We start from the raw sequence: 68,281 nt of genomic DNA on the forward strand, positions 1-68,281 counted from the left end.
AGCTTTTAATTCGCCTGGCTTGATGTTAGGTGTGAAGGGACTAAGTAAATGGAGCAAGGCCCCCAGTTGTCTTGTGATTTTTAGCAACTTAAAACCCCAGAGAGCTTGGGGCTGGAGCAATAGCACAGCGGGAGGGCATTTGCCTTGCACGTGGACGACCCAGGTTCGATTCCCAGCATCCCATATGGTCCCCTGAGCACTGCCAGGAGTGATTCCTGAGTGCATGAACCAGGAGTAACTCCTTTGCATCGCCGGGTGTGACCCAAAAAAGAAAAAAAAATCTCCAGAGAACTTGAATAGTTCATGTGATTCAGGCTCTCCGAATGGCTTTCACAGTTTGGACAGAAAAATCTGTAGCTAGAACAATGGCTTAGAGGAATGAATGCATTAGTCTGAATGACTTAGCTGTTGTCTACCCACTGCCTTATTGATCTTCCTAATTCTGAATTCCAGCAGCAATTGAAGTCTGTGCCGTGCAATTTAGAACTCGATTATGCATCACCTGAGGTCGTTTGTGTTGTTTCATAAGGGTTTGCCTTGCTTCCCTGGAAAGAATTGCAGGTTTCTTCAGGACTGGGACCACATAAGTCTGTGTGATCCTTCTTTAACTTCTCTATCAATAAATACATCTATATTAGACCTGACAGTCTCTGCATTGCTAGAGTGGGCAGGGGACCTTGTCTCTTAACTCATGGCTTGCTATTAACAAAGGACGGGACAAACCCTTCAGAATTTCTGCAGGGGATTCTTAAATCTAAACTTCTCTGCTGATTCTAACAAATTCCCACTTCTCTTCCATTGTCACGGAATCTAAACTTGTCTGCTGATTCTAACAAATTCCTACTTCTCTTCCATTGTCACTAGCAAGTGGATTGTGTTAGGGGCTGAGTTATGTCCCAGCACCCCACAACCCCAGTTCATAGGTTGAAGTTCTAACCCTAGTACCTCCCAATGTGACCATATTTGAAGATAGGGCCTTTAACATCATGATTGAGTTCCAATGAGGCTATAAAGTTAGCCCAAACCAAATGTGACTGGTGTTCTTATAAAAAGATGAGTTTGGGCCCAGGGGCACAGGGTTGGGGCAGAGTGAAGACACTACTGTATGGGCACAGTGAGAAGGTGGTCTTCACTAAGTCAGGGGAGAGATTAAAAAAAAACAAATTTGTTTCTCTTGGACCTTTCCTCCCCCTGATCCCTGAGAAAAAGGATGTCTGTTGCTCAGGGTACCCCGTCCATTGTGGCAGCCCGAGCAAAGAAATACAACTAGACAAGTGGGAGAGTTCTCAACCCAGAAGGGAAGTATCTTCCTCACAGATTAAGTGCCCGAGATTGCTGGCAATCCCCATTGTCATGTGTCACACGTGGGGGCTTTCCCACGGCGCCTTGTGCGGTGATGCCTTGAGTTTCCTCTTTCTGATGCTTCCTGCTACCAAAAAAATAAGGTCTCTCCATTTCCATGCTTCACCCGATGTGGCCTCCTCAAACCCTTTCCCAAGCTGCCCCCATGTTGGTGCCAGATCAAATGTGTGCACAGCCTTTCCTTGCAAGTTTCTCACAGCTGTGTCCTGGAGTGATGTCAGAGATGCCTTTGTCCAGGGCACTTTGGCGCTGTGTGTGGCTATAACTGTCCCTCTAGTCAGGTAGGTCAGGATGGCTCGGGACAGCTGGCTGCTAGGGAGGAGGTGTCTATGGAGGGGGCTGTGTGATGTGAGTCTAAACAATTCCTGGGGAAGACAAGAGAAAGAAGCAGAAGACCAGCAGGCAACTAATACACAGAGGCCATTTGGACAAGTCACCTGTTTAAAGGATCCAAAAGAAAAGTAAAGAAAAGATCTTAAAAGAGGAGCCTGCAACAGTTATGTGTACCTAGGTCAAGAAGTCAACATGACGAATGACCTGGGACCTGAGTTGCGCAGGAGGAAGAGAGCAGCTTGGAACGCCTTCAAGAGCATCGAAGAAATAGCTAAGAAGACGAAGAACCTCCGGCTCCGGGCACATCTCTTCGATTCCACTGTTCTTCCTGCACTAACATACGCCTCAGAGACCTGGGCCCTACGCAAACAGGATGAGAATGCTATTCGGGTCTCCCAAAGAGGAATCGAAAGAGCTAAGCTTGGAGTAAGCTAAGCTTCACTCAAATAAGAGAAAGAATCCAGAGTTCTGACCTCTGTCAATGGTCAAAAATCAGGGATGCTGTCTCATTTGCCAAGGTGTTGAAAATCAGATGGGCTGGACACGTAATGAGATTTGGAGACGACCACTGGACTAGAGCCGTTACCGATTGGATTCCACGGGACGTCAAAAGATTGCGTGACCACCCACCCACGAGATGGCCAGACTTCTTCGTCAAGACCCTGAATGATCGGTTTGAGGCTCTTCATGTTCCTAGAACGAGCAGATGCCATTGGGCTACACTAGCGACAGGGACGAATGGAGATGTTACTGGTGCCCGCTCGAGCAAATCAATGAGTTACGGGATGTCAAGTGATCGAGTCAAAGAGGATCCTGAAGGGATAGACAGGGTTTAAGCATGTACACACAGGTTTGAGTCTCTGGTACATCCTATGGTCCCCCGAGGCACCACCAGGGTCGCTCTTGAGCAGGAGCTAGGAATAGCCCCTGAACACCACTGAATGTGGCCCAAAGACAAAAACAAAAAGTGAAACCCCCCCAGAGACATGGGCCAGCAGTGAAGTTAGTGCACAGTCCCCAGAACTTCAGCCTGCAGATTTCTCTCTTATGTGTCTGTCATACTCTGTTCTTCCCCTTTCTCTTAAAAGCACCAGAAAACCTGTTCTCTCAGCTGGGTTTCCGTTTCCCAAGGCCAGCCGTGTATTATGCATTGCCAACTCAGGCCCAGCTACCTAGGATCTGAACTAAACTTGCTTTTGAAAAACATCTGCCATGCCCAAGGATGAAACTCAGTAGAAGGGAGCAAAATGTGCAGATATGTACGGGACACACACCCATCATCACAGCAACACGTAACAGCACACACACAGGAAAGAAAAGGAGAAAATTAAATAAATAAATAAATGAAGAAAAATTGGGGCTGGAGTGATAGTATGGCAGGTAGAGCAGTTGCCTTGCAGGCCAATGTGGGTTCGATCCCTGGCACCCTACGTGATCTCCTGAGCACCACTAGGAATAATTCCTGAGTGCAGAGCCAGGAATAACTGAGCATCACCGGGTGTGACCCAAAAAGGGGAAAAAAAGTCATTCCTTTACCAGAGAGCACTTAATAGATGCCAGCCCCTGGGAATATCAAAATAAGGCTCAACATAGTCAGCTAGTGAGGAAAGCCACAGTTAAGCACATTCTTGAAAATATGAGTTTCTATTTGAGTCTGAGAAGCTGGAGGGGAGGAAGTTCTGTAAGGCGGAGCTTGCCTGCCATGCCTTAGAGTCCCGCCTTTGGTTTCTGAGCTCGGATGTTCCTGTCTATTTTTGTCTCAGATGACCCGTTGATGTTCTGGTGGAAGGAACTATCTTCCTGTCACCCTCAGTTACTGATCCAAGGGCCTCACCCTTTATTTTTCTACACATTGACTTGCCTGTAGAACTTTTGATCAGCTCTCCCAGGTTCTTGGACTTTTTTTTTCTCTGCCCCAGTGAGTTTTGTCATGTACAGACGGACTCACCCCAAGAGCCTCCTTTCCTCCCTCCAGTCTGTGTCAACTTAGAGCCCCACCAATAACTGCATTTGGAAATTCTTTATTTCTGTTTATATATCCAAAGAAGTCCTTTGGATCCTCCAGCAATCTATTTTTTTTTGTATTATGACTTTAAATATTTAAGACTCTGGCATTTACATTTTAACTCAGGTTTATCAGCTCATTGCTTGTAGGGAGAGTTATCCCAACTTCCAATTCTTGCTATTTGTTTGCGGAGTAAAGAAATGTCACTGAGGAGGCAACTCTGACATACCTAACAGTTCCTGATGCACATTGACGTTCCCTATTAGTGGTAGGTGGAAAGGGGCAGTGACCCAGACACACACAGCCCAAACTCTGATGTGGAATCCAAAGGCAGAGACCCTCCCAGCCTGGATGTGGAAATGATTACGGAGGGCAGTGTGTGTGTGTGTGTGTGTGTGTGTGTGTGTGTGTGTGTGTGTGACTTTGTGTGTACAGGTAATAGTTATTGTTGTTGCTGGGAGTTTTTGGAGGCCACACTTTAGTCCTCAGTTCACACTCTGGCTCTGCTCAGGGGTCCCCCTGGCAGGGCTTGGGGGATGATATGGGGTGCTGGAAATTGAGCTGGGGTTCAGCCACTTGCAAGGCAAGGGTTTTTTACTCTTGCGCTAGTTCCCCATCCCGTGGAGGTACAGGGAATCCTATTAAGGGATTGTTTTGCTTTTTTGGGGGGGTCATGCCTAGCGATGCTCAGGGGTTACTCCTGGCTCTAACTCAGGAATCACTCCTGCTGGTGCTCAAGGGACCATATGGGATGCTGGGAATCGAACCCAGGTCGACTGCATGCAAGGCAAATGCCCTACCTGCTGTGCTATCGCTCCAGCCCCCTAGGGGATCGTTTTGAAGATAGTGATAGGCTAATCTCCATCTCAACCTGTCACCACCATTTGTTTTGTTTTGCTTTGCTTTGGGGGCCACTTCGGCAGTACTCAGGACTTACTCCTGGCTCTGCACTCAGAGATCATTCCTGGCAGGGCTTGAGGGAACATATGGGGTACTAGATGTTGAATTTCAGTTGACTGTGTGCAAGGCAAGAGCCCTACCTACTCTGCTATCTCTCTGGCCCCTCTATTTCTATTTATTTATTTGGCTTTGGGGTCACACCCGGCAATACTCAGGGGTTACTTGTAGCTCTGCACTCAGGAGTCACTCCTGGTGATGCTGGGGATCAAACTTGGGTTGGCCATGTGCAAGACAGACACCTTACCTGGTGTACTAATGCCCTACCCGATATACTATTGCTCCGCCCCCTTTATTTTTAATTTTTTGATAAGTCTCTGTATTCCAGAGAATGACACCAGGTGACAGTCTCACCAACAGTGAATGAGGGTTCCATTTCTGTCATATGCCTACAGCACTGGTTGTTTCCAGCCTTTGGACATCACCATTCTCACTGGTGGCAATGAGCTCTGTGTTGGTTTGGTTCCCTGGTAATCAGTAATGAAGAATTCTCTCTCATATGCTGTTGGCCATCTGTTTGTCTTCTTTGGAGAAGTGTCTGTTCAACTCCTCCTACCATTCTTTGATAGATTTATCTGGACTTTTGTTGAGCTTGTGAGTACTTATTAGGTATTTTAGATGAGTGGTGGACTAACATTTTCTCTCAGCACAGTGCCTTTTCATTTTAGCTGCATCAGGTGCATTTTAAATATGCTTCAAAATAAACCCTTACCCTTAGAAAGGTGTGGCTTGCCTTTGCTGATCTGTCCAGTAAATTGTCAGCAGAGAAAAGAGTCTGGCCAGGCCTAGAGACAGGCGGCCTGCTGAATCCTTCGTCCTTCCTCTGGAGACCGCTGCATCCTGTGAAATCTCTTCACTATCAACAGTCAACAACCCCCTTCCTGGCATCCAGAGATTCAGGGGTAATGATATATATTGCTCTGAACTTTTCCATGGAAACCTGTCTACTGAAATGAGGTGGTTTTCAGTCTTTCAGTCCTGACTGAACATCTTGTCATCTGAGAGTAGAGAACAGAAAAAAAGAGGATTTTGGAGCCTGGAGTATTAGGACAGTGGAGAGTGTTTGTCTTGTACGTGGCCTACCTGCGGTTCGATCCCTAGCACCCCACATGGTCTCCTGAGCCCACCAGGAGTGATCCCTAAGCACAGAGCCAAGAAAAAGGCCTCAGCACCGCTGGGTGTGGGGCCCCCAAAAAAGAAAGGAAAAGAGAAGGACTTTATTGGCACTGAGACAGTTGAAGACTGGAGAACAGCTGCAAAGTGAGGGAGGAGGGTCTGATTTTAGGCCCAGCAGAGAGTGTGACATAACAGCTTATGTGTTCACATTCCAGCAGTTTTTTTTCCAGGAAACGCATAGATACACCGGAAAAAGAACAGTGTGCGTGCACAAGTGAGGGACATACAGTGAACACGTGTCACATGTACAGAAAATAGTGAAACATAATTGGAGTACGGTGTTTAGTGATGAAGAGGGAGATGGCGGTTGAGAAGGGCTCCTCTGTGCGGGCTCCAGTGCCAGCCTGGCTCCCATCAGGGCAGAAGTGTTCTGAAGGCTTCACCTGGGCCAGTCAGAGAACGCAGTGGTGCAGCTTCTCCTGGAGTTTGTCGCACCTTCTGAACTATGAACCTCAGGCCAATCTATTTTAACTTTCTTTATCCCCGGAGAGTCTATGTATGTATTCAGCGGGTAGGTGGAGGGTGAGAAAGTTGTGAAATGTCTTGAATCTCTCTCTCTCGCTCGCTCGCTCTGTGTGTCTCAAGACAGAGAGAGAGAGAGAGAGAGAGAGAGAGAGTTGAACCATACCCAGCCGTGCTCAGTTCTCATCGCTCTGTGCTCAGAATTTACTCCCAATTTACTCCAGAATTTACTCACCTCAAGGTACTTGGGGAACTAGGAGGTGCCAAGGATTGACTGCATGCAAAATAAGCACTTTAACCCCTGGACTATCCGGTCAACAATCCAAATCTCTTAGGAAAGGAGGGATCTTCCAGGTGGCACTCTAGAGCCTGTGTCTCCTCAGGCTTCTCAGCCAACTTGACTGGAGGCTCAACGCTATAGTCTGCTCAGTCTCTGCAGTTCTGGGAGTACACAGGCCGCTCCAGCAGTGCTCAGGGTCTTCCAGGCTTGCACTAGGTGATACTCAGGAGACCAGGGGATCTAACCCAAGTGCCCAGGATCTAATCCAGGTGTTCGGAATCTAGCGCAGGTGCCCAGGATCAAATGCAGGTGCCTGGAATCTAACTGGGGTCAGTTGCATGAGCCTTAGCCTGTACTATCTCTCGAGGCCCTGCTCAGTTTTTGGTTTGGGGGCAACATCTGGAGATGCTTGGAAGTTGCCTCTGGTGCAGGGGGACGCATGCGTGCCAAGGATTAAAACGACCCTTCTGCATACAAAGTCTGCCCCCAGCCCTGGAGTTAGCTCTGACTCTTAAGAAAGGTTCTCTTGGGGGCTGGAGCAATAAATAGCACAGCGGGTAGGGTGTTTGCCTTGCATGCAGCCAACCAGGGTTCGATTCCCAGCATCCCATATGGTCCCCTGAGCACCTCCAGGGGAAATTCCTGAGCGCAGAGCCAGGAGTAGCCCCTGTGCATTGCCGGGTGTGACCCATAAAGCAAAAAAAAAAAAAAAAAAAAAAAAAAGGTTCTCTTGGTTTAGGTTGGGTTTGATTGGGGTTTCTTTGTTTTGTTTTTGGACAAAACTGTATTCAAGGCTTATTCCTGGCTCAAGCTCAGGGGCCTCTCTTGGAAGGGCTCAGGAGACCTTATGTGTATTGGGGATTAGCCTGGTGAGTTGCATGTAAGGCCAGCAATCACCCACCCATCCACCCACCAAGTCTCAGGCCCAGGGGCTCCGAACTAGGTCTGGGGTGGAGCTTAGACTTGGTGGATAGTAAACTTTATGGGTGATGCTTGAGCAACATTAAGGACCTGAGGGTGCATGTAGTGCCAACCCGATTTTTACAGATATGTAAGTTCAAGTGCAGGTTGAGGAACTAGAAAAATAGTTCAGCAGATGAGTCACGTGCCTTGCCCATAGCCAACCCGGGTTCAATCCCTGGCACCCCATGAGCCAGAGCCAGGCTTACTCCTTGAGTACAGCCAGGCATGACCCAAACACCTTCCTCCCCACAGAAGACATGCAAGTAGAAGTGAGAAGGGGCCTGAGTGATAGTCAGCCGGTAGGGCCTTTGCCTTGCTGGGGAGGGCATGGGGAGTACTCACCGAAGACATTGAACCCAGGTTGGCTGTGTGCAAGTCAGGCGCCCTACCTGCTCTGCTACTGCTGGAACCCAGATCTTGTCTGAGCTTCAGGTTCTCCATCTGTCACATGGAACAAACTGCCCTTCCACCTCCCGGGCTGCCTGTGAGGGTTACAACTCCTCCCTGGGTTGTCACCTGCTCCCACATCTTTCGGCTGCTCAGTGGCAGAGTCTGTCACAGAACCCTGCTACTGAACCCCATTCTCACATCAGGACAATGAAGGCCTTTCAGAGGGCTGGAAGGCCTTAGCAGGTAAAGCCAGAGCCCAGAAAGCTTCCCTGATCCCACCCCTGACACCATGTGGTCCCCTGAACACAGCTGGGTGTGGCCTCAAATCAAAAAGCACAAAAACCAAACCATGTCACTCAAGGCAACTCTTGGTGAGAAGAGGGACCCCGAGAGGACACCGTAGCCTCTGGAGAGGGCCCTGAGGATACCCCAGGCCCCTGTGGGGGGAGAGCTAGACTTGGCTTAGGAGTTTCCGGCTCTGCCCTGCCAGGTCTTGCCTTGCCTCTGCGCTAAGCCCAAGGCCGGCTTTTCCCTTTCTGACTGTGGATGTGAGCCGATTGCTAATTTCTTCAGAAATTGGTCTGGGAAAGGCTTGGAAAACTCCATGTTTAACATAAAAAATTGCAATATTATCTTTATTCCCTCTCCCCCATTCCCCGCTGCCCTCAGATTTTTGGCCCACACCAGGCAATGCTCAGGGGTTACTCCTGGATTTGCACTCAAGAATCACTCCTGGCAGTCTTGGGGGAACATATGGGGTGCCGGGGTTAGAACCTCAGTAGGCTGCATGCAAGGCAAATGCCTACCCACTATACTATAACGCCAGGCTCCAAATAGCTTTATTTTTGTGTGGCATCACCAACCTTGATTATGCCAGTAACTCACCCTGCCCTGAAAACAACCTGTCCTGTTCTGCTCTAGAAGAATGCCTGTGACTAGAATCCCGTTCTTCTCGTTTTATTTCTCTTCTCAAGCGGTGCTTAGGGGCCAGGGCCCACTCCCAGCAATACTCAGGGCTCAGCCCTGTCACTTCTTGGGCCACCAGTGCGAATGGAGACAAGCTGTGTTGGGGGTGGAATTGGGATTCTTGAATGTGCAAGATATGCCCTCCTCTTGGAGCTATCTCCATGACCCGTGCTTTTGTCTGTAAATGATCTAGCTTGGGGCTGGAGTGATAGCACAGTGGGTAGGGTGTTTGCCTTGCATGGCCAACCCTGCCAACTCGGGTTTGATTCCTAGCATCCCAGGTGGTCCTACAAGCACTGCCAGGAGTAATTCCTGAGTGCATGAGCCAGGAGTAACCCCTGTGCATCGCCAGGTGTGACTCAAAAAAAAGCAAAAAAAAAAAAAAAATGGTTCATGGTCTAGCTTATTTGGCTCTTCTAGGTTTTTTTTGTTGTTGTTGTCGTTGTTGTTTTTTTTTTACAGAAGTCATTCCTCTATTCCTTCCGTATCTTGTTCTCCCAACTTCCAGAGGTAATCCAAGAATGTTTCTGGCCTTTCCTCGTTGTCAGTGTAAGAGTCAGCTCTTTTTTTTTTTTTTGAGACTTGTATATTATTAGCACCTGTTCAACTACCTTCCAGCATACAAAAATAATTAACTATTTTCCTCCATTCCTGTTTTCTTTATTTTTGTAAACATATACCTAAAACAGACAAACAAAAAGCCAGATAAAGATAAAAAAAAATAAAAACAAGATCTGGATGACAGTACAGTGGATAGGGCATTTATTTGCCTTGCACATGCCAACTCAGGTTCAATCCCTCCAGAAGTGATCCCTAAGCACAAAGCCAGGAGTGAGTCCTGAGCAACGCCAAATGTGGTTCCCAAACAAGAATAAAACAAAAATGAGGGGCTGGAGCAATAGCATAGTGGGTAGGGCGTTTGCCTTGCACGCGGCCGATCCGGGTTCAATTCCCAGCATCCCATATGGTCCCCTGAGCATCACCAGGGGTGGTTCCTGAGTGCAGAACCAGGAGGAACCCCTATGCATCGCCGGGTGTGACCCAAAAAGCAAAGAAAATAAATAAAAGGAAGTTTGTTTTAAAAAAAATGAATGCATACTTTGCATACTAAACATATGAGGGAGCATGCAAAGAAATTAGGCTCTGTGAACTAAAGCCATAGATTTGATCCTAGCGTGCAGCTGGGAGATGCCCCAAACACTGCTACATATGACCTAAAACCCTCCACATAGAAAAGTAATTTGGAGGGGAGGCCCCACAACCAGCAGTGCTAGGGGCCTACTTTTGGCCCAATTCTTGGAAGCTATTCCCACTGGTGCTTAAGGAACGGACCTTGAACCTAGGGTTTTTTTTTTTTTTTTTTGCTTTTTGGGTCACACCCAGCGATTCACAGGGCTTACTCCTGACTCTGCACTCAGGAATTACCCCTGGCGGTGGTGCTCGGGGGACCATATGGGATGCTGGGAATCAAACCCGGGTCAGCAGTGAACCTAGGGTTCTTGCAAGAGAGTACTGTTAGTCACCTTCTGTTTTCACTTTTGGTTTTCTTCTTTTTTTGTTTAACTTTGCGCTTCTAAGTTGTACCTTGGGTCCAGGCTATTCTGGTCATTTAGGCTGGATGGTTAAATTGTGCTGGGGCCTAGTTATGAGGTACTGCTCAGACCTCTGTACTAGGCGCCACCAGATTCAGTCTAGTAGTACTCTGGAACCTAGAGGTACCAGAGTCTGCGTACCAGGCATGCTTGCAAGTCCCTTGGTCTTTTTCCCCTATCCTCATTTTTTTTTCTTGTTAACTCAGTGGATGACTGTTTTGCTTTTTTTGGAGAAGATGACAAGGGGCCCAGAGGTCCCAGATGCAGAAAAGGAAGCACCTGGTGTTTGTGGGTATATCAGGGGCCAGAAGTTTTGAGACTTGAGTAGCAGGGTACAGGGCAAGCAGGTAGGTCATAGCTGGGCCGTGTAAGTGGTACAGCCTCACAGGACCGAATTTGGATGGTTTGCACCGTGTGTCATCATAGCTACACTCTATCCCAGCTGCAGTTCACTGAGACCTTACTATGTGCCGGACTTCTGCGTGCATTCACAATACACGATAGGTAGCAGGTAATTTTATTATTTCCATTTTCAGACCAAGAAGCTGAAACAGAGTTAACAACTTGGCCAAGGCCACACAGTTGTGAGCAGCAGGTGACTGCAAGGTTTGGCCTGACTCCAGCACCCTGCTCCAGAGCTTGGTCTACTCTACTCTCCGTCCTGGCTGTTGCCCTCTGTCCTGTTTCCTGCCTCCCACCTCCCCACCATTCTGCTGTCCTCCCCAATATCCCTGCTGGAACTCTAAGGTGTTCACATTTTATTCTGTCTACCTCTATCTAGTGGGTTCCGTCAAATCTCATTTCGAAATAGGGCATACCTCTGAAGCCATTCATGAGCAGATTTTAGAGTGCTTCCTTGTTGCATCTGTTGTCTGTTTTGGACCCTGAAAAGATACAGAGAGCACTCAAGCATACACAAATCCTCTCCACAGAATAGCCTACACACACACTCTCACATACACAGACATACACACAGAGGCACAGGCACACACACACAAACACCCTAGCCCATGTGCACATAAATAATCATGTAACTCCCAAGTAAGCATGCAAGCACATATGACTCTTTCCCAACACATAAATGCAAACACAGGCACAGAACACATGCTTATTCACACGCACATAAACACACATATGTGGGTAACACGCGCACGCAATCTCACTTTCTTGCATCAAAGCTTGGCACAGTTGCTCTCGGATGCGCCCGTGCAGTAGGAGCCCGGAAGGAAGTGAAACCTGTGGTGATAGGAAGTAAAACCGGATGGTTGTCTCTACTGTAGCTCTGGACACAGCTGTTGGGAGGGCTAAGCAAACAGCCTACAGTTTCTGGAACTGCTCTGAGGTAAAAGGGATCCCTTGGGGTTGGACTGGGGGGTCTAACTGGAGGGCTGGGATGTGAGGTGAACTGGAAAAAGTGGTCTTCTCCTGGAGGCCCCACTCCCCGCCTTAGACAGGTTGTGACTTTTCACAGGGTGGAAGAGCTTCTCCCTCACTGACAGCCTGTGGCAGGGCCCCCAGATGAGTCTCTGAGTCAGATGCACGGTGTCCGTCTTTGTTCTTGGTCTAGAAAGAAACTGTTTACTATAGAGAGTTTTCAGGCTCCCTTTTATTCCCCCTTTCCTTTTTTTAAAACTTAATTTTATTTATTTATGTTTGTCTGTGGGTCACACCCAGCAGGGCTCAGGGCTTCCTCCTGACCTTTACCCCTCAGCTTTCTCTCTGGTCCTTTCCCCCTTCTCTTTTAAAAACAAATGAAACATTTCACCAGGCAGAGAAGAGGAAATAAGTCTTTGGTACTAAGTGTTGAAAGGTTGTTTTTCCGAATGCCTGACCAGGCTGCTGGCAACTGTAGTAGATGAGATTTGTGTCTGTCTGGTGGGCCAGAGAAGCTCCTAGACTCTGGACTGTTGGGTCCTCCGTCAGGGGTCGGGGGTTGTTGGGAGGATGGAGTTGAAGGTCTGGAAGCTTGGGGAACTGCAGTGTGCCACTGAGTACAGGAGATGGATGGGGTACTTGCAAGCAGACACGAGAGGCTGGGAGAAGTTCCAGAACTGAGAGAAGCTGAAAAACCTCTTCAGAAGTTCTGCTGTCTGATTTAGGGGCGGCAGTCCTTGTCATGCCTAAACATTCACCTAGTACCTTCTAAAAATTCCCTGTTGGAGCCTGATCTCTCTCTCTCTCTCTCTCTCTCTCTCTCTCTCTCTCTGCTTTTTGGGTCACACCTGGCGATGCACAGGGGTTACTCCTGGCTCTTCACTCAGGTGTACCTGGAGGTGCTCAGGGGACCATATGGGATGCTAGGAATCGAATCCGGGTCGGTCGCGTGCAAGGCAAACGCCCACCTGCTGTACTATCGCTCTAGCCCCTGGAGCCTGATCTAAGAATCTTTGGATATAATCTAGCTCAGTGATTGCCAAACTTTCCATTTACCACTTCTACTTGACTTGGGGGGGAGGGGGTTGTTTGTTTTGTTTTGTGGCCACACTTGAAGTGCTCAGGGAACAATAGGGGAGCCAGGATTTGAAACAGGGTCAGTCATACTTCTTTTTTTTTTTTTTTTTGCTTTTTGGGTCACATCTGGCGGTGCCCAGGGGTTACTCCTGGCTCTGCACTCAGGAATTATCCCTGGCAGTGCTCAGAGGACCATATGGGATGCTGGGAATCGAACCAGGGTCGGCCGCGTGCAAGGCAAACACCCTACCCGGTCTGCTATTGCTCCAGCCCCCACTTCTACTTAATTTTTAAAAATTAAGCTGCTTAATTTGAAAAGAATTCTATCTGAAAAGTGCTAATCTTCAGGAACCACTGATCTCACCCGTCTGCCCTCTCTGGTCTTCCCTGCCCTTAGTGATTATTGTGCATCAGCCCTGGCCAATGAGCACTGGAGTCCGCACTCACTGTGGTGCCAGGGATGGAATTCACAGCCCCATGCCAGTAAGGAGGGCGGTCTACCCCTGAACCACATCTCCAGGCCCCAAATATACCCTCCTTCCAGGTGAAGAAACTAAAGCCCATAAATGAATATTATGTGACCGAACCAAGTTAAGAAAAATGCCAAGAGGAATCAATTCCTGTGCTCTCTTAGACCTTGATTCTGTTCCCTAGGTCTCCTAGGTCTGTCACCCCCTGCACTCTAGGGGATCAAGTAAGTGTTTGGCACGAGCGTGATTTCATTGAGGAATCCTGATGGTAGAATGGAAGTGACATTTAAAAAAAATTTTTTTAAATTTATTTAGGGGAGAGAGGGTTGGGCCATACCTGATGTAGCCTCTGGCTTACCCCGGACTCTGAACTCAGGAATCACTCCTGACAGAGCTCGGGGAACCATATGGGGTCCTAGGATCAAACCATGGGTGGCTGTATTATTTTTGCTGTATTATCTCCCCAGTCCTACATTTAACCTTTAAGTGGGGTATTTGGGTTCGAAAGAGATAGTATGGAGACTGAATGTTGAATGTAGGTAAAGGGATATACCTTATAACCTTTCAGTATCTGTATTGCAAACCATAATGCCCAAAAGGAGAGAGAGGGAGAGAGAGAGAGAGAGAGAGAGTTGCCTGCCATGGAGGGGAGGAGGCGGGGTGGAAACTGGAGACACTGGTGGTGGGAAATGTATACTGGTGAAGGGACAGGTGTTGAAACACTGAAACCAAATCATGAATAACTGTGTAACTGTGTCTCTCACTGTGATTCAATTAATAAATAAATTTTTAAAATAAAATTTTAAAACGAGATAATATGGGATTGAAGGCATTTGCCTTGAATATGGCCCACCCTGGTTTGATAAGTTATGGCCCAAAAACAAAACAACAAATAAATAGATATTTATACATAAAAACTCCTGAAAGACCTCCCCATGAGCTCTAATCAATGAAAATTCAAATTGTGTGACTGTAAAGCTTTTTTTTGATAACCTTTCTAACTGACCTTTCCTTGGTCCTTCCCAAAGTCTCAGGACAAATTTCTTCCTTCTCAGTCTTTTTTTGGAAGGGGACGCGGGGAATACCTGGCTGTGCTCGGGGTTTGCTCTATGCTCTAAGGTCACTTCTTGCAGTGCTGGGGATGGAGACGGAACTGTACCCGACATGCAAGGGGAGTGCCCAACCTCTAGACTATCTCTTAGTAGCACTGTAGCACTGTCCTCCAGTTGTTCATCAATTTGCTTGAGTGGGCACCAGTAACGTCTCCATTGTGAGACTTGTTACTGTTTTGGGCATATCGAATACGCCACGGGGAGCTTGCCAGGCTCTGCTGTATGGGTGGGATACTCTTGGTAGCTTGCCGGTCTCTCGGTCTCTCCGAGAGGGACGGAGGAATCAAATCTGGGTTGGCCGCATGCAAGGCAAACGCCCTACCTGCTGTGTTATGGCTCCTGACTATCTCTTAGTACCCTGAAATAATAGTTTTAGAGGTTTTTAGAATTTTTTTTATTTTGTTTTGTTTTGTTTTTGTTTTAAGACCTCACCTGATAGTGCTCAGGGTTTATTCCAGGCTCTGAACTCAGGGATCGCTCCTTTGTGGGGATTGGAAGACCATATGCGGTGCTGGGGATCAGCCCTGGGTTGGCTGTGCTCAAGGCAAGCACCTTACCTGCTGTATTTCACTTGCCCCTGGGATTTTTTCATGCTCAGTAGACTGAGAACATGCTTTGTAAGCAGGAGGTCCAGGTTTGATCTTAATCCCCAGTACCACATGGTCCCCCAACCAAAGCTGGTAGTAACCCCAGAGCACAGCCAAGTAGCCCGTGATACCAGTGAGTGTGGCCCTAAAAAAATGAACAAACAGCTCATATCCTGAGATTGGAGCCCATACTTTGCATTCGTAGCCCTGGATCAATCCCTGGCACCACCTGGCCCTACCCTGGCCCCAAGCTCAATTAGGAGTGACCGCTGGGTGTGACTTCAAAACAAAAGAAAATGCTATTGTTCTGAACTATCAAGATGCTATACCTGGACTTGCTCATTATCCTACATTATTTATTTCCTTTTTTTCTCTCATTTTTCATTTATCTTTTTTCTCCTATTTTTCATTTATCTCTCTGAGATGCCCTTTATTTGAATGTTGGGTTTCCTGAATCAACAATCATCTCACTTTCTTTCTTTCTTTCTTTCTTTTTTCTTTCTATTTTTAGTTAAAAAGTTAAATAACTCTGGGGGTTGGAGTGATAGCACAGCAGGGAGGGCGCTTGCCCTGCACGCGGCCGACCCAGGTTCGAGTTCCAGCATCCCATATGGTCCCCTGAGCACCGCCAGGAGTAACTCCTGAGTGCACGAGCCAGGAGTAACCCCTGTGCATCACCGGGTGTGACCCAAAAAGCAAAAAAAAAGAAAAAAAAAAGTTAAATAACTCTGGTGAAGGGATTGGTGTCAGTGGAACTTTGTACACCTGAATCACAATCATTAATAACTTTGTAATTCACAGTGATTCAATTAAAAAAAAACTTTTTTAAACCTGGTTCTCTCCAGCAAAGCTACACTTAGTGGAACCCTGAGGATGCTGAGAGGTACTGGGACCCTGTGTACCCCAGTACACGCGCTCCAGCCCAGTGACTATCTCCTTGACCCTCTTCTCATTATCTTTTCTCTTATTTTGCTCTACTTTCTTTTCTGCTCTGATTTTTTTTTTATTTTGGGACCCACACCTGGCAGTGCTCAGGATTTCCTCCCAGAGGAACATTGTTCTTGGGTCCTCCAGGTTGTGCAGGGACTGTGTGGTTGTGAGAATCGAAACCTGGATACCTTTGAGATATCATACAAGCCTTTTGCTGACCACTGGGGGAGGGGTGCTTTTTTCTTTTGTTTCGAGGTATGTTTTTCTTTCTTCTTTTTTCCCCCCATACCCAGCAGGGTTTACTCTGAACTGTGTGTTCAGGGATCACTCCTGAAGGTGCTCAGTGAAATATATGGGGTGCTAGGGATCAAAGCTGGGTCAATCGTAGCAAGACAAGTACCATACTCGCTATATTACCTCTCTGGTTATATTAGTATTACTTTCTAAAATATTTTCTTAAATGTTGTCAATAATGTTAGCTTATCAAGAAATTTCAGCTTTAAAAAAATTTTTTTCATCTTTTGAACTTTTCATTTCTAAGAACTCTTTTTTTCACTTTGTTAATTTTTATTTTTATTTTTTTTATTTTATTTTATTATTATTATTATTATTATTTGCTTTTTGCGTCACACCCGGTGATGCTCAGGAGTTACTCCTGGCTCATGCACTCAGGAATTGTTCCTGGTGCTGCTCAGGGGACCATAAGGGGTGCTGGGAATCGAACCTGTGTCGGTCATGTTGGCTGCGTGCAAGGCAAACGCCCTACCCGCTGTGCTATCGCTCCAGCCCCACTTTGTCAATTTTTAAAACCCCCTGATGCCGTTTTATGAACACGTTAGCTTCAGCAGTTCCTATTTCTCTAAGGATATTATTATAGCTCTTGTGCAATTTTCTTTCATTTCCTTTTTTTTTTTTTTTGCTTTTTGGGTCACACCCGGCCATGCACAGGGGTTACTCCTCCTGGCTCTACACTTGGAAATTACTCCTGGTGGTGCTCGGGGGACCATATGGGATGCTGAGAATCGAACCCAGGTGAGCTTGCCTTGCAAGGCAAATGCCCTACCCACTGTGCTATCACTCTAGCCCCTCTTTCATTTCCTGCATTGTCTGAACTTCCCTTCCATTTTTCTCTCTGTGTGTCATGTCCCTCCTTCTTTCTTACTTTCCCTTCCCTTCCTGTTTGTATAATGACGAGGATAAGTGTTGCTCCTTTGGCTGCAGTCCTTGTTCGGGATCACACAATTGAGTTGTGATGTTTGCACACACATTTGGTTGTGGTGTGCTGCAGATGGCACACTTTCGTGTGTCTCCAGGGGTCCCAATGGCAGTGCCACTGGGATCACACTCAGCATGAAGCGGTGCTGGGGATCTAACTCATAGCCTCACACTTGCAAAGCAGGTGTGTGACCACTGACCCTCTCTGTTTTACTTGGTTTGGGATTTTGGGCTACTCTCCCAATGGTACTCAGGTCTTACTCCCAGCTCTGCAATCAGGTATCACCGGACCTATATGGAGTGCTGGGGATCTTTCCTGGGTGGGCACGTGTAAGGCGAACAGTCTACCTGCTGGGCTTTCTCTCCAGCCCTCTCATCATATTTGAAAGTAAAGCGCACTTTCTTTTTTAAGTGAAACACTTTTTTTTTTCTTTTTTGGGTCACATCCGGCGATGGATGCACAGGAGTTACTCCTGACTCTGCACTCAGGAATTACCCCTGGCGGTGCTCAGGGGACCATATGGGATGCTAGGAATCGAACCCAGGTCGGCCACGTGCAAAACAAATGCCCTACCTGCTGTGCTATTGCTCCAGCCCCCTAAGTGAAACACTTTTTTTTTTTTTGCTTTTTGGGTCACACCTGGCGGTGCACAGGGGTTACTCCTACCTCTGCACTCAGGAGTTATTCCTGGCGATGCTCAGGGGACCATATGGGATGCTGGGAATCGAACCCGGGTCGGCCGCGTGCAAGGCAAACGCCCTACCCACTGTGCTATCTCTCCAGCCCCCCTAAGTGAAACACTTTTAAGGGGCCAGAGTGCAGCAGGAAGGCAAAGGCACTTGCCTTGCATGGAGCAGACAGGTTCAATCCCCAGCCTCCCATATGGTCCCCCGAGCATCAGGAGTGATCCCTGAGCACAGAGCTAGGAGTAACCCCTAATAACTGCTGGGTATGGCCTAAAAGCAAAACAAACCCCCCAAAAGCAAAACATTTTTTAAATTTTTTTAATTTAATTTTTTTATTGAATCACCATGAGATACAGTTACAAGCTTTCATGCTTGAGTTACAATCATACAATGATCAAAACTCATCCATCCACCAGTGTCATTCACCACCAATGTCCCCAGTATGCCCCCCATCCAACCCTCCTCCTGCCTCCATAGCAGACAATTTCCCCCATATTCTCTACTTTCGCGCAATATGGTCTGCAATACAAATACTGAGAGGTTATCATATTTGATAACCTACTTTCAGCACGCATCTCCCACCCTGAATGATTCCTCCAACCATCATTGACTTAGTGATCCCTTCTTTATCCCAGCTGCCTTCTCCCCCAGCTCATGAGGCAGGCTTCCAACTATGGGGCAATCTTCATGGCCCTTGTGGTCTACTGTCCTTGGGTGTCAAGCTCATGTTATTTTATATTCCACAAATGAGTGCAGTCCTTCTATGTCTGTCCCTCTCTTTCTGACTCATTTCACTTAGTATGATACTCTCCATGTCCATTCACTTAGAAGCAAATTTCATGACTTCATCTCTCCTAACAGCTGCATAGTATTTCATTGTGTAGATGTACCAAAGTTTCTTTAACCAGTCGTCTGTTCTCAGGCACTCGGGTCATTTCCAGATTCTGGCTGTTGTTAACAGTGCTGCAGTGAACATATAGGTGCAGAATGTCATGTCTACTGTGCTTTTTTGCACCTCGGTATAGATTCCCAGAAGTGGTATTGCTGGGTCATATGGAAGCTCAAGTTCTAGTTTTTGAAGGAATATCCATATTGTTTTCCAGAAAGGCTGAACCAGTCAGCATCCCCACCAACAGTGAGAGAGTGTCCCTTTTTTCCCACATCCACGCCAGCACTGGTAAGCAAAAATGTTTTAAACTTTGATTTTAATGTCTTCCTCAACATGTGCACCCTGGGGGCTTCGTCTCAGGGACTTTTTGCTTAGAAAAGCCCTCCTTGCCTTTACTCAAAGGCTTTTTTTTTTTTTTTTTGCTTTTTGGGTCACACCTGGCTATGCACAGGGGTTACTCCTGGCTCTGCACTCAGGAGTTACTCCTGGCGGTGCTCGGGGAACCATATGGGATGCTGGGAATCGAACCCAGGTCGGCCGCGTGCTATCGCTCCAGCCCCTACCCAAAGGCTTTCTGGGGTGGGGTAGAGAAACTGATAGACTGCTTCCTATAATCTGAGAAAGGGCTGGGAGAAACAAACTCAGAATTCCCACTCAACCCGCTGAGGCTCCATCTGAGTAATTTCCTCTTCAGGCATCATGATGTTGGCGGGACACCCCCCTGTGCACGCAGCCCTGCCCGCCCTGCTTCTGGGGGCGGCTATTTCTTTCTGCTCAGCCATCCCCATAGATGTTGCACGGAAACAGCTGCTAACCCGAGAGAAGATGATGAGGCTGGGGGGGAAGCTGGTACTGAACAGAGAGGAGAAGCTGGCCAATGTGAAGCTCATGGCGCTCAAAAAGGCTGAGATGCTGGAGGCCCTGAGGACACAGAAGTTCCCGCCCAGTATGCACTTCTTCCAGGCCAAGAGTCTCATCGAGAAGAGTGAGGTCTTTAAAGTCCTGCAGAGAATGCCCAAAGGTAAAGATTTGTAGACCTTGTTCTTGGAGCCTGGGAAGGTGGGGGGTAGGGGGAGACTACATTGGCAACTGGTTTAGTCTTTGGAGTCATTACTGTTCTAAATGGAATCGAGAGATTTCTCCTTTAACAAATGTTCCTTCATTCTTTTTTTTTTTAGGGTAAACATTTCTTTTTTTAAAATTTTTTTAAAATTATTTATTTATTTATTTTGAATTACCCATCCCTCCACCAGTGACCATTTCCTACCACCGGGTATCCCAGTATCCCTCCAACCCCCCCCCCCAACCCTTCCTGTCTCTGACAGGCATTCCCTTTTGTTCTCTCTCTCCTATTGGGTGTTGTGTTTTGTATAAGAGTTAAGCCTGATTTTCAGGGAGAGAAGTTGGATGATTTACTTTCCATTGATCACTTTGTATATATGGAGATGTCACGCGGCCGCATAAGCGGCCGCGTGGTTTGGAGGAAAAGTCCTAGTTCCCGCATACTCGAGCTATGCTTGTAGAGGCTTCTGGTCACTGGGGTTCCATCTGGAGGAGGCAGGATGCGGCACCTACCCCATCTGGGACTTCCCAGTGATCTCGGCTCTTTTGGGAACCGGGTGCCTTCTCCTGGAGCTGTGGAGCCCCCCATGCGGCCTTTCTTCTCTGCGGCTGTGTGCTGTAAAGATGGCGCTGGGGGGCGGGTTGTGTGTTCCCTCATTCTTGCTGGGAAAGGAAGAAGTTCACCCTGTGAACAAAGATACTGCTTCCAGGGAGAGGCGGGAGCAGGCCCCGGAAACTGCTGGTCATGCAGTAAAGCTAGAAAGTCATCTACCCCTCAGTAGTGTCCAGGACACAGAATCTAGTCACACTCTCCCCCTGTCTCCTTAAACTCCTATTCCCCCTTATCTTGTTTTTTTGGAGCTACACCCAGCAGTGCTCAGGCCTACTCTTTTTTTTTTTTTTTTATGTAGGAGTACTGCTATTTATTCAGCCACTGATTTTAGCTGATTGAATTGGGCATGAACTCCACCTTACTTTTTTTTTTTCATAATTTTATTTATTTATTTATTTTTCTTCTTATATTTATTTATTGAATCACTGTGGGAAAATTTACTAAGCTTTCAGGTTTAAGTCTCAGTCATACAATGATCAAACACCTCTCCCTTCACCAGTACTCATTTTTCACCACCAAGAACCCCAATATACCCCCCTCCCGCCCCTCCCAATGTCTGTGAGGCAGATGATTTCCACTTAACTCTTCTCTACATTGATTACATTCATTATTTCGACAAAAGATGCACCATTATTGTTTAGAATTTCCCCCCAACAATCAGAATTGCTGAAAGGGCATTGTGAAATACTTTGTTTTCTATAGCTGGTTATGAGAATCAGATAATATCGCATGGCTGCGATAGTGGTTGCGTGATTTTGGATTTCTGCAAAGAGCCAGATAATTACGAGATTGGTTTCTGTGTGTCTGGTGTTATGGCTGTGCTGGAGTGACACTCGTGGGGGGCAACTTGTGACCTCAGTAGGGCGTGAAGGACGAGTTGGTACCGTCCCCTTCCCGTGAGACTGCAGTTACCCCGTCACCGCCAGCTCATACCTGGCTTTCCTATAAGCGCTGAGGTGGCGGCCACCTTGCTGCTGGGGCCTCAGGCCTGACTCTTGGCGCTACATTTAGGATCATTGTAGGATAACACTCTTTTGTCCTTCCTCAGGTAGCTTAGGTTTGTCAGGTCACACCCATCTAAGAACACTGAACTTGTATTGTAAGCAATGTCCTTTCTGTGTGGACACAGGAAGACAGTTAATATTATGCTTTGTAACTTGGGAGTTGGTTGACTCCGAATAATATTTACTCCTGGGCATCTGATTTCTTGACTCAGTTGCCCTTAGTTCCTAGCACCCCAAAAGCAGGGTCCCGACGAGGGACTGAATGGACCCAGGGCAAGCAGTGAGCTACCCTGGCATCGAAATGGGCCAGGCCAAAAAGCCACGATACTCAACTATAAGTTGAGGGCATGATCATGGACAAATGCTGTCATGATCCAAAAGTAAGTAACGACGAGACTAGGACCCTGCTGGAGCTAGGAAGATTAACCTGGCCTGAGGACTGCGGAATGTAGAGTGAGATGTTCTCAGGAAGAACCAAACTAAGTTTATATCTCTTACTGTGCTCATACAGAATGACATTGCTAGAAATATTAGAAGTAGATTTATTACAACTATTTAAGTAGATTACTAATTGAAGGAAGAACACACCCTTGTTGGGATCCCACCCTTGGGAGGATCTCCTAGTAATCTGAAGTAATCTCTGTAGATGAGATTTTATCCTTGAGTTAATCTCCTGGAGGAGTGGTCTTACCTCTCTTTGTTGTTTTGTCAGTATTCAACCCACCTTTATGTCACTGCCTTATGTGACTGCTATATAAACTAAGACGTAAGCTCAGAAGGGGGTCAGAAGTGAGAGAGCTCGGGCTCCAGAGATCCAGAGTCAGAGCCAGAAGGAGAGAGCTTCCAAGACTGGGGCCCAGGAGAGAAGGAGGCAGAGAAAGACAGGAGTGAAGAGGATTGGAATAAACTACTATTGATATAGACCGGCCTGGCCCCCGTTTTTTCTTCCGTCTGCCCTTGGCCAACAGCCGTTCCGATCCAGGCCACACACAGTGGCTCAAGAGCACCGAACGCAGGCGGTGAAACAGTGCCGTCCAGTGAGCCCGTGAACATACAACCTTCGGCGTGATAAGATTTTACAGATCATTCCTCATGGGGCTTGGGGACCACAAGTGGTGCTCGAGATTGAACTTGAGTGGGCTGTGTGCAAGGCAAGTATGCCACACTCTGTACTAACTCTCTGGCCCTCAAACTCCGACCTTTTTCCAGGGGACAAGTTAACAAATAGGTTGCAAAATAAGATAGCATCTTGGATGAACACACTGTTAATAGTATTTTCTATAATACAAGCACATTCACTGCCTAATAAAGTAATTATAATCATAAACAGATATATAGCCATTTGCAACTTAAAAAAGTACTTAGCACTGCACTGCACTGTCCTCCTGTTGTTCATCAATTTGCTTGAGCGGGCCCAGTAATGTCTCCATCGTGAGACTTGTTACTGTGTTTGGCATATTGAATATGTCATGGGGAGCTTGATACTCTCAGTAGCTTGCCGAGCTCTCCAGGAGGGGCAGAGGAATCAAACCCTGCTCAGCTGGGCCAGCTGCACGCAAGGCAAACGCCCTACCGCTGTGCTATCACTCCAGTCCACAAAAGTGCTTCTACCTTTGCTTTTTAGCATTATATAGAGAGATGTTTAAAAAAAAATAGTTTGGTAAAGTAGCCTTATCAATTAGTGGAGAAGCCTTGTTACCTCAGCCGTAATTTTTACAATATATACTTTTAAAAACAAATGAAAAAATATGTATAGATAGAAAACAGATAGACAGACAGATAAGGCTGGAGAGAGCTCAAGCAGCTCTGCGTGTGGCTGGCATTCAGAAGCCAGGGTACCTTTGTCCTCGACCACAGAGTCAGAAATAACTCCAGAGCACAACCAGGTATGGCTCCAAAGTCAAAACGTAAAACACAACCAAACCAGCTCGAGCTCCCAACAGAGAGCTAAAGTAGAAAGACCCCCGCCTCACCCAGGCTGCAGCTTCCAGACCTCTGAGGCTGCTGTCCTAAAGATGCCCCTCCCCAGTGGAGGAGGCGGCCGAGAAACCCCATTTGACAAGCAGAGCGAAGTAGCCAGGCGACAGGGGCGAGGCGGGTGAGGCGGGCCAGGGCTCCCTGAGCAGGAGACGATGTTTGGTTTCCAGAACTGGGCCAGCTGGAAATCCTGCGCTTCCTGCTTTCCTCACCCAGCGACAGTCCTCGCCAAGTCCTGGAAGCCTACCCCGCTCCCCAACCTTCTTTTTCCGTGTTCTACCCAGGGGCTGCCTTACACCTCCACGACTTTGGCATCCTGAGTATGGACTGGCTCGTGAAAAATGTCACCTACAGGCCCCACTGCCATTTCTGTCGCACCCCAAAGGGGGCCCTGAAGTTCAAATTTGCCCACCCGACCCCCCCGGCACCTGCACCAGCAGAATGTTCGAAGTGGATTTTGCTGGAGGATTATCGTAAGCAGCTGCAGAACGTCTCTGAGTTTGACAACAAGTGAGTGAACTTCAGAAAGAACCAGTCCTACACCCACCCCAGGGGCCCAGCAGTGTGTGGTGTGTCTCTGATTACAGGTGAAGCACCTTTAACATAAAATCTAACCTTGGAAGTGGGAGTGGGGGGTGAGAGAGATAGTACAGAGGTTTATGTACTTGCCTTGCCTGCAGTAAGTTCCTATTAGATCCCTGGGACATATGTGGTCCCCTAAGTACCACCAAGAATGATACCTGGGGCTGGAGCAATAGCATAGTGGGCAGGGTGTTTGTCTTGCACACGGCCAACCCAGGTTCGATTCCAAGCATCCCATATGGTCGCCCGAGCCATGCCAGGAGTAATTCCTGAGTGCAGAAAAAAAAAAAAAAGGAATGATCCCTGAGAGGCTGGAGCGATAGTACAATGGTAGGCACTTGTCTTGCATGCAGCAGACCAGGGCTGCATTCCATCTGGTCCCAGAACCCTGCCAGGAGCAACTCCCGAACTCAGTGCCAGGAGTAATCCCTAAGCATCTCTGGGTTAGGGAAAAAAAAAAAATTCAGAGGTCAGGCCAGGGATGTAGCATATCACGGTGGTAGAGCATGTTTGACATCTAGGGTTCAATTTCCAATACCAAGTGGTTCCCTAAACACGGCTGGAGAACTGCACCTGAGCACTTAACCAGAAATCACCCCCAAAGCACAGCCAGGTGTGGCCCCCAAACAAGAAAAATCAGGGGTGGAATTCAGTATGTAGTGGAATAGGACACACACTTCACACACAGGAGCCCCGGGTCCCTTTCCTGCCACTGCATTCGCCATCCCATGAATACCGCCAGAAGGACCACTGAGCACAGAGCTGAGAGGAGCCCCAGAAAGAAAAATTCAGGGGCTGAGAATGCAGTTCGGTGGCTGGAAGTCTGCATTTAAGCACTAAGTTCAATTCCTAGTACAAAAATGTACCGTATCCCACCCTCTCCCCAAATTAGAAGGCTTTTTAATTTTATATTTTCTTTGTGGGGCGGGAGCTTGCCATACTTGGCAGTGCTCAGGGGCTATTCCTGGCTCAGTGCTCAGGGGTTGCTCCTGGTGATATTTGGGATTCCACACCATAGTGGGGTTGGAACCCAGGCCTCCAGCATGCCAAGCAGTCCCCTGAAAATCTCCCTGTCCCAGGAATCCTTTTCTTTGAACTTTATAGGATACTTGACTAGACACAAGTTTTCAACACGTTTTCCTTCTTAAGTTCCTGGTGCATTTAAAATTCTATGTAATTTACAAAAGATAGTAACAGGAGCACTGTTGCTGAATGAATTGAGATTTGTTTTTATGTGCAAATAGACTAGAGAAAAGAAACATTGGTAGCACCTGGAGCAGTGACAGTTCAGCTGGTGGGTGAAACAGCTTGAAAACTCTAGGGAGTAACTTCCTAAGGAACACACTCAGTAATATTAGATGTGACAACTATAGGTTAGTCATAAAACCATCAAGAGTGCTTTCAGGGGGGCTGGAGCAATAGCACTGTGGGTAGGGTGTTTGCCTTGCACGCGGCTGACCCAGGTTCGATTCCTAGCATCCCGTATGGTCCCCTGAGCACCGCCAGGAGTAATTCCTGAGTGCATGAGCCAGGAGTAACTCCTGAGCATCGCTGGGTGGGACCCAAAAAGCAAAAAAAAAAAAAAAAAAAAAAGAGTGCTTTTAGGAACTTGTTTCCATTTATGCTTAATAAAGGCGAGGCTTAGCCTGGTTAAGTGTGTTGCCCATGGCCACATAGCAGAAAGACTAGTTGTGCCCCCCTTCCTCACCAACCTCCCCTCTGGCCAGGACGACTCCTTCCTGGGAGGGTGGGGGACTCCCCTCCACCTCACAGCTCACCGGGCAGCAGCCTGGTTCGCTTCACGTCAGCCTGCAGGCCTCCTCCGTGTGTCCCTTTGTGTCCTGGACAGCCTGCTGAAGGCCTTCACTCTGATGACCACGAACCCCGACGTGACTTACGCAACCCAAGATCTCATCTGGTCCAAGTTCGAGGGCATCTTCTTCAGCATCGCTGGCCTTGTGCACTTCGCTCCCGTGTTCAGGGACTACATCTCCCAGAGCCTGGCGGAGTTCCACGAGGACAACGTGCTGTACCTGGAGCTCCGGGCCATGCTCTTCCCGGTAAGCCCATCTCCCTCCTCTGTCTGGCTCTGACTTGAGACCTTGTCCTTTCCGTTTCCCAGGCCCCTCGCGATCACGATCATCCTGTTGTTCGTTGATTGCCCTGAGCAGGCCCTAGTAACGTCTCCTTCGTCCTAGCCCAGAGATTTTTAAAAGTGCCACATTCAAGGCTCTTTCAGGGTTAGGAGAATGAGACCCATCATTGTTACTGGTATTTGGCATATTGGGTACGCCACGGGGAGTTTGCCAGACTCTGCCATGTGGGCAGGCTACATTCAGTAGCCTGCCAGGTTGTCCAAAGTAACCTGCCCTATTATAGATGATACAGAATGCATGTTGACTGTACCCCAGGAACCACCATTAGCCGGGAGATCTGAAATGGACTGAGCTGACCCCCACAAAACAGTGACTCTCACCTTCCTCTTTCATGACCCCCACACCTCCCTTCCTTCCCCCAGGGCCTGCTGGTGCTCAAGTTTCCCTACGGACTCTAAGCAGCCCTGGGTACTTGAACCTTTTTAACCGTCTCCTTTCATAGCAAAAATTAATTCCTTAGGATGATGCTCTTGGTACCGGGTTGGCTAAGGAATTAAGGAAATGCATTGAGTTGTATTCATTGGGTACCAGAGCGGGTAGGGCGTTCGCCTTACAAGCGGCCAACATGGCCGACCCGAGTTCGATTCCTCCGCCCCTCTCGGAGAGCCCGGCAAGCTACCGAGAGTACTCGATATGCCAGACACAGTAACAACAAAGTCTCCAATGGAGACGTTACTGGGCCCGCTCGAGCAAATCGACGATCAACGGGAGGGCCTTTACCTTTACCTTTTACATTGGGTACCGAACCCCTTCTTTGGAAAAAGTATACTCCTCATCACCATGTAGTGTCTGATAGCAATTCTAGAAGTCCACGAGTGGCGGTTTCTCCAAAATACTGTTTCTGATCATGATGAGTGATTTGATGACCCCTTGTCCCTTGGGCATGGGGCCCAATCCTGTCTGGAAACATCCCGTGTTGTTGTTCAGTTAGTCCCAAAGCAATCTCCCCATCTCCCCAAGAGTGTTCTGGTCCTCAAGGCTGTCCTTTCCCCCTCTGGCCTGTTCCCCCTGCCCCGTCCCTCTTGGGCTCCCCTAGAAATGGATGAAGAGCAGGCTGGGGAGCAGGGCAGAGTCCGCTAGGATTTCTGCTCAGGAGTGGCCAGCTCCTGCGGCAGGTTTTCCAGGAAAGTGATGCAGAGAAAAGGTGGGACATTGTGGGGGAACCTTGCGCCCCTACAGGTTTCCCATAGGTCCATTATAATGTGTCCCACAGAGCTCAGAACTAGGCTTTTGGGGCTGACTGTGTTAGCCGAGTGACTGTACGGAAGATGTGGGAACCCCGTGTACCTGCCCCCTAGCCTGGGCTCCTCTGACTCTGCCTTCATCTGCTCTTGGTCTGAGCCGGATGTGCCCCCACAACACCTCCCTGGCCACACTTCCTTCTCAGCCACCAAGTTCAGAGAATTCTAGAAGATAAGGATGGTTCACTGAGTTAAAGGGCAAGTGTAGAAGGTATTTCCAACACTGGGAGCAGCTTATGCAGAGGTCTCGGGGACTTCTTGTGGCTCTGTGCTCAGGAATCACTCCTGGTGGGCTTGGGGTGGGTGCAAGGAATTAAACTCAGGTCAGTCATATGCAAGACAAGTGCCCTACCTGCTGTACTATCTTTCAGGCCTAAAGGACAGATTTAATCAAAGACGTATAAACACATTTGCAATTCAGCAAGCTCAGTCTGGTGGCATTGAACAGGGTTTCTCAACTTTTTTTTTTTCTTTTTGGGTCACACTCGGCAATGCACACTCCTGGCTCATATACTCAGAAATTACTCCTGGCGATGCTCGGGGGACCATATGGGTTGCTGAGAATTGAACCTGGGTCGGCCACGTGCAAGGCAAACGCCCTGCCCACTGTGCCAGCACTCCAGTCCCTCAACCTTTTTCTTGCTGTGGTTCCTTCCAACTTTGTTCCTTCCAACTTTCCCCACTCCATCCTACTGGCTGACCCCCTAGTTTCATGCTGTGACTCTCTGTTTACACAATTTTCACTTGTAGCCCTATGGAATATTCCGTGGGCTCTCAAGGGGTCATATGGCCTCTGGTTGAGAAATGCTAGATTAGAATTTAAGGGTCCCTTCCAGTGGAAGAGGAAGAGAATGGAGACTCCTAAAGAGACCAGACACCTGTAGGTGAAAGATGATGAGGAGTGCAATGAAGGCAGAAGTAGTGAGGAGGAGATAGGTTCAGCGAGTACAGACTGCACAGCTCTAGGGGCTGCCTGTAGTGGGGTGAGGATACTGGCATTGACTTGAGTTTATCATAAATAGTGAAGCTACCGAGAGTATTCGATACGCCAGACACAGTAACAACAAAGTCTCCAATGGAGACGTTACTGGGCCCGCTCGAGCAAATCGACGATCAACGGGAGGGCCTTTACCTTTACCTTTACCTTTACCTTTATAGTTATGGAGGGCTGAGGGCTGGAGCGATAGCACAGCGGGTAGGGCGTTTGCCTTGCACACGGTCGACCCGGCTGACCCAGGTTCGATTCCTCTGCCCCTCTCGGAGAGCCCGGCAAGCTACCAAGAGTATCTTGCCCACACGGCAAAGCCTGGCAAGCTAACCGTGACGTATTCGATATGCCAAACACAGTAACAAGTCTCACAATGAAGATGTTACTGGGCCCGCTCGAGCAAATCAATAAACAACAGGAGGACAGTGACAGCGACAGTGATAGTTATGGAGAATGGAACTGTCAGGAGGATCAAGGTAGAAATGGAAAAATGGTTGACAGGGACTGGAGTGATAGCACAGTAAGTAAAGCACTTGTCCTGCATGCAGTCAAGATTCCCAGCACCACAAATGGTCCTTCAGCCCCATCCGGAATCTCAGTGCAAACCCAGGAGTAAGCCCTGAGCACCGCCAAGGGTGGCCCCCAAACCAAACAAAAACAAACAAAAATCTATAGATAGAGATACTCATGAGTTTAGAGAGGAGAGTGATAATTGACATTTATCTGTTAAAAGTAATCACTACCAGGGACCAGAGAAATAGCACAACAGGTAAAGGCACGCCTTGCATGTGGCCGATCCAGGTTTAATCTCTGGCGTTACATATGGTCCCCTGAGCACCACCAAGAATGATTTCTGGGCGTTCGCAGAGCCAGAAGTAACCCTAAGCATCGCCAGGTATGCCCCCCTCCCCAAAAAGTAATCACTACCTAGAAGAGGGGTTTCACATGGTAAGGGGGAGTCAAGAAAACTATTGATTGGAGTTTTGTTGTTGTTTTTGTGTCTGGGTAGGCCACACCTATCAGTGCTCAGAGTTTATTCTGGCTCGGTGCTCAGGGATCACTCCTGGCAGGACTTGGGAACCCTATGTGGCCCCTGAGTCAACTGCATGCAGAACAAGTACCCTAATCCCTGTACTAGTTCTCCAACCTGAAAAATGTGGATTGGAAAACACCCTAGAAGGTCACCTTTTTTTTTTTTTTTGCTTTTTGGGGTCACACCTGGCAATGGACAGGGCTTACTCCTGGCTCTGCACTCAGGAATTACCCCTAGCGGTGCTCAGGGGACCATATGGGATGCTGGGAATCGAACTCAGGTCGGATCTATGTGCAAGGCAAATGCCCTGCCAGATGTGCTATCACTCCAGCCCCCCAGAAGGTCACCTTTGAGTAGTTAGAAGGTCATGCTGAGAAGCCCCATTCCAGGAACAGGAAATCTGCAGTGGGCCGTGGGGAGGGCAAAGCGATGTCAACCTGGGACCCTCCTAGCATGCACAGAATACCATTGACTGTCTGGGATTTGCAAATTCCTCCTAATCATTAATTCAAACTCCCCCCCCCTTACCGCCCCACCCCCATTGCCCCTTCAGCACACATCAGTCTCAGAGGATGTCCTAGACTTGCCTTTTAAAGAACTGCTGTGGGGCTGAAGCGATAGCACAGCGGGTAGGGCGTTTGCCTTGCACGCGGCCGACCCAGGTTCAATTCCCAGCATCCCATATGGTCCCCCCAGCACCTCCAGGAGTAATTACTGAGTGCATGAGCCAGGAGTAACCACTGTGCCTCACCGGGTGTGACCCAAAAAATAAAAAAAAAAAAAAAGAACTATTGGGAGGTGGGGCTCTCCACTCTCACCTCCAGAGATTCTCTCCACTCCACACCAGCCTGCCCTCTAGTCTGAGAGCAAGCACTTTGTCCAGGAACATTCTCCCCACCCCACCCCCACCCTGCTGTGTTAGAGTCACCTTTGCTTTTGTCTTAAGGAATATCACACCATCTCTTCTTTCTTCCTTCTTTTTTTGGGGGAGGCACCCCATCAGACTACCGGAGTCACCCCTGGCATGAAAGACTATGTGCGTACTTAGAATTTAAGTAGGATTGGCCACATAAAGATAAGCACCTTACCTTCTGTACTGTTTCTCTTGCTCTTCCCTCTATTTTAACTTTCCCAGACTCCTTTTTTGTCTTCTTTGTTAACCGCAGTACTCCGGGGTTACTCCTGGCTTTGCAGTCAAGAATTACTCCTAGCGGGGGCTGGAGCAATAGCACAGCGGGTAGGGTGTTTGCCTTGCACGCGGCTGACTGAGGTTCGATTCCCAGCATTCCATATGGTCCCCTGAGCACCGCCATGGATAATTCCTGAGTGCAGAGCCAGGAGTAACCCCTGTGCATTGCCGGGTGTGACCCCCCAAAAAAAGCAAAAAAAAAAAAAGAATTACTCCTAGCAGTATTCAGGGGATCATATGGGTTGTCGGGGATCCAACCCAGGTTGGCCGTGTGCAAGGTAAGTGCCCCACCCGCTGTGCTATTACTCTTCCCTCCTAGACTCCTACACACATAAGTGCAGAGTAAGTCTACTCTAAAATTAGCCTTCCTTGAGAGAGTGGAGAGAGAGCACACGGGTGCACATGCACGGCGGGAGGGGGGTGGAGAGAGAAAGAGAGAGAGAGAGAGGAATTTTGTCATAGAGGCAGGCTGAGGGGCAAGATGGGATGGCGGGAGGGAAACGGGACATTGGTGGTGGGAAATGTACACTGGTGAAGGGAAGGGTGTCAGAACGTTCTATGACTGAAACCCAATCGTGAGCAACTTTTTAACTGTGTATCTCATGCTGATTCAATGAATAAATAAATAAATAAATAAATAAATAACCCTCCTTGGGTCAGAGCAATAGTATAGCCTTGCATGCAGCCAACCTGTGTTCCTGGGTTCGATCCCTGGCATTCCAAGTGTTTCTCCTGGCACTACCAGGAGTGACCCCTGAGTGCAGAGCCAGGGAGTAAAACTGGCTTGGGGCTGGAGTGGTAGCACAGCGGGTAGGGCATTTGCCTTGCACACAGCCAACCCGGGTTCGATTCCCAGCATCCCATATGGTCCCCTGAGCACCGCCAGGGATAACTCCTAAGTGCAGAGCCAGGAGTGACCCCTGTGCATCGCCAGGTGTGACCCAAAAAGAAAATAAATAAATAAATAAACTGGTACGGCTCAAAAGCAAACAAAAAATTAATTAATTTAAAAGTAAATAAGAAAAACTTTCCTGGGGTTTCGAGTGGAGGTGGGGCTGAGAGATAGTGCAGTGAGCTGGTAGAGTGCCCTGCACCTTCCCCCAGGAGGAAACCCCAAGTATGCTTTTGGGTGTGGCCCAAAATCAACAAAATAAGAACCCTCCTGGACCCTGTGCTCACTCCCTAGATTTCTTTCTCTCAACACACGGTGTGGTGTCTTTAATCTGCCTAATTGGCTCCAGTTTGCCACTCTTTTGTTGTTATGGTTTTTTAAAAATAGGGGCCATCCTCAGTGGTGCTGTCCCAGATGCAGTGCTCTGGATTTCCCCTGGGGCGACCAGGGCCAGACTTGATGGTGCCTTTGGGGCCATGGGGTGCCAGAGTTTGAACCCAGGGCTTGCCACGTGCTAACAAGCATTCTGCATCCCTGGCCCCATATATTGAAGATGGTGTTTTCACATGTAACCCTTTCACATACAAATAGATCTACAGTCTAATTCTGGTAGCAAGGCAGTGTACAGTGTGGATATAATTCTGCATACATCAGCCAACTACAGGACAGGCCTGGCATCTCGCCCGGCCCCTCTGCTGTAGAGTGAAGGGGTTGCCCCCGGAGGTTGTTTGGGGGATTGCAAGTCTGAGGCTCTAGGAAGTGCACACAGCTCTCACCAGGAGTGGGTTGGATGGCAGAGCCCCTTGCCAGCTGAGGCTTCTTCCATAGCTGGCACTGACTAGAGGTTTGCATCTGGAGGAGTTCTTGAGAAGGCAGGAGTAGGGCTTGGCTTAGTGAGTTTAGCAGAGCTTTGACAGTCTTGTGAGCAGAGCAGATAAGACAGGGCACAACTGATCCATTCAAAAGAAAGGAAAAGGTGGTTTCACCTTCTTTGAAGTGAAGACCTTCTGAAATAGTAGAGTTGGCAGGGCACTACGCTGGTTCTATGTAGTTTGGAAGAAACTGCATCTGCTAGAACAATTTATTCCAATATTTTTTTTTCTTTTTGGGTCACACCTGGCGATGCACAGGCGTTACTCCTGACTCTGCACTCAGGAGTTACTCCTGGCGGTGCTCAGGGGACCATATGGGATGCTGGGAATCGAACCCGGGTCGGCCACGTGCAAGGCAAACGCCCTAACTGCTGTGCTATCTTTCCAGCCCCTATTTTTCTTTTTTGAGCCACACCTGGCAATGCTCAGGGGTCACTTATAGGGCTTGGGGACCATATAGGGTGTCAGAGATTGAACATCGATGGGTGAAGGAAAGCGCTTCACCCATTGGACTATCTTTCTGGCCCAGTCAGGCCTGTTAGGTGTGTTTAAACTCCACGTGTAAGCTTCTTATATGAAGTATTGTTGAAGAACTGCTCTGGCCAGAGAGACCCAGATTTGACCTTTGGCTTCAACTTTGGCCTTGCAAGCACTGCCCCGAGTGATCCCTGAGTGCAGACGCAGGAATAAGCCCTGGTCACTGTTAGGTGGGACCCAAAACCAAATAAAATAACAGGCCTGATTTTTTAAATCTGTTTTGCTTAATTTAGTTTCTCAACTAGATTGTGTGTCATAGCGGTGCCCAGAATCCTCCCTGGACCCATAGTGATAATCTTGTTGATTGGTGGTCCTCAAACCACCATGGACTATGCATGAGTATATTTGGGGGTGCTGTTTAAAAGTAGTGTTTGGGGGGCAGACAGTACAGCGGAATAGACACTTGCCTTGCAGGAGGCCAAGCTGAGTTCGATTCCCTGGTGCTCCGTATGGTACCGAAACTCCGCTGGGTGGGATCCCAGAGCACAGAGCCAGGAGTGAGCCCTGAGTACTGCCAGGTGTGGCCCCAAAGCAAAACAAACAAACAAAACTCAAATTAGTGTTTGGAGCTGGTCCTCCATGGATTCGAATTCTCCTCTAAAGTCAGGAAGTTGCGGTTAACTGGCGTCCTCCAGCTTCTGCGGGTGTAGAGGGTCTGACCAAGACCGTAACTTGCCCAAAGGGCATTTTCACCTTGATCCTTTACTCTGAATTCAGCTTGGATTGCTTTGGGGAACCTCCCACTTCATTTCACTGATTGGAAATAGACTCAGAAAGTGGAAGAGCTAAAACAAGGTCATTTTGGCCATAGAGGGCGCGGGGACCCAGGCAGGGCTCCGTGGCAAGGAGACTTTGGTTCCGTCCCTCCCCTTTTGGCGCGGGTGCAAAACGTGAACTCCTAGACCCAAACTTGGGAATCCTGCCGAGCCCCTCTCCTCATTCCACTATCCGTATCCTCTTCCCCCCAACCTCCCCCCCACCCCAGCCTTCCGGGAAGGTGGAGGGGTGCTGGGATTTTGAAATTCTGCAGAGGCTGGGGGAGGGGGAGGGGGAAGGAATGGGATTTGACCATTTGTTCTGTCCTGACTCAGGAACAAAGGTCTCACACCATCCAAGAGTTTGTGCCTTAAAGCCCCCCATTAGCTAGAATAGGGGAGCCATCAACACATTAACAACTAAAAACCCTCCGCACTGAAATTCTTTTGCTGAGCGATCTTCTCGCTGGTGGGGCAGATTCCGGCCGGGCTGATGTTGATGGACTAGCCGGCCGCTCGGCCTCCCATTGTGATCCTGAAGCTGCCTAACAAAGGCCGCAGACCCGGCTCCAGTCCCTTCCCCCACAGCCAGATCTGGGGCCCCGACCCCGCCCAGTCATGGGGGCAAACCTTAGCGGACTTCACCTGTTGGAGAGGGCCCTGCTGGCACTTGTTCAGGGGAGGTTTTTGCCACTCCAGTGGCGGTGGTAAGAAGTCATGGTGGTCATTCCCAGACCTCTTGAATGTGATCACTCAAGCACCACTCTATTCTCCCTACCCCACCACCTCACAAGTTTGCTGGGTTGTTGCTCTTGATTTTTTTTTGGGGGGGAGGGCGCTTTGGGGTCACATTGGGTAGTGCTCAGGGCTTACTCGTGGCTCTGCTCTCAGGGATGACTGCTGGCGGGGTTCAGGAGATCTTTGTTAGGGCACGGATCGAAATCTCCCTTTAACGACAAAGAGACTCAAGAGACTGCAAACAGCAAGCAGGGTTTATTGTAAGACTGGCTAGCCAGGGTCCCACCGCCTACACAGACACACAGGTCTGGCAGGTTGGGTAAAGACCCCGAACTTCTTCAAAGGAGATCTTATATAGGCCTTCACCAACCGTTACAGCAGAGCCCACGCATTTCATAGCCAATAGATTTGTAATAACAGATACTTCCCTAACCAATCCAATTAAGGGTACATCACTTCTTAGCCTATAGTTTAAAGATCAGCATTTGTGTCAGCGCTTAGGAACATCCTGGTTTTTAGGGCAGTCCTGGGTCTTGCAACATGGGTCTTGTGAGAGACATCCGGTTATCTGGTCTGGCCCCCACCCTTCGAGTACCTGCATCTGAATTCCTTGCTCAGGGGCAGAAAAACCAGTTATTTTGCAATGCAGGTTCCTATTAAGCTAAGCTAAATTAATTCTGGTGGTGGTCCATTTTGGGCCTGTCCCTCACAATCTTATGTGGTGCCTGAGATGGAAAGTGGGTGGCCACATGCAAGGCAAGTGCCCTGCCTTCTGGATTCTTAGCAGAGTCTTGGTTCAAAGCTCTCTGGGCCCAGAGGGGGGTGGTTGCGCAGTGGTCAGGCACTTGCATGTGAGGCCCTGGGTTACTAGACCTTCACCATTTGCTGCTCACAGCAAATCCTGCCACCACTGCACGATCCCCAGAGCACCAGACTGAAAGTAGCCCAGAGTACCAGACTGCATGTGGCCTCACAGCAAACAGTACACCTGGCCTCTTGCAGATGGGTCACTCTTGAGGATCAGGAAGCAGGAAGATGATTACAGCACATGCTAGGCATTCACCTGCCCCAAGTTTGACTCTTTTTCTTTTCTTTTTGGGTCACACCTGGCAATGTACAGGGGTCACTCCTGGCTCATGCACTCAGGAATTACCCCTGGCGGTGCTCAGGGGACAATATGGGATGCTGGCAATCAAACCCGGGTTGGTCGTGTGCAAGGCAAACGCCCTACCTGCTGTGCTATCACTCCAGCCCAAGAAATTACTTTTTAAAAGGAAAAATAAAGAAATAAAGTCAGTCCTAACAGCTGCTCAAGTTTCCCAAGATTGCCCCCATCCCTTGCAGAAAAGAGTTGCCATAGGAACGAATAGTAAAGTAAAATGGACTTATTGAAAGAAATATTGGGGTGGGGGGTGAGAGAGAAGGAAAGTGGGAGAAAGGGAAAGGGGAGGGAGAGAGAGAGAGAGAGAGAGAGAGAGAGAGAGAGAGATTGGTGTTTGAGAGAGAAGATGGGTTATTCCAGAAGGGACGAAGCCAAGAATACACATCTCAGGTTGAGATTTGGGCAGTCATCCGGATGGAGGAGGCACCATAAAATGTTTTAAAAGTAAGGAATTACACATTTCAGGTTGCCATGTGGACAAATTGCTCAACGTATAGGATGAGCCCCACAAGCCTTTACAAAGCCGGTTTTCAGAAGGGTTAGGGTGTTGTCAATGGGAAAATGAGAAGAAACTTAGGCTCTTGATGGTTGTTTCATATTCTTATCACAACCTTTAGTTTTTCTAGAAGCTTCACCTTTTCAGCAAGATGCAGATTCACCTTTCTCTGGGTGGTGCCTCATTTTCCCCTGAGTTCAGTATTTGCATCTCAAAGGGGTCTGACTTTCCTACTTCTGGGCTGGTGGCTAGGTAATTTCTTCTTTTCTTTTGTTTTGTTATTTCCTCAAAAACTCAATACCAACCTCCCCTACTGCCCCTCCCCCCCATCTATCTGCCTGCAACTGCTGTGCTTTTTTTTTGGGGGGGGGGGGTCATACCCAGCGATGCACAGGAGTTATTCCTGGCTCCACACTCAGGAATTACTCCTGGCGGTGCTCAGGGGACCATATGGGATGCTGGGAGTCGAACCTAGGTCAGCTGCATGTAAGGCAAACGCTCTATCTGCTGTGCTATTCCTCCAGCCCCACTGCTGTGCTTTTTAAAATAATAATAATAATAATAATAATAATAATGCAGGAGTGTTGTGCTTTTAAGGGTTAGCACAGTGGTAGGGCGTTTGCCTTGCATGCAGCCAACATAGCTGACCCGAGTTCGACTCCTCCGCCCCTCTCGGAGAGCCCGGCAAGCTACCGAGAGTATCTCGCCCGCACGGCAGAGCCTGGCAAGCTCCCCGTGATGTATTCGATATGCCAGACACAGTAACAACAAAGTCTCCAATGGAGACGTTACTGGGCCCGCCCGAGCAAATCAATGAACAACGGGAGGGCCTTTACTTTACTTTTATTCATTGTATATTGGTTATGTAAATAGAATATAGTTTGGATGTCAGTTTGGGTGGTCCTCTAAATGTCATCAGTGGGAAGAAGGTGCTACTGCTCTCTGGCTCACCCACCTTGTCCTTGGAGAAGACGCGCGAGGATGGTTGAGGATGGGTCAGGTCTGCCTCAAGTCCCTGCACAGCGTGGACACTAACACTTCTCCAGCCTCAGAAAGCAGCTGTCGTATTATCCTGAGGTCCACTTGATCTGCTGACTTGGGCTAGATCCCTCCCACCTAGTTCTCGGGAGCCAGGCAGGTTTCCCAAACTGATTGTCTATCTTTATTTTTATTTATTTATTTTTTTGCTTTTTGGGTCACACCTGGCAATGCACAATGTGCTATTCCTCCAGCCCCACTGCTGTGCTTTTTAAAATAATAATAATAATAATAATGCAGGAGTGTTCTCCAGCCTCAGAAAGCAGCTGTCGTATTATCCTGAGGTCCACTTGATCTGCTGTCCACTCCTGTATCTGCACTCAGGAGTTACTCCTGGCGGTGCTCAGGGGACCGTATGGGATGCTGGGAATCGAACCCGGGTTGGCTGCGTGCAAGGCAAACGCCCTACCCGCTGTGCTATCTCTCCAGCCCCTGATTGTCTATCTTTAAAAAAAATAAATTTAGGAGGAGAGGACTAGTGAGTAAAACACATTTATTTAGGAAGCATGGCAAGGGAAGAGTAATGTTCAGGAGAGAATGTGGCTTCTCTAATGGAAAGAAATTATATATGGTTATTCTCCATATGGTAACAATCCGCGTCCTAACAGCTGGAGCAATAGCACAGCCGTAGGGCTTGCACATGGCCAACCCAGGTTTGATTCCTCCGCCCCTCTCAGAGAGCCCAGCAAGCCACCAAGAGTATCTTGCCTGCACGGCAAAGCCTGGCAAGCTACCCGTGACGTATTCAATATGCCAAAAACAGTAACAACAAGTTTCACAATTTGTTGTGAGACATTACTGGTGCCCCTTCGAGCAAATCAATGAACAACGGGAGGACAGTGCTACGGTGCTACAGTACTATTCTCCAAAGTGCCAAATATTCTCCAAATATTCTGCAAAGTGACCTGGCAATGGCCAGGGTTCCTCCTGGCTCTGTGCTCAGGGATCACTCCTGGTGGTGCTCAGGGAACCTTATGGATGCCGGGGATTGAACCTGGGTTGAATCCACATATTATCGCTCCGACTCCACTTCTCTCATATTCTTGTGTGTGTCAGGGACGGGGCTGGGCAGGGGGGAGGCAATGGTTCAGGCCACACCCCACCATGCTCAGGGGTTACTACTCCTGATCTGAACTCAGGAATTACTCCTGGGGGTGCACAGTGCTCAGGGGACTATATGGGATGTCGGGGATCAAACCCTGATCAGTATGAAAAAGGACCAACTGGCTGTGCTCTCTCTCCAGCCCAATATTTCCTCTTATCACCACCTTCTGTTCTCATTTCCTGAAGGGGCTCACCTTTCTCTGAGGCTGTTTCCAAGCCAGTTAGAATTTTATCAGCTCTCAATTTGTGCAGCTCCTACGAGAGTCCAGCATTCATGGCTTTGAACTACTTTAAGACTGCTGATAAAGCAACTTTTCTAGGGGTCAAATGGCCTATGAGTGCCTCTAGAGTGTTATTCCGAGGAACCACAAGTGAAAATCACAAAGATGGGGAGCCAAAGCACGAAACTAGAGGACCAACAGGTAGGATAGGGGATCACAGGAAGGATACAACTTTGGAAGGATACTACACTAGGAAAATGTTGAGAAACTAGTTTAGAAGACATTGTTTTGTTTATTTATTTATTTTTTCTCTTTTTGGGTCACACCCAGCAATGCTCCGAGGTTACTCCTGGCTCTGCACTATGGAGTTAATCCTGGTGGTGCTTGGGGGACCATATAGGATGGCTGGGATTGAACCTGGGTTAGCCATGTGCAAGGCAAACACCCTACCCGCTGTACTATCATTGCTCCAGCCCTGACATTTTTATTTTTATTACTTCCTGAGAAACTCATTTCCAAGGGTCCCTTTCTACCTTCCTGCTTCAGGCAGATCAAACCCAGGTATACTTTTTCATTTAGTCACGTGTTTTCCCAGTTAGTATTCTTCTAAGAACTTTTTTTTGTTTGTTTACTGTTGGTTGGTTTGGGATGGAGTTTTTTTGGGGGGAGGGTTGTAGGGGGGGGTTGGTTTTTTGGGTCACATCAAAGATGCTCAAGGGTTATTCCTGGGTATGCACTCAGGAATTATTCCTGGTGGTGCTCAAGGGACCATATGGGATACAGAAGATCCAACTCAGGTCAACATGCAAGGCAAACACCCTGCCCCCTGGATTGTTGCTCTGGCCCTATTTCTAAAAGTTTTATGAATATACTCATTTGATCTTTGTATAACAATACTATGAATTATAACTGATTTGAAACAGACTTTTTTATTTCTGGGGTGGGAGCAAGAATACCCAGTAATGTTCAGGTGTTACTCCTGGCTCTGCACTCAGGAGTTACTTACTCCTGGCAGTGTTCCAGAACCATAGAGGATGCTGGGCGTTGAACTCTGGTAGGCCTATGTGCAAGGCAAATGTCCTACCTGCTGTACCATCAGTCCAATTCCCATTTTTGTTTGTTTGGTTTTGGTTTTGTTTTCAGGCCAGACTCAGTGGTGCTCAGGGCTTTCTCTTAGCTCTGCGTTCAGGGATCCCTCCTGGTGGGCTCAGGGGACCATAAGGGATCCTAGGGATGGAGCCCAGATCAACTGCACGCAGGCAAGCGCCCGCCATACCCGCTATATTATCATTCGGGCCCCCAGCCCCCAACAGATGTGGTTCTGTTCCAAGGAAGATGACATGGAACCACAGCCAACAGGCTTCTGGTTGCATTGTTTATCTCTCTGTGCAACTGAAAAATGTGCCATGGATATTCTTTTAGGCAGAGCTGTGGTTTATTGATTTTCAACAAGATGTTTTCTTTTGTTTCCTCTCTGTTCTACTAGGACTACTCAACATCTATCCTTTACCCAACCATCTATTCATTTCCTAAAACATGCCGCCTGAGGCATAGTACTTCTTGAACTCTAAGTGGATAGCTTTCTGCTTTAATTAATGTTTATTTATGGAACTCCCCTAGGAGAGGATCAACACAATACACCCCTACTTCCTTCAAGGATCTGTGATCTAGCTTGAGTGTCGGGAGTTGGTTTAAGAATAGCAGAATAATTAAGGCATGGAGTGGAATTCCAGCCCAGCTGGGTCATGCCAAAACATAAGGTAGTAATGCTTGGTTGGATTAATGCAATGACTCTCAAACATTTTTTTTCTTTTTGGTTCACACCCGGCAATGCACAGGGGTCACTCCTGGCTCTGTGCTCAGGAATTACCCCTGGCGGTGCTCAGAGGACCATATGGGATGCTGGGAATCGAACCTAGGTCGGCCGCGTGCAAGGCAAATGCCATACCCGCTGTGCTATCACTCCAGCCCCCAGACTCTCAAACTTTTACAGTAAAAAAATTTTGAGGGCTGAAGAGATAATATAGCCAGTATGCGGATGACTTGTACTTGACCCTGGCAATACTTTCTGTCCTTTTGAACTCCAGCAGGAGTGATCTCGAACAGAGATTCAGGAGTAAACCCCAAGTAACATGGGATGTGCCCCAGCCCCCACAAAAAAAAACTTAACCATAATTTTCTGAGTATCCTCCAAAGCTTCTGTTTTTATAGATTATCTCTATGATCACAATCATGATCATTCTGTTATTCGTCGATTGCCTCGAGCAGGCCCCAGTAACGTCTCCTTCGTCCTAGCCCTGAGATTCTAAAAAGTGCCACATTCAAGGCTCTTTCAGGGTTAGGAGAATGAGACCCATCATTGTTACTGGTATTTGGCATATTGGGTACGCCATGGGGAGTTTGCCAGACTCTGCCGTGTGGGCAGGTTACATTCGGTAGCCTGCCAGGTTGTCCAAAGAAAGAATGAGATAATAAGATGTCACCTGGCCATGAATGTGGCTGCGCCTTCCGGTAGCTGGGTTTTATAGTCTCTGGGTCTTGGCTGTTGATGGAATTACACGGTGCCAGGGGGCCAGTTGGTGGGTGTGAGCCCTGCCTACTGGAATTTGGAGGATCTGATTGGAGGATGCTCAACTCCGATCGAGCAGGCTTGGAGATCTCAGCCCCAGGACCCGCATGCCTTTGTTCTTCTGCCGGTACCTTCATGCATGTGGAGAGTGGTCTCAGCATGGTGGTGGCTGGTCCTGAAGGTCTTCGGCTGCTGGAGCCCTGGCCAGGGCGGGGAGGAAAGCTCAACTCGCTCCCCTCCCAGGGGCCCCGGCGAGGACAGCCAGGCACTGGGGCAGGAGACTCTGCGCTATTCTCTTCTTCTCTATGATATCCTATATAATATATCCTGTATTAGAAGTTAAAACAGGGTCAGATAGTTCAGGGTTAAAGCACTTGCTTTGCATGTGGCCAACCCCATTTTGAGTCTCAGCAGTGCCAGGAGTGACCCTGAGCCCAGAGCTAAGAGTGACCCTTGAGCATCACCAAGTGTGGCCCTACCACCCCTCAAAAGAAATTAAAACAAAGTTTTATGCTGGACATGTGGCTCAGCAATCGAGTAGTTGCCTTGCATTTGCAAGGCTCTGGATTCAATTCCTGGCACTGCAAATAGAAAATTCAAAACACAAGACTATACAAGCAGTCTGTTCTCTCTGAGAGAGATATTGTCATACATACTGCAACTTTCAGAAACTTCATACATTTATGAGAGTACAAGAAGTTTAACTTTTATTTTAAATATTTAAAAAAATATTTGTAGGGGCTGGAGTGATAGCACAGTGGGTAGGGCGTTTTCCTTGCATGCAGCCAACATGGCCGACACAGGTTTGATTCCCAGCATCCCATATGGTCCCCCGAGCACCGCCAGGAGTGATTCCTGAGTGCATGAGCCAGGAGTGACCCCTGAGCATCGCCAGGTGTGACCCAAAAAGCAAATATATATATATTTATAAAGAGGGGCTGAAGAGATGTACAGTGGGTAGGGCATTGCCTTGCGCAAGGCCAACCTGGGTTTTATTTCTGGCATCCCTAAGCATCACCAGGAGTAGTTTCTGTGTGCAGACCCAGGAGTAGTCCCTGAGTATCACAGGGTGTGGTCCTAAACAAACAAACAAAACTGTTTTTCTTAATCTTCAAACTAAATAGAAGTTTGAAGACTCTGTAGACTGCCTGAGACAGTCTAGGGGACTTTCAGGGGTCCACCACTTGCTGAGAACAGTGCACCTGATGTACAGCACCTGGCTCTCAGCATCAGACTTAGTCTAACGAGTGCCTGGAAGTCTGAGAGCAAAGAAGTAAGTTCTTGATCCGCTCAGGTTCACTCTCAGGGGCTTGTGAATTAGACCCACTTGTGCCCCACTGAAAGAACAAAAGGCACGTGAATTTCATTTGATGTTAATGTTTTAGTGTTTGTATGCACAGAGCCTCGCCAGCAAAGAAATAAAGATGCAAAGAAATGGGTCTAGCAATGCAAAGAACAAGACTCTAGCAATGGTACAGCAGGTGGGGCACTTGCCTTGCATGTGGCTGACCTGGGTTCAATCCCTGGCATCTCATATATTCCTTCGAGCACCACTAGGAGTAATTCCTGACTGCAGAGACAGGAGTAACCTCCTGAGCATGGCCAGATGTGACACAAAAACACTAAAATAGGGGCTGGAGCGATAGCACAGCGGGTAGGGCATTTGCCTTGCAAGCGGCCGACCCAGGTTCGATTCCCAGCATCCCATATGGTCCCCCAGGCAACACCACTGATCCCAGTATCCCTCCCACCCCCCATACCCCCATTCCACCCTACCACTGTGGCAGGGCATTCCCTTTTGTTATCTCTCTCCTTTTGAGTACTGTGGTTTGCAAAAGAGACATTGAGTGGCAATCTTGTTCAGTCTATAGTCTACTCTCATCACACATTTCCCATCCTGAGAGGAACCTCCCAACACCCTTTATTTGGTGCTCCCTTCTCTATCTGAGCTGAGGCCAGGAACCTCTTATGGGAAGTTTCTCCCATAAGAGGCCAAGAGACCGTAACTCTGGCCCCCGGCTCCAGCTCTGTGGACAGCGCTAGGATTAGTAACCCTTTATTTAATGATTAATTTATTGCGTTTTAGGCCTGATGAGCCCAGTAACGTCTCCATTGGAGACTTTGTTTTTACTGTGTTTGGCATATCGAATACATCACGGGTAAGCTTGCCAGGCTCTGCCGTGTGGGCGAGATACTCTCGGTAGCATGTCATTCCTCGAGCACTGTCAGGGGTCACTACTGAGCACAGAGCCAGAAATAGTTCCTGAGCATACCAGAAGCTATACACCAAACCTACAAATAATGCCAAGGAAACCTTTTCTTCCTCTGAGGTCTCCTTTAAGTATCTCTCTAGCTAGTGTTTACTTCTTCGCCACTAAATTATAAACTCCTTGAGAGTGTTATCTTGTCTCTTGGGCAATATTTACCCCTCCTAAGGACTAGCCCGGAGGCGGGGCACCTGGAGGGGCCCAGGGACCCATGGCTTGGTGCAAGGAATCAAACCCAGAGTTTCTGTCTGCGTTTGATGTGTTCAGTGAACATTAATTTATGTCATGGGACAAAACTGAACTGAGCCACTTTCTAGAATTTCTTCTCATTCACCCTCTCCCTACAGTCTACAGAAGTTCCCAGAGTGCTGCAATGAACAAACAAGTGCAGATGTCTCTTCAACTATACTTTTTTGCCTCTCTGGGATATATTTCCATGAGTGGTATAAAGCAGACATTCCTTATGGGCCTTCTCCCCAGATGCAAATTCATCACTGCATCTTCATTCAACCTGCAGAGATGTTTGTGTACCTGCCCTGTGGAGCCCCAGTAATGGGCAAACCAGTAGCTTTCCCAGCCTGTGGCCTGAGAGCCACTAAGGCTCCAGGCCTGACCATCAAAGGAACTGAACAAGGAAACTGCAAAACTCAAGCTGTTTGGGCATGATTGGCCACTGGGCATGGAGTGTTGCCCTGCCGCCCTCTGATGCCTGTAGGACCCTTGCTTCCTCAGGTCTACGAATTAAACGGGACATACCATGATCGAGAGTGGTCAGTGAGGACCTACGAGGAAGTGGCTCAAATGTTTGTGAAAGAACATCCTGGGTTTATTGGAATCAAAATCATTTATTCGGATCACAGGTGAGTGAGAGCATGGCTGGAATCATAAGGTGGTCGAACAGGCTGATGGGTTGGGTAGAGGTGGGAGGGAGGAGAGGGGCCTGGAGTGCTGAGACCCCACCAGCACATGGGTTCTGCGTGTGCCTGTGAAAAGCTCTCTGAAACCATGTGGAGTTTGGGTCTTTTTGTTGCTGTTTCGGGGTTACACCTGATGATGCTTAGGGATTATTCCTGATGGGATGCGGGAGAAACATGTAGTACAGGGGATTGGACTCGCCCAACCAGGTGCAAGGCCTTACCCACTGTTCTATATCTTCCAGCCCCTAGCTTGGGTCTTTACAGCCCAACTGAAATAAAGTTTGTGGCAATTTTCCAGATAATTTTAAGCCTTGAAATCATGCTGGCCTGGATAACTCAGTTTTTTTTTTCTTTTTGGATCACACCTGGCGATGTACAGGGGTTACTCCTGGCTCTGCACTCAAGAGTTACTCCTGGCGGTGCTCAGGGGACCATGTGGGATGCTGGGAATCGAACCCGGGTCCGCTGCGTGCAAGGCAAACGCCCTGCCCGCTGTGCTATCTCTCCAGCCGCATGGATAACTCAGTTTTGATAGAATGATTTTGCCTGAAGAATCATGTAATTGTCTCAGTTTTGTTTCTGTTTGCCTCTGGGATTCTGCCTCATGTCCATCAGGGCTGGGGTCTTGATGGGCAGGCCTGGGACAGCATGTGTGACCAGAATGTGAGAATCCCAGTCTTTCCCCAAGCAAGCTCAGAAAGTGTTCAGGTTTCCTTCTGACTTTACCAGAGTGTCCCCCCCTCAACTTCAGCCCCCCTGTGTGGAACAGCACCACAGCCAGATGGGGTGACACCAGTCAGGGCATGGGGAGCAGCAGCCCCTCAATTTCCTTGCCCCTCCCCACCATGGGGCTGGGCTCAGGGCAACCAGACTTCTAGGATCCTCTCCTTGGTCCTGCTTCCTGAGTCCCTTCCCTGCTTCTGAGGGGCCAGGGAGTGACAAGGGCAGCCGACTGACACATTTGCAATGCTCTCCCCTCTGTGGTTCCCTGGTGCAGAGGGAGGCCAGTGGCTCCGGTGTGAGGACTGAGCCGGCAGGAGAGGGTGTGGGCTTTCTAGAGTTTCCTCTCATCCTCTCATCCCGTGGGGAGGGAGAATGAACTGACAGGGTCTGACAGGGTCTGACAGGGGAGCCAGCATGGGCAAACCTCCCTTCCAGAGTGTTCAGGCCTTTTCTTCTGGTGCTTCCCTGGCCTTGCTGCTTGCTTCATCCCTGCCTGGTCAGGAGGAGAGGGAGGGCAGTGACAGGCTTGTGAGATGCTTCTGGAATGCCCGGGACTTTGCAAACCTTATGAGGAAAGATGATGTCCCGGGACTTAGTCCTGCCACCATGGACACTCAGCTAACCTGTGGTACCTCATGGGACTGTGAACGGGGAGTGCTCTCTGTGCTACGACCCAGCTCACCTCTCAGGGGTGGGAAGCAAGTCTGGGACAAGGCCACCAACATCCCACAAAGGCAGTCAGAGAGCTTCTGTTGGGTAATGGGTCAGAGGACTGTTCATGTGCAGGAGGCCCTGGGCTTAAACCCCAGACCACGCCATCTCCTAGTATCACCAAAAATGACCCCTGTGCCGCTAAACCCACCACAAGTCAATACAGACAAATAAACTTTATCCCCTGAGTCCCCTGACCTCCCTGCTTTTCAGAGGCTAGCAGGCCCCCTGAGTCTGTTAGGGTCCTTGGTCCCGTTTGGGCAGAAAGTCTATTCTTTAAAGGAATAGCAACAGGGGCTGGAGAGATAGCACAGTGGGTAGGGCGTTTGCCTTGCACACGGCCGACCCGGGTTCAATTCCCAGCATCCCATAAGGTCCCCTGAGCATCGCCAGGAGTAATTCCTGAATGCAGAGCTAGGAGTAACCCCTGTGCATCCCCAGGTATGACCCCCCCAAAAAATATAAAGGAATAGCAACAGTGGGCAAGGAAATACCTCAAAGTGTTGGAGTACGAGTTTTGAATAGGTGGGAAACCGATTCAACCCCTGGCACTGCATGGGACCCTGAGCACATTGGCAGGCGTGAGCACCCACCCCCCGCCCCCAAACAAGAGAAAACATAGCCCAGTGGGGAGAGTATCAGTGGGCCTTGGCCAAGAGCCGGGAAGCCAAGAATGCAGCGCTGTGGCCAGGGTGTGCTCCAGCCGCCACCCCTACCCCACCCCTACCCCTACCTTCCCGCGGCCCCCACCCCGCCCTCACCCCTGGCCTGCCCCTACGCCTGTCTGTCCTGCAGGTTCAAGAACGCTTCGCTCGTGCTGGAATCCGTGCAGGCCGCCGTGGCGCTCCGGGCCAAGTTCCCCAGGACGGTGGCAGGGTTCGACATGGTAACGTGGAGCTCAGCAATGCTGTGGGGCCAGCGGGGGCCACGGGCGGGGAGGACAACGCCAGGGAAGGAAGAGCAGAAAGCACCGGGCGGGAGGAGCGGGTGCCCCGGATCCCCCCGGCCCCACCCACCCCACGGTCCTGGAGTTGGGGGCGACCAGAGGAAAGAAAGGTGCCCGGAGTGGTTTGCTTCCCAACTTCCTCCTGGCCCTCAGGAGACGATTCCCGCCAGATTCCCGCCAGGAGATGACAAGATGACTTGCTGGCCTGTCAGAGACGCTCAGTTAATTTGGAACAACTGGCTGCAAGGTCCCCCTGACTCCTCCTGGAGAGTCTGGGTTTTGCTCAAGACTGTTTCATCTGGGCGCTGAGGAGGTTAAGGCCGCCAAGCTCACCAACACTATTTTTTTTTTTTTTTTGCTTTTGGGTCACATGCCTTGATGCACAAGGGTTACTCCTGGGTTATGCACTCAGGAATCACTCCTGGCGGTGCTCGGGGGACCATATGGATGCTGGGAATTGAACCCGGGTGGGCCATGTGCAAGGCAAATGCCCTACCCGCTATGCTATCGCTCCAGACCCCACCAGCACTTTTTATTCCTGCTGGAGTGGCAGAACCTCCCTCCCTTTCCCCACCGGGCAGGGCTCAGGGCTTACTCCTGACTCTGCACTCAGAGATCATTCCTGGTGGTGCTCTGGGGATCATATGGGATGCTGGGGATCGAACCCAGGTCTGGTGCAGCATCCTACCTGCTGTGCTCTATTCCTCCACCCCGACTCTCTTTCGACCCAAAAGGAATTTTAGTTGTTTTGGGCCCAGGATATTCTCCTGGGATCCGGAGGGGTTGTTCAAAGAATCTAGCCTTTTCAGAAAGTGAGAGAAACCTCCCACCCTAGCTCTCAATCTCCCCATCTTTTCTTTTGTGTTCTGGGGTCACTGATAAGGGGGTCTGAGAAGGAGGATGCCTAGTAAACAGCTCCTGGGTCTGTCTGCTGAGCTCCCCACGGGCCCCTCTTTGGGGAAACAGCCGAAGGTGCTCGGGAGCTCAGCTTCTCAGTCTCTGCTCTCTTCTACTACACTGAAGATTTGTGTTATGTGCCAGTGACCCCTCCCATATAAAATTGGCATTCTGAGGCCCCCTTTTACCTGGCACATAACTACAAAGACTCAAAAGCATAAATCTCAGCTTGAAATTCTGTTTTGGGTGTGGCTGTCCATCCTCAGTTACAACTGAGGAACTGTGGTGGGCGGAGACCAGGGCCCACAGGTGGTGTCAGGGCATAAGCTCATACTCTTTATCTCTTTAGGCTCAGTCTTTTTTTTTTTTGCCACACCCAATAGTGCTCAGAGGCTATTCTTGGCACTGTGCTTGGGAGAACACCCCTGAGGTACTGAGGGAAACACCTCAGGGGACCCTGTGGAGCTGGGGATTGAACCCATATCTCCAGCATGCAAGACATTTGTCTCTCATGCCTCCACTCTTCTTTTTCTTTTCTTTTCTTTTTTTTTTTTCTTTTTGGGTCACACCTGGCGATGCACAGGGGTTACTCCTGCCTTTGCACTCAGGAGTCACTCCTGGCGGTGCTCAGGGAACCATATGGGATGCTGGGAATCGAACCCCGGTCAACCGCGTGCAAGGCAAACGCCCTACCCCCTGTGCTATCTCTCCAGCCCCCACTCTTCTTTTTCAATGATGCTAAATATTGAACTTAGGGTCTCACACATGCAAAGCATGAATTCTGCCACTGAAAGGGGTCGTCAGCCTCCTTGTCAGCCTCATGTCTATTCTTGCCTTCTCTCAATTTCTGTCTCCCTCAAATTATTTGGGGAGGGCAGAGGGCCACACACAGCAGTGCTCAGGGCTTACTTCTGACTCAGCACTCAGGAATTACTCCTGGTGGTGCTCAGGGAACCATATGGGATGCTGAGGATCAAACCGGGGTTGACTGCATGCAAGGCCAGTGCCCTACCCGCTGTGCTGTCACTCTGCCCAGCTCTCTTTTTGCTTGCATTCTTTCCTTGTAAAAAGCCTTGGGAGAGGAGAAACTTTGTTGGGAACAAAAAGGCCCTGATTAGACAAAAAAAAAAAGACCACCAGAATCAAAATATTTTCCCTGGATAATGTCATAGCAACTAACTCTTTCTACTTATAAAATCCTAAGCAAGTCGGGGTTGCTTGGGAAACATCATAAAACCAATTTCACAAGAGCAAGAGACTTACTCTCCAACGCTAGGGTTGACCACATCCCACCTTGGGGTGTGTGGTTCCTTTCTTTAACTGTTTGGGGCTCTCCTCTCTCTGGAGAAACCTGTGTATGTTCCTGAGCATGTTTCCTTTTGTTTGTTGGGGCACACCCAGCTAGGAGCTCAGGAGTTGTTCCTGAGCTGGGAATTGAACCTGGGATCCCTGCAGGCAAAGCATACACACTAGCCCTTTGAGCTCTTTTCTGGGCCCAAATTGTTATTTTTCCTCTTTCCATCTTAATACAAATTTTTGAAGAAAAAGAAAGAAAAGAAGGAGGGAAGGAGGGAAGGGAGGAAGGAAGAAAGGAAGGAAGGAAGGAAGGAAGGAAGGAAGGAAGGAAGGAAGGAAAAGCGAAGGAAGGAAGGAAAAGGAGGGAAGGAAGGAAGGAAGGAAGGAAGGGAGGGAGGGAGGGAGGGAGGGAGGGAGGAAGGAAAAGCAAAGGAAGGAAGGAAGGAAGGAAAAGCGAAGGAAGGAAGGAAGGAAAAGGAAGGAAGGAAGGAAGGAAGGGAGGGAGGGAGGGAGGAAAAGCAAAGGAAGGGAGGGAGGAAGGAAAAGCAAAGGAAGGAAGGAAGGAAGGAAGGAAAAGTGAAGGAAGGAAGGAAAAGGAAGGAAGGAAGGAAGGAAGGAAGGAGAGAGGAAGGAAGGAGAGAGGAAGGGAGGGAAGGAGGGAGGGAGGGAGGGAGGGAGGGAGGAAAAGCAAAGGAAGGAAGGAAGGAAGGAAGGAAGAGGAGGGAAGGAAGGAAGGAAGGAAGGAAGGAAGGAAGGAAGGAAGGAAGGAAGGAAAAGGAGGGAAGGAAGGAAGGAAGGAAGGAAGGAAGGAAGGAAGGAAGGAAGGAAGGGGCCAGAGCAATAGTAAAGGAGGAAGGGCATTTATCTTGCATGTTGCTGTCCTGAGTTCAATCCCCAGCACCCCATATGGTTCCCTGAACACCACCAGGAGTAATTCCTTAGTGCAGAGCCAGGAGTAACCCCTGAGCATCACTGGGTGTGACTCAAAAAGTCAAAAAGAAAGAAAGGAAGGAAGAAAAAGAGGGAGAGAGGGGAAGGAAGGAAGAGAGGGATGGAGGTAATGAAGGAGGGGCAGGGAAGGGCGGAGGGAGGGGCTGAAGGATATAAGATCTAGCTTCTGACTAAGGGAGGATTGTTCCAGGTAAGAATGTGATCTCTACCAGGATTGGAAAACAAAAGAGATTGTGTTCTTACCTGTGCTCTGGCGCTATTTTTAGCTCCTTGCTCCGAGGTCGCTCCACTCGGACACTGTGCTGGGGATTAAATCAGGATTGGTTAAACCATTGCTCCGGCCTTTGCCATTTTTTACGAAGCTGTGCTGGAGAGATAGTACAGCAGTTGAGGTTTTTGCCTTGCACAGGGCCAACCCAGATCTATTCCCTGGCACTCCATATGAGCCCTGCCAGGACTAATTCGGGTGTGACCCCAAAACAGAACAGAAAAACATTAAAAGGACGTGTGACAAAGCTCTAAGGCGATGGCAAGGTATGAAAAAAGGTATCTCTGAGCCTCTTCAGGCACCTCAGTAAGGGGTGACAGGGAGAGGCAGACAGATGCCTCTGTCTCATCTTCTCCGTCCCACAGGTAGGACATGAGGACACTGGCCACTCCCTGTATGACTACAGGGACGTGCTAATGGTTCCAGCTTCACATGGTGTGAACCTGCCGTACTTTTTCCATGCTGGAGAGACAGGTAGGCCATGGGGGCTGAGCAGGGGGAAGAGGGACGTATAGCACTGACAGGTCGACAGGTTGTCTACCGGAGATACTGGCAATAATTGTCCCGTGTACATGATGTCTCCATCCTGAAGAGGCCACTGGACACGCCAGCGGCAAGAAGAGCAGCATCTGTTTCACCATTGAAAACTATGATTTCTAATTCTCACCTCTGTCTGGCTAGAAGGTATTTCTATTCATTCTTCCAGACAAAGACAGTGTAACTGGTCCAAGCATAAAACTCTTGATTGGAGCCTTTTTTGATGGCCAGTGCCCGCTAGGAGAATGCACCTGTTCTCAATCACACACCTGAAGTAGCACATGGACTAAGGAGGCGGTGGAGGCTCTGTCCACTCACGCCAGTGCTGAAGAGGAGCCTGCTGCTATTGGCTCTGAAAAGCCATCACCCGCCACGTCATTATTCCCAAAGCTCAAGCCAGGGGCTCATTGGGTAACTCAGCACCCCACCCACCCCCATGTTCAGGTTCTTAAATTGTCTAAGCTCTAAGCAACCTAAGCACCAATTTCAGATCAAATGAAGATTTGGGGGACACCTGGCACCCCTCAAGACTCAGCGGGTAGGAAGCCTTACTCTCACAACAAGCCGTGAACCTGGGCTGATCCCGCTGATTCCCAGAGGAAGCATCGTGTGCATTCATCTCTTTTTCCTGACATTTCCAGTCAATTTAGATCCAATTTAGATCAAAATTGTTTGAGGAGATTTAAAGAATTGCTTGCGGGGTATAGGTCGGGGACGATAACCCTGAAGAGCTTGTGGTCTTGTTGGGAAAATCCTGTGAACCCATGTGAAATCATTGCAGCTGCCTGAAACTCTAACATAGCATCTCACTAACTTTAAGTTGTGTGACCCTAGGAGAAGATTTCACCAGGATTTGGATAGTTAATAGCTATGAGGAAGACCCTGATTGCAAAAAATAAGATAGCTTTTGGGGGAGGGGATACCAGATGGATAGCTGTAAAAGTCTTTCTGAATGGATGTCCCTAAAGTAAGTTAACAATGTGTCCTATTATTTCTAGCTGAAAAGCAGATTTTTCCCATTTTATATGGAAATGGACAGTCTCTCACCCTGTTCGTTCCATTCTAGGCCATGGAACGAACAGGGTGAGAGACTGTCCATTTCCATATAAAATGGGAAAAAATATTCTGTTGAGACGGAAGCGGTCATTGAAGCCCTAGCCAATCAGGGCATTCAAGCCCAATACATCAGGATCCTCCGTGAGCTCTATTGCGGATTCACTACCAGGATCTCACCATTCTACAAAGAAGTGATCGTTGATGTCAAGAGAGGGGTGCGGCAGGGTGATACCATTTCACCAAAACTCTTCAGTGCCACCCTCGAGAACATCATGCGACGACTGGAATGGGAAGGAATGGGAGTGAAGATAGATGGTCGGCAACTACACCACCTCCGCTTTGCTGATGACATTGTTTTAATAACACCAAACATCAGCCAAGCGGCACAAATGCTGGCCGACTTTGACCGTGAGTGTGGAAAGGTAGGACTACAGCTGAATCTTACGAAGACAATGTTTATGAGAAACAGCCTTGTTCCTGACGCCCCATTCGCTCTCAATGGAACGACCATCTCCGAATGCAACAGCTATGTGTACCTAGGTCGAGAGGTCAACATGACAAATGACCTGGCACCCGAGCTGCGCAGGAGGAAGAGAGCGGCTTGGAACGCCTTCAAGAACGTCGAAGAAATAGCTAAGAGGACGAAGAACCTCTGGCTCCGGGCACATCTCTTTGATTCCACTGTTCTTCCTGCATTAACATATGCCTCAGAGACCTGGGCCCTACGCAAACAAGATGAGAACGCTATTCAGGTCTCCCAAAGAAGAATAGAAAGAGCTATGCTTGGAATAACACGTTTCACTCAAATGAGAGAACGAATCCGGAGTTCTGACATCCGTCGACGATCAAGGATCAGGGATGCTGTCTCATTTGCCAAGGTGTCGAAAATCAGATGGGCTGGTCACGTAATGAGATTTAAAGACGACCGTTGGACTAGAGCTGTTACTGATTGGATTCCACGGGATGTCAAGAGACCGCGTGGCCGCCCACCTACCAGATGGTCAGACTTCTTCGTCAAGATCATGAACGATCGGTTTGAGGCCCTTCATGTTCCCGGAGTGAACAGATGCCATTGGGCTACACTAGCACGCGACAGGGACAAATGGAGACGTTACTGGCACCCGCTCGAGCAAATCGACGACTAACGGGAAGTTAAGTGATCACTTAAGTGATTAAGTGATATGGAAATAGTTTTGGTTGCTAGGAATGGAGTGCACACTTTCCACACTTACCTGCAGTACTTGTGCTACTCCTGGCTCAGTGCTTAGGACTCGCTCCTGGTGGTGCTTGGGGAACCGCAGGGTGCCAGGAATCTAACCTGGCCTGCATCAAAGCATGCACTCCAGTCGATCTTACAATGAAAGAATCTCACGGCAAGCTGTCCTGGGCCAGGGATGTCAGGGATGTGGTTCAGCAGTGGGGTACTTACCTTGCTGTGCCAGGTCCTGGGTTCCCTCTCTAGCACGATAGCATGCGAGGGGTGCTCCTCACCAAGTCATGGACTTCACCCTACTGGTCATTCAAAAGTGAAGTCGTGTTCGGATGTGACCGCATCTAATGAAGCAAAATAAATAAATAAATAAAACACTTCCTCCAGGACTGCTCCTTCTATTAGGAAGAAGGAGCAGAGCCATTCGCCCACAGGGTCCTCCCAGATCAACGAGATCTGCCCCAAGCACAAGGGAGACTTTGTTCAGGGCCTGCATCTGGCAGTGCTCAAGGGTTTCTCCTCGCTTGGTGCTCTGGAGTTTCTCCCAGTGGTGCTTGGGGGAACAAGAGGTGCTGGCGATCAATTGTGGGCCTCCTGCATGCAGAGTTCAGTCTGTTGAGCCATCTCCCTGGCCTCAAAGCTGTCACTCCAACCCCCCACTGAGACCCTGCTTTCAAGGAGGTGCAGTATGTGAAGTAACAGTTACAGTATTTGTACTGCTTTGCTCATGAGATTATTGCAATGGGCAGTGTTCCAAGAGCACCGTTACCAATACAGGCTAAGGGCTGGAAAGAGAGCTTCATGGGCAGAGCATTCAGGAGGTCCAGGTTTGACCCTCTGTCTGCATGATCTCCTGAGCATCATCAGGAACAACCCTTGAGCACCAGGTCAGTAGTCCCTGAGTACTGGTGGGTGTAGCCCCCAAACGATCACAATCACGACGATCACGACCATCCTGTTGTTCATCGATTGCCTCGAGCAGGTCCCAGTAACGTCTCCTTCACCCTAGCCCTGAGATTTTTTTTTAAAAGTGCCATATTTATTCAAGGCTCTTTCAGGGTTAGGAGAATGAGACCCATCATTATGTATCTTTATGTATATATATTTGTTACTGTTCATTTTTCTTCCTCTATCTGCTTGGGGGTCTGGAGCCTATATCTGACCAGGGTCTGTGGATCAGATCCATCATGGTGAGGACTGTTCCTTTCCCCAGACTGGCAGGGTACTTCCATAGACAAAAACCTTCTGGATGCACTACTACTGAACTCTACCAGGATTGGCCATGGATTTGCTTTGAGCAAACACCTAGCAGTCTTGACTGAGTCCCGGAAGAAAGATATCCCCATAGAAGTCTGTCCCATCTCTAATCAGGTATGTGTCGTCATAGGATTACCTCATTACCCTTACTGTCGTCTCAGACCCCAACCTCCACCTCTGCTCCAATTCCCAGATTTGCTCCTATATGATTTTTCTCCTTACCTCACCTATTTTCTCTGTTTCATCACTCTCATTCCCATTAGTAAAGTCATTTACAAATATCCCTTTGCCTAAAGCATAATAATTAGGCAGTCGTACAGATTCCCCTGATAAATGTGCAAAGTTGTGGACCAAACTAAAGACAAGGGCACTGGGGACTTGCTGTGGTAAGAAGGGCCCAGGAACCTGCTTAACCCGGTGGCCTGGATTGATCCATCCCTGTCTATCTTTGCTGCCTTCCCAGGCAGTGTTGAAACTTAAAGACAGTTAGAAGAATCTCTAAGGACTTGCCCTAGTCCTTGTGTCAGGACTTCCTAGAAGCCACCTTGGTACTCAGAACAGTACCAAGGGCTAAGAAGGGAGGTGGTGGTACTCATAGTAACACCTCCCCAACAACACTTTTTTTTTTCTGGCTCAAAGTCTCTCTCCCGTCTCCTATTGGACAGGTCTTGAAACTGGTGTCAGACTTAAGAAACCACCCTGCAGCATTCCTGATGGCCTCCGGGTACCCCATAGTGATCAGCTCTGATGACCCAGCTCTCTTTGGTTCTAAAGGCTTGTCCTATGACTTCTATGAGGCCTTCATGGGCATTGGGGGGATGGAAGCTGACCTGAGGACCCTCAAACAGCTGGCCATGAACTCTATCAAGTGAGTATCCCGTGAGCATCCTGGATCCCTTTTCCCTTCTACCCACACTTGCATTCCATCTCCGCGAGACTGAGGGTCTGATGGGTTTCCCTGCATCGTCTGTTTCGTGATTGCTCTCATGGGTGACGGGTAACCCTTCCTGCCTCTGAGACCACTCTTCCTCTCCTATTCTCACCTCTTCCCAGGGCTGACCTGACTCCTCCTTTGCAGGTACAGCGCCCTGATGCCGAGTGAAAAGATGGCTGCCATGAAAACCTGGGAGCGCAGATGGAATGAGTTTGTAGCTGACCTGGCAAAGCGACCAAAGTAAAGAGAGCCAGTTATTACCCATTTCACTCCCATCTTCACTTCTGCTCAGTCTTGAATCCACCAGTGTGTATTCTGCCCCCATTTCCTTACCAGCACTGACCTCATATAGACCAGGCTTCTGCACTCTTCCACCTCTCAGAAATGTGTGACCAGCTGACCAAACTCAGAGTTTTAGACCCTTCTTATCTCTCAATCTCTCTGTTGTAATTCTTATTCTTTCTCTTGATCATTGTCTTTTCCAGATTTTCCTTCTCTGTGCTCTTTATGATGGATTTTTTCAGCTGATGGTGCTCACACTTGCACCTCCCCAACAATATTTGGGGGAGGGGGTACACTCAGAAACGCTCAGGGTTTACTCCTCGTTCTACACTCAGGAATTACTCCTGGTGGTGTTCAGAGGACTGTCTGGGAAGCCATGTTGGCTGTGTGCAAGGCAAAACCCTACCCACTGTACTATCTCTTCAGCCCCACATTTTTTTTCTATATTTTTCTGATGGTTTCATTAATGCAATGTATTTATGCTCTAGGGTTGTCATGTTGTTGCATCATTCCTTCCACTGAAGTGTCAATGTTCCTTAACTAATGTCCCTAGGCCCCTTCTTTGCCTCCACCCACCTCCTCCCTATCGGTAAACTCCGTTCCATTGACAGTCTAAGACTTTGCTTTCTGTTTTCATGATGGGATCATACTCTGTGGCACTTGGGGGGCTACCCCCTGCTGGGTCAATTTCAGTAATGCTGGGGTACCCTGCAGTGTTGGGGATCTAACTGGGCCTCCCAAAGGCAAAGCTTGCGCTCTGCCCTAAAGGTTCCTTCTCATTGACTATTGCTATCTCGTTGCTGTGTTTCTTTAAGCTCCAGCGGTGAGTGAGATCATTTGATATTGTCTTTCTCCTCCAACTTATCTCTTCTCTTCTCCTCCAGTATTTTCCTCCTCTCTTCGCACCAGTACTCTTGCACCGTATAATGTCATCAGTTCCTTTCCTTGCTTGCTTTTTGGTCACACAGGCTCTATGCTCAGTGGTCCCTCATCGGTCTGTACCCAGGGACTGTTCCTTTGCTTTTGATTACTTTTAATGAGTCCCAAATTTGTTCACTGGGGTGGCTCGTGAGACTCCCAGAAATCAGGCTGGAGAGATAGTACAGTGGGTGAGGTGCTTGCCTTGAGTGTGGTGAACCCCGGTTTGATCCCCAGCACTCCACATGGTCCCTGTGCTCACCAGGAGTCATCCCTGAGCACAGAGTCAGGAATAAGCCCTGAGTACAACTGGGTGTGATCCCAAACCAAGGAAACCCTCTACCTTACTCCCCTCCTCCAGAATCACAGAAACCCACAACGTTCAATTCTACACTCTTGTATCCTCCCAAACTCTGACCTTTCCCATCTTGGCAAATGGCACCATCTGCCTCTGTGTTCCCAGGAACCATTTGGTGCAGAGATCAAAACAGGGCCTCCTGCATGCTAAGTAGGAGGTTCAAATCTGAGGTTTAAAACTGAGACGTGTTGGGGCTGGAGCAAGAGCACAGCGGGTAGGGTGTTTGCCTTGCATACAGCTGACCCGGGTTCGATTACCAGCATCCCATATGGTCCCCTGAGCACTGCCAGGGGGGTGATTCCTGAGTGCAGAACCAGGAGTAACTCCTGTGCATCTCCAAGTGTGACCCAAAAAGCAAAAAAAAAAAAAAAAAAAAAAAAAACTGAGATGTGGAGCCGGAGCAATAATATAGCAGGTAGGGCATTTGCCTTGAATGTGGCTACCAGGATTCAATCCTTGACATTCCATATGGTCCCCCAAGCACTACCAGGAGCAATTCCTGAGTGGAGAGCCAGGAGGACAGGAGGACTTCCTGAGCATTGCCAGGTGTGACCCAGAAAGTCAAAATAAATAAATAGATACATTTTTTAATTAACAAAAAAACAGACACCCTGAATGTGTTTGACTTGCAAGTGACAGGCCCCAGTTCTATCCCTAGTAACCCAGATGGTCTCTGAACACCACCAGGATTTATACCTGAGCACAGATCCAGGAGTAAGCCCTGACCACTGCCAGGTGTGGCTGCAAAAACAAAATCAAAAATAAATGAAATAACTGATACCACATGGTCCCTTCGAAGCAGTGTCGGGTGTGATTAAAGAATAAAGAGGATCTGTAGCAAAGTTTCCCGCTAACAGGGCACCTCTTTGTAATGCAGATGTATATAGTATTTATTTATTTGAATGAGGTTAAAGGTTTTCCTTCCTTATCAGATGAATTGTCTGCGCAGAGAAATCCTGAAGACCTGGAACGTCTAGTGAAGACACCACCTTTGCACTGGACGCCCAGTGGCCTCCTCTCCCTGAGTTCCGAAGGCTTTGCTCAAGGTGCACAGCTTCCTGGGCAGGGCAGGGAGACTTCTGGAAATCCAGAGTGGCTGGTGGTGCAAATCATCCTTTTTCCCAGGGACAACCAGACAATAGTGACGTTGTGGTTTTGAAACCATTAAAAGATCTCAGAAAAGCTGTTGCCCTTGTCCATATTTGCAACACTCACATTATGGTGCAGACTTTGGCCATGCTGTAAGGTGAGCTCTGCCAGGATTTGCACTCTCAAGTTTTCCTTTTGTGATTAATAAATATCTTGTGGGGGAAACACTTTATGCAGACATCCTACTTCTCAGCAAACCTTTAGTTTTCTGTTTGGATTGGCTTATTTGTTTTTCAGCAATACTCACAATGTTCAGGAGCCACTTGGGGCCTGATGTTTGGGTGTGGTACCCTGGGGGGAAAGAGGGGTGTATGGGGGAAGCTGTTCCTAGCAACGCTGGTTTTCCAACCTGACCCTCCTGTATGCAGAACACATGCTCCTACCCTTAGACCATCTCTCTGGTTCCAAATCCTTTGTCTCTGCATCCATTGAGGATTGAGGGTTGTTATCTGAATCTACTATGACTACAATGATTGCTTCTCTAGTTATCTTTTCAGGGGCAAATTAAAAAAATTTTTTTAAATTTAATTTTTATAAAGTAGTTCACAATATTTGATTATATTTAGCATTCAAACACCAATCCCACCACCATTACACCTTCCCACCACCATATTTTGGATGTTTCCACCCAGAATCCCAACCCCTCCCCCAAAGCAGACAAAAACAAAAAAACAAACACTGTCCTCCCGCTGTTCATCAATTTGCTCGAGCGGGCCCAGTAACGTCTCCATTCTTTGAGACTTGTTACTGTGTTTGGCATATTGAATACGTCACGGTTAGCTTGCCAGGCTTTGCTGTGTGGGAGAGATACTCTCCATAGCTTGCCGGGCTCTCCGAGAGGGGCGGAGGAATTGAACCCGGCTCCGCCGTGCTGGCTGCGTGCAAGGCAAACACTCTTCCACTGTGTTATCACTCCAGCCCCCCCAAAGCAGAACCAAAATAATTTATTTTGTATTGTTTGTTATGGATAAACTGCTGAGAATGCTCCAAAAGACTTTCCTTAGGGGAGAGTATGTGAAGATTATGGTATTTCACCCAAAGGCCATTAAGCCCTTCTATAAGAGATTATTGTAGCACTGTCCTCCCGTTGTTCATCGATTTGCTTGAGCGGGCCCAGTAACGTCTCCATCGTGAGACTTGTTATTGTGTTTGGCATATGGAATATGTCACGAGTAGCTTGCCAGGCTTTGCCGTGTGGCCGAGATTCTCTCGGTAGCTTTCCAGGCTCACCAAGAGGGGTGGAGAAATCGAACCCGGCTCAGCCAGGCCGGCTGCTACCGCTGTGCTATTGCTCCAGCCTAACATGTTATTAAATTAAACCCCATCTAATGTGGTGCATTACTCTTGGAATATGAGTGGTGTGAGGTATGAGATAGATATTGTGCAGCCACAAAGCAGCGGTGTGGTCCAGGATTTCGGCTGCCAGGACTGGGATGATCCCTTGGGGCGGGGAGGGACCTCACCAAGCCCTCCTCCGGGGCATGGGGCAAAAAAAAATTATCCTAAAACATCTTAGCTTAAAACAGTGAAAGCCCACTAATTCTCAGTTTCTGCGTCAGGAGTATGTGAAGGGCTCTCTTTGAGGCTGCAGCAGCCAGAAACTCAGTGCCTTCCTGTATAGGCTCAGGGTCAGCGTTGGGGTCCCCACACAGGTGAGGTGAGTGTGGGCTTCCTCAAGCGGCGGCTGAAAGTTTCAAAAAAAGATGTTCCCCAAAACAAGTAGAAATGCTATCGCCTTTTCTGAATAACCTGAAAATAATCACATGAAGAATATCCTTCCTCCATACACTACTGATCGCAAATGTGATCTTAAACCCTCCTAGTTTCAAGAGGAGGCATAGAAAGACCTTCCTTGTGGGGAGGCCACTCCCCTCAGGGGGCCTGGGAGCCATGCTCAGTGACACCATGCAGTGCCAAATTTTGAACCCTGGTCTCCCTCATGCAATGCATATGCCTCAGGTATTTCCCTGAGCCCAAGTCACGATATAGGATACAGCGTTGTAAATTTTGAGAAAATACAGTCATCAGATGGTGATTTTCTAGTTCTAACATTTCTTTTATATGTATCGGTTGTCATTCCAATTCCACTGAAATTATGAACTTCCTATTTGTTCACACCTGGGTTTTGTTTCTTTGGGGGAGGCCGCATCCTGCAGTGCTCAGGCCCTACTCCTGATTCTGTGCTCAGGGATCATTCCTGAATAGTTTTGGGAACCTACATGGAGTACCAGGAATTGAACCCCGGTTGGCCAGGCAGGGCAAGGACCCTTCCAGGTCACCCTGTAGGCGGCCTCAGGGTTTCCGCATCTTGGACAAGCCCTTACAGCACAGCTGTTGGCTCTGCCTGCTGAAAGCTGCAGTCTCGGCCAGCCTGACCCGGCGGCTGTTTCCTCCTGAACCGGCCGGTGAGGCTTCGGACTAAGGTCCCAGTCCCGGAAACGCCTCCGTTTCCTGTCCCCTAGCCTGCCCCCGCTCCTAGGGTGGGTTCCTGGAGGGAGAGCCTCGGCCCTGGAGCCTTCCTTCCCTTTGTTCCCAGAATATCCAACCCACCCCCGGCTCCCTCGACCCTCCCCCCCCCCCCCCCACCGTAGAAGCTGCCGTTCAGTGGGAGATGGCCCGGGACAGAGGAGGCACGTGGGAAGCAAACGGAAGATACCGCGGGCGGTGGGCTGGGGACACTCCGCGAGGCAGGTCTGGGTCACCTGTGGATGCCGGCGGGAGGTGGGCTGCTGCTGACCCCAGGTGGCCATGCGCGGCACCGCGCGCCTCGCCGGTCTCTGCTTTCCTAGTCCTCTGCTGTCACCTCCTGTCACTGCTCAGAGTAGCACATGAAAACAGTTTTGTGTTGGAAAGATTCCGGTGGTAATAAATTTGGAAACACCAAGAGCAAAGATGATGTGATTCTGGGAAGATTCTTATTTTTATTTTTTGCTTTTTGGGTCACACACGGCGATGCACAGGGGTCACTCCTGGCTCTGCACTCAGGAATTATCCCTGGCGGTGCTCAGGGGACCATATGGGATGCTGGGAATCGAACCTGGGTCGGCCAGGTGTGAGGCAAATGCCCTACCTGCTGTACTATCACTCCAGCCCCTCTGGGAAGATTCTTGAGTCCCCAGTCTGCACGGGTCGTTCTCCCCCTTCTTGGGATGAAGGGCAGGGTCCAGGCTGACTGGAGACGCCGAATAGACAACAATTCATCTGCAGAAGTTTGTGGCGTTTGTCTCAGTCGTTCTACGTGGGTCATAGAAATTGAAAACAGAAAATATGAAAGTTCCCATTCAGCCCTTTTCAAACGCACCGGCTTTGTCATGAGAGCAACGGCCCTGGGTCTGGCTAGTGAGTGCCTGGAAGGGAAGCCTGGTCAGCCCTAAGCTTTGAGAGAGATACTGTGTTGTTTTGGGTGGGACTTAGCTTCAACGAGATATTTATATAGAGGTTATATGTTCACATTGAAAACAACTTATTCGAGCAAATCGTGAAAAAAGAAGATAAAGAGAACAACAACAAAAGCTCCCCAAACTCCCTCTCCCTCACTGTTAATAACTTGGTCCATTTTCTTCCCACAGTAATTAGTCCTGAGGGTCTCATCTGCTTCTGCTGTCCCACCTGCCACTGACCACACACATGCTTGCTCCTGGGCACAAGTCCACCCCCATGTGGAAAGACCTCCTTGCCTCTTTTTGGGAGGAGGACACACCTGGCGATACACAGGGATTATGGCTGGCAGGGTTTGAGGATTCATATGGGATGCCAGGGATCCAATCCAGGTCAGCCACATGCAAGGCAAGTGCCCTAATCACTGCATTCTCTCTCCAACCCCAAGAAAGGTCTCCTGTGACCTGTGCATTCCAGTACCTTGGACAAATTTAGATCACAAAGTACAATAGTAGCATAGTACAATTTTAAAAATTGGGGAGGCAAGGGGCTGGAGCAATAGCACAGCGGGTAGGGTGTTTGCCTTGCATGCAGCCGACCCGGGTTCGATTCCCAGCATCCCATATGGTCCCCTGAGCACCGCCAGGAGTAATTCTTGAGTGCAGAGCCAGGAATAACCCCTGTGCATTTCCGGGTGTGACCCAGAAAGCAAAAAAAAAAAAATTGGGGAGGCCCACCTGCCCCAACAGAGCCCCAGCAGCTGAAAATCTCCAGAACCTAATCACCACCATACTCATGGCCAATCTCTATGGGCTCGGGACGAGCCTCATCAATGAGAATGAATCTTCTGAAGAGCTCAGGTGTGTGGCTTTTGTGACTGAAATATCCAGGCTCTCATGAAGTTGGGAATGGGCAACCTCCCCCCATCTCCCTGTTCTTCCGGAAGCCTGCCACTAACTGCCTCTGGTGCCATAAAAGTTCAGTAACAGCCATGATTCAGAGACTCACAAATAAATCTCAGAAGAGAGTCACAAGCTGCAGAGACACCTTCAGATCCCAAAGTCACCTCGAGTTATATCGTTATTTAAAATACTAGAATTCCTGGAGCATGTGGCTGTGCAATATCTCATATTCTGCTCCACTGATGTACCAAAAGTGGCACACCACATTTGATGGGGTGTAAGGCAGAAGGCAACTTCTCTTGATAAAAATTAGCACATGAGGCTCAACCTGTAACAACATGTTAGTAATCTCTTATATAAGGACTCAATAGCTCCAGGGTGAGATACAACAATCTTCACACACTTTCCTCGAAGGAAACTTTTTGGATCCTTTTTAGTGGATTATTCATAATAAGCAATACAAATAAATTATTTAGGACCTGCTTTTGAGGCAGGCTTTTGTGGTGGTGGGAAAATTTGAAATAATGGTGGTGGGAAGCTGTAATGGGGGTAGAATTGGTGTTGGAATATTAAATCCATTAAATTCGTCTTTTTTAAATTTTATTTTATTTTTATAAAGTTGTTCACAATAATTCATTACAGTTAATAGTCAAACACCAATCCCACCACCATGCACCTTCCCACCACCGTAAGAGGAAAGTGTGTGAAGATTGTTGTATTTCATCCTGGAGCCATTAAACCCCTGTGTAAGAGATTACAAACATGTATGTTAAACCCAAACAAATGTGTGCTACTTTTGGTACATCAGTGGAATAGAGTATGAAAGCTCCAGGAATTCTAAAATTTAGAATACTATTATAGAGTAGATTCACTCATCAGTAAGGCCTATGTTGTGCTCTTCAAGGAGCTTTATTTCTGAGTCTCTGGACCGTGGCCGTTGATGAGATTATATGGCACCCAGGGCAGTTTGTGGAGAGCGGCCTTGAGCATGGCTGTAGTTTGGGTTCTGGATGTTTTCAGCTGCCAGGGTTTCTGCTGGGGAGGGGAGGGAAACTCAACCCACCCCCCTCCAAGTTACCCTGGTGAAGACAGCCTAGCGTGGGGTCAGGACATCACAATAAATTTTTTTGAACAACATTAAGGCTCTCTCATTGTTCATCGATTTGCTCGAGCAGGCCCAGTAACGTCTCCATTGTAGATTTTGTTGTTACTGTGTTTGGCATATCGAATACATAACGGCTGACTTGCCAGGCTCTGCCGTGCAGGCGAGATACTCTTGGTAGCTTGCCGGGCTCTCCGAGAGGGGCGGAGGAATCGAACTCGGGTCGGCCATGTTGGCTGCGTGCAAGGCAAACACCCTACTGCTGTGCTATTGAACAACATTATAAAAATAAAATAAAATTGAAAAAAATCAAAATTGGGGAGGATGGGCTGGAGTGATAGTGTGGCAGGTAGAACACTTGACTTGCTTGTGGCCAACTCTGGTGTCCCATATGGTCCCCTGAACCCCACCAGGAGTGATTCTTAAGTGCAGCGCCTGAAGCATTGCTGGGTGTGGCCCCCAAAAAACTGGGGGTAGGGGTGCAGGGAGAGAATACCGTGGGCAGGGTTCCTGCCATAAACACAGCTCACCTGGGTTTAATCCTTTGCATTTCACATGGTCCCCAAGTCCTGGTAGGAATCCCTGAGCACAGAGTCAGAAGTAAGCCCTGAGCATCATCAGGTGTGGTCCAAAACCTAAATAAATAAATTTTTTGATGCTGGGGATCAAACCCAGGGTAGTATACATACGAGGCAAGTGCTCTACCACTGAGCTATATCCCCAGTCCTCATTTTTTAATTTTGTATTAAAATTTTTTGAATGACATACAAAAGTCAAAATTATACGATAATGGATCCATTAGAAAGTCTTGGTCTACCTCATTTTTCCTCCTCCTCCTTTCCACCAATTTTTCCCCAATATGTTTACTTATTTCTTGATGAAAAATTAACAACTGCACATATAAATACTGTTTCTTCCTTCCAATGTAAAAGACTGTATATTAAGCACACTGTTCAGAACTTGACTCCTTTTTTGCAGGGGGTCCATCATGTCACATCATGTGCTCCTTCTCATCAGCCCCATGCCCTGAATATCTTTGTGTGGGCGACAAAGGGATAAGTGCTGGGGTTGGGACACACCCAATGCTTAGGGCTTTCTCCAGCTCAGGGATCAGACCTGGCAGTGATTGAGGGATTGTATATTGTGCTAGGAACAAACCTGAGATCTCACATGCAAGGCTAAGCCTTAGCCATCATGCTATTAATTTGGCCCCCTCAAGCTCTGGTTTTTATGATGACTTTTTCTCTGTCGGAGGGCCACATTCTGCAGTGATCGGGGATGGTGCTCAGGGTACTATTGGCTACTGGGGCAAACATGAGCATCGTTTTGTTTTGTTTGGGACCACACCTGGCAGTGCTCAGGGCTTACTTCTGGCTCTGTGCTTAGGGATCACTCCTGAGGGTGAGAGGGACAATATCGGGTGCTGAGGATTGAACCCGGGTCAGCTACATGCTAGGCAAGTTCCCTATCCACTTGCTATTGCTCCAGTCCCAAACAGGAGCACTGTGACCCAGTTCCCTGGTCCCTAGGTAGCCACCTTAAACCTAGAGTTGAAGTTCTGGGTTGAAGTTATGTGCTTAAGAAAACAGAAGGAAAGAGCTGGAATGCCTGACCCCATGGCCCACTGCTCTGACTGCCTCACACTTTGTTTATATGGAGAAAAATGCCCTTTCTTGGGGAGGTGTCAAGTCAGAACTGGCAGTGCTGGGGGCTTCTCCCAGCTCTGTGCTCTGGGGTCACTCCTGGCAATGCTCGAGGGACCCCGTGATATGGCAACAGAATGAGGCAAGACCGCATTGCAGGTAGAAGAATGGTATGCTCAGGCTGTCCAGCGACCATCTTTCCCCTGGTGTTATTCTCAGTGGAACCAACAAGGTCCTTTTAACTTATATATTTAAATTTTTGTGTCTTTTTCTCATCCCCCCGACCCTGAAAGAGCCTCCAATCGTTGGGAAAAGACGGGTAAGAAGAGGCTGCTAAAATCTCAGGGCTAGGAGGAATAGAGATGTTACTGGTGCCTGCTCAAGTAATTGGATGATTAACGGGATGACAGTGATACAGTGATACAGTGTTTTTTTCTAATTGAGGTTCTGTGATTTACAATACTATTAATGATGGTTTCCTGTGCAATCTATTCTAAAACCACGCCCTTCCCAGTGTACCCACCTCCTTCCTCCAAGGACCCCAATGTTCCTCCCTTCCAAACCAGCCTCCAGCCCCCGCAATCAACCCAATTGTTTGGGGTTTTTTGTTTGTTTGCCAGGTGTGGTCCAAACACCTAAATAAAATAAAATTTGGTGAGAAAACTAGGTGGTTGTTCTGGAGAGTACTCATGGTTTTCATATCCTGTTAATTCCTTGGTATCCTTAACCAGTTTCTACAGTCTTTCCTGTAAATCGATTGGTCTAGAATTAGTTGGTCCTAGAATTTTGACAAGATTTAGGGATTAAAAACTATCTTATTATCGTGATGTTTTTATGATTCTCTGTCCCCATTTTCCTGCTTCGTTGTTGCTGTAATGACAGGATCACTCACACACAGTCACAGAGCCCACTCTCTGCACTATCCTCCTTTGGTGATAGTTGTGGAGCTCACACGTGCTGGTTGCATTTCCTGACTCTGGTGCTTTTCAGTTGCAATGTTCATGGTTTATGAATGTGAGTGGAGGTTAATACTTCACATACATCTGACTGCAGTGTGGCCAGAAAGTGTCCGTGGCATTGGGGACAGCAGACAGCAGAGCCACCCGGGCTGTTTTCTGGAGCCGCAGAATCCTGGGATTGGGATTTGGGACCACATGTGTGCAAGGCAGGCACTCTGAACTCTTCGGGACCCTTTAGGTGTTTGTTTCCTTTTTAATGAAGTCACCACCAGTAGTGCTGGTGGTTGGGGGCTATCCCCAGTTGTACATGAGGGCCCATGGGATACCAGGACTGAACTCGGAGCCTCACACAAGCCAGGCATGTGTTCTACTACCTGAGTTATCGTTCCAGCCAGAAATTTAGGTTTTTAATTTTTTTAACAGGACTGTTTAAATAGGTGCCTACCTATTAGTATATCAGCCAGAAAAACCTGTGTAAGTTCCAGAGTTAGAGATCTAGACACAGAATCCCGATGGGATGACACCAATCAGGGTGTGGGAGGTGGGCACTCCTCCATTAGTTCAGCCGGCTATGAAGCTGGGCTCTCGCGGGTAGTCAGACTTACTCTTGGGGGCCTTTCCTGAAGACTGGTGAAGCATGGTGGAGCTTGCAGAGAATCCCTATTGGCTCTACTCAGTTTCCTGGGGCACCAGTGGCAGGAGGGTAGCTGGTTGAACCCCTGGTTCCCTGGACCGTGCAAGAGAGGAACGGAACTTACTACACCACAGAAGTGCATCGTAGTCTGAGGTCCCTGCTTGGGGATGACTGGAACATGCCCAGTATGTGGGCGGGGGCGGGGGTGTGTGCAGGTAGCAGGGAGCCTGGGGTGGAGCATCAGGCTCTGGGCAGTCAGGGAAGGGTAGGTGCTTTGGCTAAGAACCCAATTCAGGTGCTACAGGAAATTCTAACTAGCTTCCCTGTTCTTGTGAACAGTGTGTAAGATTATCACACCAAACACCAGATTTCTTCAATGTCACAGTTCTTTAATTTTATAGCTCTTTTTTTTGGGGTGGGGGTTGGGTTCACATCAGGCAATACTCAGGGGTTACTCCTGGCTCTGTACTCAGAAATTACTTCTGGTAGTGCTCGGTGCTTGGGGGGGGACCATATGGGGTTCCAGGGATTGAACCTAGGTTAACCATATGCAAGGTGAGGTGCAGAGCTTCTGCTGTCATGGATAGGGATCCAGGGAAAGGCCACCAATAACACTCCCTGGGGAGTGAACATTCAGGGCATGACCAAGAGGCACTTTCTTCACAGAAGTACCTGAGCGTAGAGCAATTGTCCTATGTGTGGGGCAGTACCTAGAGTGTTTTCCCCAGGGGTAAACAATGGTGGTGCTGAGGATGTTTACGACCTGGTGAGAATACAGGGGCACAGGACAGAACCCTCACTCCTGCACTGAGACAGAGAGGTGGGACGCAGAGCATGTAGACGAGTATCTGTGAATTAGAACCACTAAAATAAATAGCACCACAAGCCCTGAGCCCATCGACCTGCTGAAGAGAAAGGGATGAAGAACACACCAACCATTCTGAATACTGTAGGGCTCCCAGCTCAGGCTGCACCTGTTCAGGAACCAGTGCAAGTTATAAATGTGGTAGGAGTTAACCTTGTCAGACAGGTTGCACTGACTGCAGAGATCAACCAGTTCCATTCCATGTGAAGTGAAAGGAAGTGTTGTCTTGTCCTGGGTACCAAGGAGAGGAAGAACTTGGAAGGGATAAGCAGAGAGATGTGAAGGAAGTGTATGAAGAGGAGGAATTTCTCCATCCATCAGTCTTGCTTGATTGTATGCTGCACTTAGGAGGAACTTTGGGTTGGAGTGATAGTACAGCAGGTAGAGCATTTGCCTTGCATGCGGCCGACCCGCGTTTAATTCCCAGCATCCCATATGGTCCCCTGAGCACCGCCAGGAGTAATTCCTGAGTGCATGAGCCAGGAGTAACCCCTGTGCATAGCCAGGTGTGTCCCAAAAAGAAAAAGAAAAAGAAAAAAAGAAAGAAAAGGAGGAACTTTCTTAGCCTTGTGTCCTGGTACAGTGTGGGACCAAGTTGTGGATCTGGAAAATATCAGTAACAGCCTTGGGAGAAGTACTTCCATCCTGGCTTACCTTAACACTGTTTTTCTGATGTCTGTTGTGGTAGCCAAAACGTTTTTCTAGTTCACTATAAGGTTGTTGAGTGTTTCATGTTGGTTGCCAAATATGTCCCAGGAGATTCTAACTTCCTGGTTCCTGCGGATGTCTTCAGTTATTACAGCTTTATTTTACAACTCATGCAAGTAGAGTCCTGTGGGCTCCAGTGGACACAGAAACAGGAGCCTTGACGTTGGGGCCACCTTCCCCTTCTCCTCCTCACTACTCTCTTCCCTGCATGCTGCCCACTGTCTGCTGCCATGCCTCCCTGCTGTCGTCTGCATCATGTCTTGCTGTCGCTCTCTGCCGCCTGTGTCTTATTGTTGCCTGTCATCATCTTCTCACCATCTGTGCCCTGTGTTAATAATACAATACAAATACCCCTCC

At 48.5% G+C, this 68,281-nt stretch overlaps 1 protein-coding gene across 2 annotated transcripts; it reads left to right on the plus strand.

Moving 5' to 3' along the window:
• The first annotated feature begins 11,789 nt into the window (after positions 1-11,789).
• On the plus strand, positions 11,790-57,749 carry ADA2 (adenosine deaminase 2). Of its 2 annotated transcripts, XM_056120205.1 has the most exons (13): positions 11,791-11,828; positions 16,985-17,068; positions 19,042-19,115; positions 19,522-19,848; positions 23,768-23,993; positions 25,915-26,125; positions 44,056-44,183; positions 46,470-46,560; positions 50,398-50,506; positions 54,049-54,206; positions 54,758-54,960; positions 55,171-55,266; positions 57,517-57,749. In XM_056120205.1, the coding sequence occupies exons 2-13, from the start codon at positions 17,049-17,051 to the stop codon at positions 57,518-57,520; spliced, it is 1,647 nt and encodes a 548-aa protein (XP_055976180.1). In that variant the 5' UTR covers positions 11,791-11,828; positions 16,985-17,048; the 3' UTR covers positions 57,521-57,749. The 2 variants fall into 2 exon arrangements, with proteins under 2 accessions (XP_055976181.1, XP_055976180.1); XM_056120206.1 differs by lacking the exon at positions 16,985-17,068 and having other exon boundaries at positions 11,790-11,828; positions 57,534-57,749.
• The last annotated feature ends 10,532 nt before the right edge of the window (positions 57,750-68,281 follow it).

Source organism: Sorex fumeus, unplaced genomic scaffold (genome assembly GCF_029834395.1).
Source record: "Sorex fumeus unplaced genomic scaffold, SorFum_2.1 ptg000042l, whole genome shotgun sequence".
Classification (NCBI taxonomy): domain Eukaryota; kingdom Metazoa; phylum Chordata; class Mammalia; order Eulipotyphla; family Soricidae; genus Sorex; species Sorex fumeus.

Excerpts from the sequence above, each read along its gene's own strand:
- ADA2 (XM_056120205.1), top strand. The coding sequence starts at position 17,049 with ATGCTGAGAATCGAACCCAG. Across the intron at positions 23,994-25,914 it reads GTCTCTGAGTTTGACAACAA|CCTGCTGAAGGCCTTCACTC; the intron begins GTGAGTGAACTT and ends TGTCCTGGACAG. Across the intron at positions 54,961-55,170 it reads CTGGCCATGAACTCTATCAA|GTACAGCGCCCTGATGCCGA; the intron begins GTGAGTATCCCG and ends CCTCCTTTGCAG.